The 72,089-nt window shown below is 32.5% G+C and overlaps 1 protein-coding gene and 1 pseudogene across 1 annotated transcript; one reads left to right on the top strand and one right to left on the bottom strand.

Annotated features, from left to right (window-relative positions):
* The first annotated feature begins 12,320 nt into the window (after positions 1–12,320).
* Positions 12,321–16,097, top strand: LOC143081948 (integrase/recombinase xerD homolog; annotated as a pseudogene).
* A 25,126-nt stretch (positions 16,098–41,223) lies between these two features.
* Positions 41,224–66,797, bottom strand: LOC143083646 (glucoside xylosyltransferase 2-like). Its single transcript, XM_076259930.1, has 8 exons — positions 66,734–66,797; positions 61,369–61,588; positions 59,098–59,263; positions 57,926–58,057; positions 53,523–53,715; positions 48,682–48,831; positions 43,184–43,356; positions 41,224–41,565 (listed from the first exon to the last, which is right to left on the bottom strand). Exons 2-8 carry the CDS (start codon positions 61,575–61,577, stop codon positions 41,410–41,412), a joined length of 1,179 nt encoding a protein of 392 aa, XP_076116045.1. The 5' UTR covers positions 61,578–61,588; positions 66,734–66,797; the 3' UTR covers positions 41,224–41,409.
* Between the last annotated feature and the right edge of the window lie 5,292 nt (positions 66,798–72,089).

The raw sequence follows: 72,089 nt of genomic DNA, 5'->3' as shown, positions 1-72,089 counted from the left end.
CACAACTTTTTGGAATATTGGGTCCTCAGTGCTCTTCAACTTTGTAATTCTTTGTCTATATAACTATTTTGATCTGAACGTCACTGTTAAGTCTTATGTAGACGAAACGCGCGTCTGGCGTATTAAATAATAATCCTGTTATCTTTGATAACTTTTTATACTTTAATCAATGAATCAATCAAGTCATACAAATCTTTAATATATCTATGATAGGATTTAGTGTATGTTTTAATAAACTCGAGGTAGCTGAATACTTGGTTGATAATATAGTAGTTACTAGTGTACAGAGTATACATTTATTGACAAGTAATAAGTGACAAAAGACACTGGCATAAGGAACCATTAGGGTCAATAAACTATCATTAGAAAGAAACAAAGGAAAACCATTGTCCTTGATTTGAAACTTAACAATAGGGAACTAAACATATCAGAGTTAAGTACTAGTAGTAAGAATTTGAAGGAAAAAATGCAGTCAACTACAAAATTGTTATTTGTATAATACGGAAGAAAACGTCACTTACAAAATCAGGAAACAGCCTATCTTATCGGTTGGACCAATAAACGGATACTGACTGTCCCTTGACATTTTACAGACGTAGAAGAACGAAAATGTATTCAATTAACAGGAAAGTTTTAAGTATATAAAATAAATATATGAAAAAAATTCCGGGATTTAAATCGAAGTTGTTTTTACCTTTCTTTACCACGTCAAACAGCTGTGACCGATAATTTGAATTGAGCTGTGATTATTTTTCAGGGATGGCCTTTTTAAATCAAAGAATCATCCTTTAATTGCAAACCTTCTATACGTGTATTACTTTGTAGGTTTTCTTATATATTGAAGAAGTATTTCTAGTTGAGTTTATTCTATTGCCAGCTATTTCGATTATCGCCAGTTTGCACCGATGTATCGATTATCGCCAGTTTGTATCGATGTATCGATTATCACCAGTTTGTACCGATATATCAATTATCGTCAGCTTGTATCGATTATCGCCAGTTTGCACCGATGTATCTCATTTCAAAAAACGTGATATTTCATTTCTAACACATTTAAATGGCGTTGGCCGATTGTATCCAACGTATGAATCTAATATGCCATTGTTATCTTTCGACCTTCTCCTTTTCAACAGGAATAAAGATATCCTTACTTGGTCCAGATTTTTACTAAATCTTATTCTTTTTAAAATGTGTGTGTCAAGTCAGTTGTTATTCATTCGTTCCGCTAGTTGATTTAATTTGCTTATATCAGATTTTATAGACTTCCCCATTTTGAATTGACATAAGAGCGCGATATTTGTGTTATATGTTTCTTCTACTTGTTTTTTATTACACCGTCAGGAATTTTCAACAGAAGCTTTTATTGCACACAATGATGACACATTAAACAGTTGGATCAAAATCAATTAAAACTACTGTGGATTCATTATTATTCGTTAGATACCAATTTTCGGGGATATCGTGGGTAAAGGTGAACCACGAAATTCAATGTTTAACTAACATGTACGTTTTCCTTAATCCACGAAAATTGATACCCACGAAAATAAATGAATCCACAATACTTTGATAAAACATGTTACCTTTCAATGTTAGCTTAGTATAGTAATATATATATATATATATACTTCTGTTAATTATCTTTAAATAACACAATACGGTATACCAAGGAGGAAAAAAGCTGTTAATCTAGAATGTTTTGTTTTTTTTTTTTAATTCAACAGAATCACAAACTTGACTTAGCACGTAAATCAACCAATACAATTATTGACAATTCTTTATCAAAATGGGTCTAAATATGAAAACAATCCAATTGTTCGTTTCTATGTGTGCTGGTGTTTGTTTTGCCCTCGGCTTTTGTTTGTAACCCGGATTTGTTTTCTCTCAATCGATTTATTACGTTTGAACAACGGTATAGTACTGTGCTTTTATTTATATACCGCTTACTATGACCAATAAAAAACCTACAAAAAAAGTTGTTAATTTATTTGACTTGTTATAGGTATCTAATGCATATACTCTGCATATGTTTCTCCCTGATTGTACCAAAAACCTAGTATTTAGCACTTCTGTGCTGTCATGAATTATATATAACTTAATTTTGTAAAACCTTTAGAAATTAGCGTCTTAAATGCTCTTCAACTTCGTGGCTTATTTTGCCTTTCTAATTTTTTTTATTTAAGCGTCACTGAAGTACAAATTTTTAATTATCGTGTCTATGATGAGCTTATTTTCAATGATGGGTGTATTAATGGGTTTTTTTTCTAGGACTTAAACTTTATACTTTCATGTGTCTTTCGGGGAGACATTTGTGTAGTTTTCGTTGTTTGTCTATCAATGGCGGTTGTATTAAGAAAGTGTACACATATAATGTTCAAAGTTCACCAAATAAACTTAATTCACAAAATGAATTCACTGAAGCTGTAAACGATTACGAATATAAAGCTGACATTGAAGTCTTTACGTTTCTGAAAAGCACTTCCATTATCTGATGATATATCATATGTATGTTACGGCCAACATTGTTGTTTGGATGTACAAGTACCCGGCCACGTCCACTGTGTATTTTGTCCATCTGGTGAGTTAAGCCTTTTTCACCTGATTTTTATAGTTCGTTCTTATGTTGTACTGTTATACCATTGTCCCATGTTAGAGGGAGGGTTGAGATCCCGCTTATATGTTTAATCCCGCCACATTATGTATGTATGTGCCTGTCCCAAGTCAGGAGCCTGTAATTCAGTGGTTTTCGTTTGATTATGTGTTACATATTTGTTTTTCATTCATTTTTATTATAATAAGGCCGTTATTTTTCTCGTTTGAATTGTTTTACATTGTCATTTTGGGGCCTTCTATAGCTGACTATGCGGTATGGACTTTGTTCATTGTAAAAGGCCGAACGGCATTGGCAATCATACCACATCTTCTTTTTTATAATTGATAATAAAAACAATTTACAAAACACAGATATCACAGACATGAACCATTATACTACAGGCTCCTTATTTGGTACAGGTACATAAAGAATCATGTTTATTAATAAGAATCAAGGTCATATAAATATTCAAATGTCGTATGTTTTTACTTATGTCAAGCTTTGACCCTTGTTCTATTAATTTTGTTTTAGTTATTTATGTCAAAGAGCTGTACATGTTGTTTTTAACCAACATTTTACTCTATTCTGTTTTACATAAAAGAAAGACGAAAATACCAAAAACTCATAAGTCGAAAAAAAAACTGACAACGTAGTTTATATATATAAACGCCTTAATAGTGTACAAAACAACACCAATATTAAACTAGAGGCTCTAAAGAGCCTGTGTCGCTCATCTTGGTGTTTGTCCATATTAAACAAAGGACACAGATGGATTCATGACAAAATTGTGTTTTGGTGTCAGATGGTGATGTGTTTGAAGTTCTTACTTTACTGAACGTTCTTGCTACTTACAATTATCTCTATCTAAAATGAACTTGGCCCATTAGTAACAGAGGAAAATATTTTGTAAATTGACTTTAAAGTGCAATAACTCCTTAAGGAGTCAACTGACAATTTTGGTCATATTGACTTATTTGTAGATCTGACTTTGCTGAACTTTATTGATGTTTACAGTTTATGTCTATCTATAAAAATATTCAAGATAATAACCAAAAACGGTAAAATTTCTTTAAAAATTACCAATTGAGGGGCAGCAATCCAACAACCAGTTGTCTGATTCGTCTGAAACTTTCAGGGCAGATAGATCTTGACCTGATTAACAATTTAATCTAGTCAGATTTGCTTTAAATGCTTTGGTTTCAGAATTATAAGCCAAAATCTACATTTTACCCCTATGTTCTATTTTTAGTCATAGCCACCATCTTGGTTGGTTGGCCTGGTCACCCCACACATTTTTCAAACTAGATTCTCCAATGATAATTGTGGCTAAGTTTGATTAAACTTGGTCTAGTAGTTTCAGAGGAGAAGATTTTTGTAAAAGATTACAAAATACTACAAAAAAGTGGTAAAAAATGACTATAAAGGGCAATAACTCCTTAAGGGGGCAACTGACCATTTTGGTCATGTTGACTTATTTGTAAATCTTACTTTGCTGAACATTATCGCTGTTACAGTTTATCTCTATCCATAATAATATTCAAGATAATATGCAAAAACTGCAAAATTTCCTTAAAATTACTAATTCAGGGGCAGCAACCAAACAACGGGTTGTCCGATCTGTCTGAAAATTTCAGGGCAGATAGATCTTGACCTAATAGATTATTTTACCCCCATGTCAGATTTGCTCTAAATGCTTTGGTTTTAGAGTTATAAGCCAAATCTACATTTTACCCCTCTGTTCTATTTTTTGGCCATGGCGGCCATCTTGGTTGGTTGGCCGGCTCACCGGACACATTTTTTTAACTAGATACCCCAATGATGATTGTGGCTAAGTTTGGTTTAATTTGGCCCAGTAGTTTCAGAGGAGAAGATTTTTGTAAAAGTTAACGACGACGGACGACGGACGCCGGACGCAAAGTGATGGGAAAAGCTCACTTGGCCCTTTGGGCCAGGTGAGCTAAAAAGGAAAAATATTAAATGTTTAACTATTTCATCAGTATGATTATTCAAAAACAACGTAGGTTAGGTATTTACAACAGATAGATATAGAAAGATGTGGTGTGAGTGCCAATATCTGAGAGACTGTATTGATATGCTTCCAATATAAATAGAAATGTACGATTTGAACTGAAAACTAGAGGCTCTAAAGAGCCTGTGTCGCTCACCTTGGTCTATGTGACTATTAAACAAAGGAAGCAGATGGATTCATGACAAAATTGTATTTTGGTGATGGTGATGTGTTTGTACATCTTACTTTACTGAACATCCTTGCTGCTTACAATTATCTCTATCTATAATGAACTTGGCCCAGTAGTTTCAGTGAAAAATGTTAGTAAAAATTTACAAATTTTATAAAAATTGTTGAAAATTGACTATAAAGGACAATAACTCCTTAGGGGGTCAATTGACCATTTCGGTCATGTTGACTTATTTGTAAATCTTACTTTGCTGAACATTATTGCTGTTTACAGTTTATCTTTATCTATAATAATATTCAAGACAATAACCAAAAACAGCAAAATTTCCTTAAAATTACCAATTCAGGGGCAGCAACCCAACAACGGGTTGTCCGATTCATCTGAAAATTTCGGGGCAGATAGATCTTGACCTGATAAACAATTTAACCCCATGTCAGATTTGCTCTAAACGCTTTGGTTTTTGAGTTATAAGCCAAAAACTGCATTTTAACCCTATGTTTTATTTTTAGCCATGGCGGCCATCTTGGTTGGATGGCCGGGTCATCGGACACATTTTTTAAACTAAATACCCCAAAGATGATTGTGGATAAGTTTGGATTAATTTGGCGCAGTAGTTTCAGAGGAGAAGATTTTTGTAAAAGATTACTAAGATTTACGAAAAATGGTTAAAAATTGACTATAAAGGGCAATAACTCCTATATGGGTCAACTGACCATTTCGGTTATGTTGACTTATTTGTAAATCTTACTTTGCTGAACATTATTGCTGTTTACAGTTTATTTCTATCTATAATAATTTTCAAGATAATAACCAAAAACAGTAAAATTTCCTTAAAATTACCAATTCAGGGGCAGTAACCCAACAACGGGTTGTCGGATTCATCTAAAAATTCGAGGGCAGAAAGATCTTGACCTCATAAACAATTTTACACCATGTCAAATTTGCTCTAAATGCTTTGGTTTTTGAGTTATAAGCCAAAAACTAACTTTTACCCCTATGTTCTATTTTTAGCCATGGCGGCCATCTTGGTTAGTTGGCCGGGTCAAACCACACATTTCTTAAACTAGATACCCCAATGATGATTGTGGCCACGTTTGGTTTAATTTGGCCCAGTAGTTTCAGAGGAGAAGATTTTTGTAAAAGATTACTAAGATTTACGAAAAAATGGTTAAAATTTGACTATAAAGGGCAATAACTCCTAAAGGGGTCAACTGACCATTTCGTTCCTGTTGACGTATTTGTAAATCTTACTTTGCTGAACATTATTGCTGTTTACAGTTTATATCTATCTATAATAATATTCAAGATAATAACCAAAAACAGCAAAATTTCCTTAAAAATACCAATTCAGGGGCAGCAACCCAACAACAGTTTGTCCGATTCATCTGAAAATTTCAGGACAGATAGATCTTGACCTGATAAACACTTTTAACCATGTCAGATTTGCTCTAAATGCTTTGGTTTTTGAGTTATAAGCCTAAAACTGCATTTTACCCATATGTTCTATTTTTAGCCATGGCGGCCATCTTGGTTGGTTGGCCGTGTCACGCCACACATTTTTTAAACTAGATACCCCAAAGATGATTGTGGCCAAGTTTGGATTAATTTTGCCCAGTAGTTTCAGAGGAGAAGATTTTTGTAAAAGATTTCTAAGATTTACGAAAAATGGTTAAAAATTGACTATAAAGGTCAATAACTCCTAAAGGGGTCAACTGACCATTTCGTTCCTGTTGACGTATTTGTAAATCTTACTTTGCTGAACATTATTGCTGTTTACAGTTTATATCTATCTATAATAATATTCAAGATAATAACCAAAAACAGCAAAATTTCCTTAAAAATACCAATTCAGGGGCAGCAACCCAACAACAGTTTGTCCGATTCATCTGAAAATTTCAGGACAGATAGATCTTGACCTGATAAACACTTTTAACCATGTCAGATTTGCTCTAAATGCTTTGGTTTTTGAGTTATAAGCCTAAAACTGCATTTTACCCATATGTTCTATTTTTAGCCATGGCGGCCATCTTGGTTGGTTGGCCGTGTCACGCCACACATTTTTTAAACTAGATACCCCAAAGATGATTGTGGCCAAGTTTGGATTAATTTTGCCCAGTAGTTTCAGAGGAGAAGATTTTTGTAAAAGATTTCTAAGATTTACGAAAAATGGTTAAAAATTGACTATAAAGGTCAATAACTCCTAAAGGGGTCAACTGACCATTTTGGTCCTGTTGACTTATTTGTAAATCTAACTTTGCTGAACATTATTGCTCTCTACAGTTTATCTCTATCTATAATTATATTCAAGATAATAATCAAAAACAGCAAAAAATCCCTAAAATTAACAATTCAGGAGCAGCAACCCAACAACGGGTTGTCGGATTCATCTGAAAATTTGTAGACAGAAAGATCTTGACCTGATAAACAATTTTACCCCGTGTCAGATTTGCTCTAAATGCTTTGGTTTTTGAGTTATAAGCCAAAAACTGCATTTTACCCCTATGTTCTATTTTTAGCCATGGCGGCCATCTTAGTTGGTTGGCCGGGTCACGCCACACATTTTTTAAACTAGATACCCCAATGATGATTGTGGCCAAGTTTGGTTTAATTTGGCCCAGTAGTTTCAGAGGAGAAGATTTTTGTAAAAGTTAACGACGACGGACGACGACGACGACGACGACGACGGACGACGGACGACGGACGACGGACGACGGACGCAAAGTGATGGGAAAAGCTCACTTGGCCCTTCGGGCCAGGTGAGCTAAAAAGGGAATATGTCAAAGAGACAACAACTCGAACAAACAGCAGAAAACATGTTCGTTCATGTTAGAGAGTTTTTGTCTCTTTTGATACAGTTAATGACCAGTATTTTTTAATTACTTGATTGCTTTGAAAACACAAAAAAGTCAAGTTTTCAGCAAACATTATTCAGTATACTAACCTCATGAATTATAATTGTTAGTTTCCCCACAGAAGGCAATAAGAAAATACATACTTAAGATGCAAAAGTGGATGGTCATTGTAGATTTTACAATAGAATCCTTTATATGTCCTGTTTTCAAAAGAGAGAATAGAAATTTAAAACATAAAAATGACATTCAACTGATGCAATGATCTTATTAAAATTATCAAAAAACAATAGTTTGATGCACGGGATTTACATCAGCTATAATCAAGGTTAAACATGTTGAAGAAAAGTTTCAACAATTTCAAAGTTATTTATGATTCAATAGTCCAATGAAAACCATTTTCTCTCTGGCTTTTATATAGTATGCATAGGAGAACTTGTGTTAATTTTTGCTTGTTAAAAAGGGTGGGGGGATGGTATACTTCAAAAGGCATTGTTCATAAAAAAAAAATATAAGATGAACCAGTTATCTACTTTGTTGTCATTGAGAAAATGTATTATTTTACTATACAAAGTCACACTGCTGGAGGCCAGGGTGGACTGCAAAAAACAAAAATTGACCTGAAAACACATTATGCCAAAATAAGCCGTGAAGCGATAAACATGTCGGAAACTTAGTGATCACTGTGCTCTAAAGAAAAAACAGCATTATGAGCTTTTTTTTTATTGTTCTTTATTATTCAATAAATTTTAAATGTATATTCTGCCTTATATAAAATAATTTTGAAATTTTTTAGAAGTTAAAACTAATTTTAATCAATATTATTATAGTATTAATGAATGGGTATTTTTATAATGGCCCTGTCATATGTCCAAGGTCTGTTATAATGGTCGAGGAAGTCTGTAATGGCCCGAGGCAACGCCGAGGGTCATTACAGACATCCGAGGCCATTATTACTGACCAAGGACATATAACAGGGCCATTATAAAAACACCCATTTCTTAATACATTTATTAACCAACTGAAAAAAGTGTATGTGTTGCTGCCAACTTGACGTACTCTCTTATTCTTTTAATACGTTGGTTAATAAATACATTTATTAACCAACGTAGTACATTATTGTCAAAAATGACTGGTTATTAAAAATAACATATTTTCTGTAATGGCCCTGTTTTTTTCTGTAATGGCCCTGTTTTTCTGTAATGGCCCTGTTTTTCTGTAATGGCCCTGTATTAATGCCCAGCTTGTCTGTATTAAGCCCATGGTTAGGGTTTTTAATAAAGTTAATAAAATTAAACTGTTTAAAGAGTATAATATTTTTTGTTTTTTATTTAATTTAGTAACCAGCAACAAACATTAAAGAACCATATAAAGAGATCCTGTTTTTCAACACATAACTTCTTTCAACTTAATATCTTGGATATTTGGTATATTTAAAGCTTGATCATTGTGAAATACAAATTATTTTTTTTCAAACTAAACTGTCATTAAAAGAATAAGAGAGTACGTCAAGTTGGCAGCAACACATACACTTTTTTCAGTTGGTTAATAAATGTATTAAGAAATGGGTGTTTTTATAATGACCCTGTTATATGTCCTTGGTCAGTAATAATGGCCTCGGATGTCTGTAATGACCCTCGGCGTTGCCTCGGGCCATTACAGACTTCCTCGACCATTATAACAGACCTTGGACATATGACAGGGCCATTATAAAAATACCCATTCATTAATACTATAGTTATAACTTGTATTGTTGCTTTGTTCAAATTATAAAGGGTACAATATTTATGTACATGTTATAACATGTACAAAATTGCAACCTGTACAAGACATATATATCACACTCTTATAGACTGGCAAAGAACGACGCTATCTAAGGATGAATTAGCAACAGTTGTCCAAGATCCTCATCTGTGTTGATGAATAGATTATAAACAACTTCGGCTGTTGATACAATTCGAAATATATCAAGTAATTGTGTGGCAATTTATTTATGTTATTTCGTACTGTCTTATATACTAATAAAAGAAAACAAATATAATTTAGAAAGATTAGACGTCTCAAAACCCTTTAGCATACATGTGAAAAATTGCGCGGATAAGGTTCAGATTAAAATGAGCACGTTGATTTACACTATTACATTGCAAGTATGATAACATGATCAACTTTAGATAAATTAATATATATATATATATTCTCTTGTATGTTCGATAGTTTATTTTTTCAAAGATCCTAATTATCACAAAGAGCTGCAGTGTACTATTTCACGCGATTGTCTAGAATTGTAATTGATATTTAGAATCGTGTTATATTTGTAACGTAGAAGATATCCCGTGACATACTTTTAGCTAAGAAGTTGCTCTATTATAATTTGTGTATTCTGCATCGTTCCGATTTGTTACGTCCATTTCAGCTGTGTGGGTTTTTTTTTTAGATTGTTCTCAACGCCAGCCAAACAAATTAGTGCTGTTTCAAAATCATGTTTTAATCAGATCAGAAACATTGGACGAATTCGACCATTCATTACCGAAGAAGCATGCAAAACGTTAGTATGCTCTCTCGTAACCTCTCGTTTAGATTATTGGAACGCATTACTTTATGGACTCCCAGCAACATCTATTCAAAGATTACAAAGACTCCAAAACACAGCAGCCAGGGTCATTACAAGGAAGAGGAAGTACGACTACATAAAACCGATCCTCAAGTCTCTCCATTGGCTGCCCGTAACATATCGATGTCAGTATAAACTTCTTGTGTAAGTGTTCAAAGCTTTGCACGAGGAGGCACCGGTCTACCTTCAAGAACTCGTTCAAATATATAAACCAATGCGAGCACTTAGATCTGAAAATTCCATGATTTTAACAACGCCACGTGTAAGAACTGAAACATATGGGGAAAGAAGATTCGACAAACAGCAGCCGTTCTGTGGAATGATTTACCAAGTGATCTACGGAACATCCGTTTGAGAAAAACCTGAAAACTCATTTATTCAGACATGCTTTTCATAGTTCTTAAAATATTTCTATATCATTGTAATTTTTTTCAATTTTTAAACAATTACTTTTTTAATTTTTAACTTACTTTTATTGGTTATTTTTGCAAATATTTTGAAATTTTAACTTACTTTTATTGGTTATTATTGCAAATATTTTGAAGTTTTAACTTTCTTTTTATTGGTTATTTTTGCAAATATTTTGAAGTTTTAACTTACTTTTATTGGTTATGTTTGCAAATATTTTGAAGTTTTAACTTACTTTTATTGGTTCGAATTCAATATCTCCTAAATTTTATCATGTCCATTTTATATAAATCTTATTGTTTATCATAGCTATATTTTTGAAATCTGTTTGTTTTAGAATTTTTTACATGGTCTTTCATATTTTATTGTAAATAGAGAATAATACATGGCAAAATCCGTATCATATGTCGTATCATCCCGAGACATCAATATCAGCCCAAGGGCCTTTAGGCCCGAAGGATGATATTGGTCGAGGGTGATACGGCATGTGATACGGATTTTGCCATGTATTATACACTTTATCATACATTTCAACAGAAGAGTATTATATTATATGAACTGTTTGCTGATCCATAGCACTGGGTTACCTTCAATTCTACTTTTGTCTTGTTTCAAAGGCCTTAAAAGAACTGCTCAATTTCTTATCCGAAGCACCTGGGTTACCTTACAATTTGCGTGGTGTTGTTTTAAAAATATTTTGTTTATTATTGTATTAATTTGTGTGTTTTGAATTTTTCATAGTTGCATTTAGTGTGCCAAAAAATATGAAAACTTGACGTTTGTGACGTCACATACAATATGAAAACTCGACGTTCGTGACGTCACATACCAAACAATGACGTCATTCAAAAAATTTACCTATTTTGAGGAAAATTTTTCTTAAGCAAAAAAAAAACAAAAGTGACTTTAGGTAACAAAAAAAAAAAAAAAAAAAAAAAGGAGGGGTGTGATAAAGGGTATGCGATAGAAGGTGCGCATCAAAGTTGCGTGATATGGATTAAACAGCAGGCTATTTATCACATATGCAAAACTAATGTATTTAACAATGATATGAAGAACACGTGTATTTGTTGTGACATTTGTCACATGACTAGATATACCTGTTTAAGGTATACTCTAAAGTTATAAGAATTTCACGAGCTAATATAAGCGGGAAAAATTGTAACGGTAAATCTGTGTGTAATTATGTGTCATTCGACGCTTGCATTTCGGACAGTTCAGTCTGGTCATTTTCTTCAATATGGCCGAACATACAGAAGAAAGTTTACTTCTTCAAGACGACTCGTTACCTGATAAAAGCAGTGATGGTGCAAACAGATCATCTTCTGATAGGGACGTACATGACACGTTCTCTCTATTCAAGATGTACATGGACGGGAAAATGGATAGCCTTGAATCCAAGTTGGTACGTGAACAAGACGCGATGTCCAAGAGATAAAAGAGGAAGTCTCTATCAAGTTCAAGCACGAAGGAAACCGAATTCAATTTAAGTTTAACGAAGAAATTGAGAATGATCTTAATAAGCTCTACAAGTCAATACCGTCAACAGAGGCACAGAGTATTCGTGTTGTTCTGGATTTGCTGGATAAAGTTAAAGGCCGTAATAAGCTTATAAGGATTGCTGATTCTTTACCGGCAGGATGGTCAACCGTCCGTGAGTATGAGTCCAATGATATTGATTCTGACAGTGAAGATGAGAAGAAAATTCGCCAGGCGGAGAGTCGAGCTATGCGCACGATAAAAGACAAGACAAAAGGGCGTCCCGCTCTGTATTCCAACAAACCCAGATTGCCACCAGCAGAAACCTATGCTAATCCTACCTACAATCAACAGTTTCAGAGGCAGCCCTTTCGTAACAGTGCCGCACTACGTGAGCCGTGCCAGTGGGACATGTGCTTCTTTTGTAAGCAGTTCGGGCATTGGAGAAAAAATTGCCCCCTCAAATCTGGATCCGTTGGTGCCGGATCGTCTGGAGTTGCCAATCACAAGTAAATCTGCAGATGCACCCAGAAATGTAAATGATAAGTATAATTTTACTGATATAGATTGTTTTGAATGTGAATATGAGTCACAGTATGAATAAGATAATTTCCTAACTCAAATTTTTTATTTTGAAGAAATTAGTCATAATTTTATGTCATTTACGGGTGTTAAAGGAAGGTTAGCCAAGCATGTAAAATTTTGGGAAAGTATTGGAGCAAATTCCTTTGTTATTGACACAATACGTAACGGTTATGTCATTCCATTTATTGACCCGCCGGTAAAAATGTTTCTTAAGAATAACAAATCGGCAGTGATGAACGAATCATTTGTCAATCAGACTGTTTCTGAGTTAGTTTCTACAGGTTGTGTTGTTGAAGTACCATTTCAACCTCATGTTGTCAATCCCTTAAGCGTAGCGATTCAAAAATCTGGCAAAAAACGGCTTATTCTTGACTTATCTGTTTTAAATAAATCAATCAAAAACGACAAAATAAAATTTGAAGATTGGAAGATAGCAGTTCAGTATTTTCAGAGAGATTCGTACATGTATAAATTTGATTTAAGTTCTGGATATTTTTATTTGGACATTTGTCCGCAGCAACAAACCTTTTCAGGTTTCAGATGGAACAATAGATTTTATTGTTTTACAGTTTTAGTATTTGGTATATGTACGGGCCCATATATATTTACAAAATGTCTGAGACCTATGGTAAAATATTGGCGTGAAAACGGTATAGATGTTGTATTGTACCTTGATGATGGTTTTTGGTATGTTTACAGATAAATCTAAGTGTATAGAAGATTCAAATTTTGTTAAGAAATCTTTAGAAGACGCAGGTTTTCTTATAAATGAAGGAAAGTCAATTTTTTCCCCTGTACAGTCATTAGAATGGCTTAGTATTGTTTGGAATGCTAGCGATTTTAGTCTCGTTATCCCAGACAGACGTGTAAATGATTTGCGTGTATCGCTTGTATCAGTTATTCGAAGATTTCCTAATATAACTGCTAGGACATTAGCTCAGGTTGTAGGTAAAATTATTTCCATGGCTCCAGTCATTGGCAATGTAGCTAGAATTATGACAAAATTTTGTTATATGGCAATAGAGTGTAGAACGGAATGGGACAAATGGCTGTTATTTCCATGTCCGTACAAAGTCTTATCAGAACTGCATTTTTGGTTTAAAAACATAAATAGTTTAAACATTAAGTTGTTGGGTCATTACTCAAAGTCACATGTTGTAATTTACTCTGACGCCAGTGGTAAAGGGGCAGGTGCGTATTCAGTAGAACTTGACAAGAAGATTTTTCATGAAACGTGGGATTTTTCTGAAGCTCAAGAAAGTTCGACATGGAGGGAGTTGAGGGCTATAGAGCTAGCCTTGATATCTTTCAAAAATGTTTTTGAAGGCAAAACGCTGAAATGGTACACAGATAATCAGAACTGTGTTAAAATTGTAAAAGCTGGTAGTATGAATGAGAAACTACAAATTTTAGCTTTGTCGATATTTTCGGTCTGTAAAAAATGTATTTCCATTGACATTCAATGGATTCCTAGATCACAAAACTCTCAAGCTGATTAAATCAGCAGAATGGTTGATTACGAGGACTGGGTAGCAAATGAGTTTTTTCAATTTATGAATGATTTATGGGTCCTTACACAATAGACAGGTTTACTAATTCTCAGAATGCAAAAGTGTGTAGATATAATTCTCTGTTTTGGAACCCGTGTGCAATAGCTGTAGATGCTTTTACACAAGATTGGTCAAATGAGAATAATTGGTTGGTACCACCTGTTTATTCGGTTATTCGGTGTATCAAACACTTGATTTACTGTAAGACTAAAGGAACCTTGATTGTTCCTAAATGGAAATCGGCAGCCTATTGGACTAAGATTTTTGATAAAAACTTAGAATACCAGGTACATGTTACAGATGTAATTGAATTTATAGATACAGAAGGTATCTTTGTAAGAGGGTCGAACCTAAGTTCTATATTTGCTCAAGAACAATTCATAACACCAGTTTTGGCGGTTATGTTAGATGCTACTGTGTAGCGGTGACACGGTCATATAGAAAATAATTGACATGGTCACGTGTATTAATGATTTTAATAATAATATATTGGTGGTGACAAGGTCAAGTATGGAAAAATTATAGTTGACAAGGTCAAATGTATGGGACAAGACTTCTGGTTTAATGTGAAGTATGGTCATGCTAATTTAAAAATATTTATTATGTTTTGAGCTTATTAATGTTTATAATGTTAACACATTTTACAGACATTTTCAACGTTGGGATATGGCAATCATTGTCCAGCGATATTCATCCTAGTATGCCTGATCATCTTGTACAGAAGCTTCCAGATTACGTTTTATCGTCGAGGGCGGAGAGCACTAGAAAGAAGTACACATATGGATTCAACTCATGGTGTAAGTGGTCAAAATTACATTGCTTTTCTTCATTACCAGCTTCTACTGTACATATTGCATTATACTTAGTTCATATATCAGAAACATTCAACTCTACAAGTAAAATAGATGAGGCTGTATATGCGATTTCTTGGGCACACAAGCTGGCCGGTTTTCCGAACCCTTGCAGTTCCGACTTGGTTACTTCTGTTCGTGAAGGGGCATACAGAAAAATTGGACACAAAATTAACAAAAAGGAGCCAATTACAGCTAACATTTTATTAAAAATTGTTCATTTATATGGTAAAAATTGTAATAATCTTAAAGATGTACGCATTGCATGCATGTGCTTATTAAGTTATGCAGGATTTTTACGATTCTCTGAATTAGCTAATTTGAAAAGATCTAATGTAACCTTTTTTCCTACTCATGTTAAGCTATTTTTAGAACAGAGCAAAATTGATGTTTACAGGGAAGGTCGTGATGTAGTTATTTCTAAAACTGGAAATTATACTTGTCCAGTGGCTATGTTAGAACATTATATGAAGTTAGCTAAAATATCAGAAAATTCTGACGAATTTATATTCAGGTCTTTAAGTTATTGTAGTAAAAGTGATACTTATAAGTTAAGGAAAAATTTACCACTTTCATACACTAGAGCTAGAGAAGTATTGTTGAATGCATTAGAAACCATCGGTTTAGAAAAAAAAACCAGTTTGGTCTTCACAGTTTACGTTCAGGTGGAGCAACCGCTGCAGCAGCAGCAGGAGTTGAAGATCGTCTATTTAAAAAGCATGGGCGATGGAAAAGCGAAACAGCTAAAGATGGTTATATAAAAGAAAGTATAGATAATAGATTGTAAGTATCTAAAAAATTGGGTATATAAGACTATTTTATAGATATAATTATTGCTGTAATATAACTAGTATCTGTTCCCTTTCTTTGTTTTCATTCGATGCTTAACTGTACTGTCCAGGCGAGCTGATATCCCAAATAGTGTTTGGTTTTTTATTTATAAATATTTTATGTTCGTTTGAGTTGACGAACAAGAACATAACTGTATTTACTACTAAACATATGATAAATACTTATATATGTGAGTTGATATATGTTGTAAAGCGCTTAGAGTAATTTTAGTTTTATATAATGCGCTGTTATAAATACTGTATAATAATAATAATAATAATAATAATAATAATAATAATAATAATAATAATAATAATAATAATAATAGTGTCACAGGTCTTGGGAGGGAGAATCAGGCGCCGCTAACATTTTTAATCCCTTAACGTTATAAATGTGCTGGGTTGAGTTCAATATCGTAGCAGCTACGTAGCGGCTACGTAGCTGCTATCAATATCTATGTAGCAACAAGTCTATAGCTACACGTTCAATAGTCAAAATCTACGTAGCACTACGTAGCTGCTACGATATTGAACTCAACCCTGGTCTCAAGTCAATAGACGGTGATTCAATGGATGTCGTTTATTGCTGTTTATCATTTTTTTTTCGTAATTACTTTGTATATATGAATCTTTTTTGTTTGTTTGAATTTGTCATCTTGTTGCCTTCTGTAGCTTGCTATGCGGTATCGTTTACGACTGTACGGTAATCTGTTGTTTTTAGACGTCTACGTCAATTTGGTGTCTTGTGATGAGTTGACATGACAACAGATGATTCGGCTTTATCTAGTGTGATAGCTCGGCTGATAAGATTAGCTTAAGATGTTTCAGGTTAATATTCACTTAGCAGAACTAGCGCTATTACCATAATTAATACCGGGTAGGATGTATCTAAAAAGTTTTAAAAGAACCCAATTGTAAAGAATATTACAAGGCATACTTTATTTATTTATAAACAACGTGTTCTGAATCATACATACGCCGGTCAAATTCATAATTGTATGAGGGTCTGGATTAGGGGGTCGATCTTCTTTTCTGTATTCTTCCATTTTTCATACCATTTTTCTTTAATTTTTTCTTGATACTTTTTGCCCATTATTCTCTATTCTTTATATTTAAGCACCTTGTTATTATTTATTTTTTCGCTTTTCTGTATTTCTCATATTTTGGCCCATTATTCTACATTTTGTAAACCCCTATCCACACCATCTTGTATTAATGTATTCTTCTAACCAACATAATGGATTTTCAACATTAACTAGCTATATATTTTTCATTTGCTTTGTTTTCGATATTGTTTCACAGATGTCCAGGCCAGGCAAGTGCTGTCAGTTTGCGACTGTTTAACATTTTCAATACATTTTTGATATAAAAGATTATAAAAACAGAAATTATAAAATCAATCCCCAATGGTTTGTGTGTTAATTCAACCTTTTGAAATTAAAAGGCATTTGTTCAAAACGATATGTCATATTGTAATTTTATACAATTTCCATCATTATTTTTCATCAACATTTATAAAACTTTGAAATACTGTAAACCAACTAATTTCATCGTGCAATTTACTTGCAGGATCTGCCTACCCTTCCAGAGCACCTGAGATCACCCCTAGTTTTTGGTGGGGTTCGTGTTGTTTATTCTTTAGTTTTCTATGTTGTGTTATGTGTACTATTGTTTGTCTGTTTGTCCTTTTCATTTTTAGCCATGGCGTTGTCAGTTTATTTTCGATTTATGAGTTTGACTGTCCCTCTGTTATCTTTCGTCCCTCTTTTACTTTCAAGACTTTCGCGATAAAAAAATAATGCTTTTAAAAATTGTTGCGAATATGTAGTACTTGGATTTGACCTTATTTAACTGCATGAAGTAAGTTTATGAATCTCGAAATTAATTCGGTGCGACACTGACTGCTATGAGATAAACGCGAAAATAAGGTCAGTGGCGGATCCAGGGGGGTCGGGGTTGGAACCCCCCTTTTTTGACGATCAATGCGAATGCATTTGAATTGGGACATGTAGTAGGAACCCACCCCACCCCTTTTGTCCTTGGTGAGGAACCCCCTTTAAAATTGGCTGGATCCGCCCCTGAAGCTGGTTTACAGTATGTAAATTTCAACATATCGAATAATGGGTTTGGCTTTGAACAGTAAACGTGCGTATCGGACAAATGACAAAAATGAGACTGAACATTTATTACATTTGTACCTTTTTAGGACTTGTATTGAATACTTGCAATGATTACCTTCAGTTCAGGCAGTAATTACAGAAATTAAGTATTGCCGACTAATACCATAACAAAATACATGAACATGAAAAAATAACAAAAATAAGTATAATGCTAAAGAAAAGGTTACTTTCGTACTGTTAATTTCCCCTTGTTATCCAGTTATCTATTTGTATAATTTAATTTCACATAAGACTTAATCTTACTTTAGGGCTTATTTTCGCTAAAACCGGACTATATAGTCAAGCAGACCTTTCATGTGTATCAATTGGTAAACCAATTTTCAAATGTGAGTTTCAAATGAGTAGACACATGGCGATTATGTGAGCACACGTTTGTACCGAGTTAATAGCTGGCAGTTAGTTATTACAATACTCAGGTCAGGACATAGATATTCCTATGTTATTTTGGCGTTCAATTCGCTGTCGAGATTATATTTCTTACTCATGGTCCTGATTGTCCAAATGATTTTTTATCCTTTATTTATTATGTTATGGTTTTAGGCCCGGTTTTGCTTTGCAGATATCACGAAGTATATACCGTCGACTGGTCGGTAATAAATGGTGATGGAAATTGGTTATATAAAATTAACTCGATGGTTGCTGATAAAAATTGCAATGTTTGAGGCCGGTGACATTATCCGTTAGATATATACAAACATTCCGTTAAAATGTATGTCAAAGGAATCGAGCAGTCCGTGTACATGTAGTTATCAATTAAGAATCAACCAAAAATGTGGTCAAATAGTTATATTCCGTACATTCAATCTTAAAAGAAATTCAAAGGGGACATCCCAAATTTATACAACAGTACGTGCCACGTTCATCATTACCGGGAAGTATGCAGAGTTGATGGAGTTGTGCAGACTGAAATCATTTAGTTTCATATTGTTTATTTCGTAAAATTATATTTAGTTTTGTTTCATGTGTGTTTATATAGTTATTTCATTTCATTATTTAATTTATGTTGAATTTACTTTACTTGAGTTTTGTTTATACACTTCATATCTAAATTTTTGATTTGTATTACATTGTCCAAATGAAAGTTCAAAGAACTTCTTCGTTACAGTACACTTCTGATGAAATTACCCGTAACGCATTATATTCTGAAACTGATAGTTGTCCTTTCCGTGTCATGTAAATGCCACACAATGTTTTTTTCTAATTATATATAGACAATAATAGTGCATTGACTTGACATATCAACGATATAAGGATGAGGCTTAGAAACGGAAAATTACTCAGTAAACCCAATTTTAATCCTTATTCTAAATTGATCATTGATCTGAAATAATTCTGACAAAACCTTTTAATTTGTTTATAATGTATTCTACACTGTTTTTCCATAAGGAAAATATTGTCAGAATTTCATATTTTCCAGCAAAACATGTTTGCCTCATATAATTGGACACCGTGAATTTACAATGTTACAATCTTTTATCGAAAGCCAAATGATTCGAATTCTAGAGCGTCAACACGAATATCTAATTTCTAGATTATTACATTCCTGCTTCTTTGTTCTACCAGGGGTGATCAGATCCGGATAACCCATACCCGATTACCCTAGCTTCAGTTTCTTTGTCTTACGTGCTTTCCTTTGTTTTTTTACATTTTGTCGGGAATGTCTAATCCACAATAAAACTTAGAATTATTTAAAAGTGAAAGATTTGAAAAGTTTATGTAGAAAATAAATCTGGCTCAGATCACCCTAGTTTGAGTTTCCTTGTCTTGCATGATTTTATTGTTTTGTAACATTTTGGCGGAATTACCTAGTCCACAATTAAACTAAGAATTATTTATACAGGAAAGACTTCAACTTTCAAAATTTATGTAGAAGTGTCTATGCTGGGATTCGAACTCAAGACATTTAGCATATAAACCGACGACTCAAACCCCTACACCAGGATGACTGGATAGGAGGTGACTCTTGATTTAATATACTTAAACCTTGTCTCCGGGTCTCATTAAGGGTATATAATATATATTAGTATATAAAGTACATTATAAGGAGTGTGTGGCGTTCAGAGCTAGATTTTATGAAGCAAAAATTCAAAAAGGAAAGTCCCTAGTCAAATGGCAAAATCAAAAGCTCAAACACATAAAACAAATAGATAACAACTGTTATATTCCTTACTTGGTACTGGCATTTTGTTTACGTTCCAGCTCCTTTGTTCTACCAGGAGTGATCTGAGCCGGTTCATCTCTACCAGATCACCCCAGCTTGAATTTCTTTGGTTTGCATGCTTTCCTTTGTTTTGAAACATTTTGACGGGAATGCCTAATCCACAATAAAACGTTGAATTATTTATTGAGAAAAGACACTTTTAAAGTTTATGTAGAAAAAACTCGTTGTCTATGCTGGGATTCGAACTCAAGACCTTTAGCATGACAACCCACGAAACATACCCCTACACCAGGACGACTGGATTCCAATTTTTAAGTAATTCAACATATTTAAAGGAAGCAAGATATTTTCATAAGTGGGGCGAGTTGGCCTTTATTCAGCGGAATTTTAACCCTTTTCGTAAATAAGGCGAGTTGTCAAACTGATTGTTCGATGCGATTTTACCCTATTTCATAAGTGAGGCGAGTTGGTAAACAAGAGTGGGGCAATTTTTTAGAAAGTGGCGATTTAGTGTGGGGCGAGTTTACATGGTTTCATATTGTGTTTAGGGGTCATAAAGGGTATATATTATATAGTAATATATAAAGTATATTATTATGGTTGAGTGGCGTTCTAAACTAGATTTGATGAATTATAAATGGTTGTTCGTCTAATCTAAAACAGCTGGGCTGTAAAATAGTTATCCCATTCGGACTTTGTGTGTCAGTGTTAGATCACCCTCTGGCATCCAGCCGTCGGGGTGATCTAACAATGACATACTGCGTCCTCGTGTGATAATTATTACAGAAAGCTAATTAAATTATTCGAATTCAAAAACTTTTTTTAATTTAACTAGAACAGCTGGGATGTTAAAAAGTTATCCAGTTAGGAATTGGTGTGTAAGTGTAATGTCACCCTCTGGCCTCCGACCATCGGGATAATCTTACACTGACACACCGCGTCCTCATTGGATAACTATTACAGGATTAATCAATAGTCAATGACCGTGTTGGATCTACTTTGAACTATATTTAGCATTTTAATCTTTTTTTTTTATTCGAGTGTCACTGATTAATCTTGTGTTGACGAATCGTGATTCTGGCGTACAAATTTAAATTCTTGTATTTGTGATGAGTTTATGTTCGGTGTTCTCTGCTTTTGTCACATGTACAAGTCATGTATGTGATTGTGATTTCTGATTAATTGCGTAATACGCCGATTCATAATCTAATGCATACTGGGTAATATTTACAAAAGTGTACACCAAAACGTCGTTATTGGTTTAAAATGTGATAAACAATGGAAATTCAACCAATTACGTGACGTTATTTTCATTTTGGGGTACGAACAATAAAATTACCCATGATTCTTTAGATTCTGAAACGGCCAATTCCATAAGCTAGTCTTTTTCTCTTTCCATGGACTTTGTCTCGTGTTGTTCTATGGTATTTCTCAAATATAGGACGACACCACCAGTATTTTTTCAACATTTATTTGTTTATGCATTACATTCGCTTTAAACTTGTATTTGCCATGTTTACGAGAAAGAATATGATAAACATTTCAATGTACCAACACTGTTAATTGGTACCTTTGATAACTATTTACACCACTGGGTCGATGCCACTGCTGGTGGACGTTTCGTCCCCGAGAGTATCACCAGCCCAGTAGTCAGCAATTCAGTGTTGACATGAATATCAATTATATGGTAATTTTTATAAATTTTCTGTAACAAAAACTTTGAGTTTTATGGAAAAACTAAGGATTTTCTTATACCAGGAATAAATAACCTTAGCCGTATTTGGCACCACTTTTTGAAATTTTGGGTCCTAAATGCTCTTCAACTTTGTACTTGTTTGGCTTTATAATTATTCGGATCTGAGCGTCACTGGTGAGTCTTGTGTAGACGAAACGCGCGTCTGGCGTACTAAATTATAATCCTGGTACTATTGAAGATAATAAAGACGATGAAATTGATTACTAATTTAAATTCAATTGATATAAAAAGATATATAATGGCTAAAGGTTTTGTAAATACATTGAAATATGTACAATCAAGATGTTTAAAATAATATCCTATCTAAAGGGATCATTTAGAGCTGTGAAAATCATTTAAAAGTTCACGAAAATGTTTCTTCTCCCTTTTCCAAACTACACCGCCATTGTGTTTCAAATTCCGTGCTTGTATCATAAGGTTGAGCACAAATGTTTCAAAACTTCACTGACAGAAGATTGATTAAGAATATAAAGTGTCTAATATCCCCTTTAAGAGCTCTGATGAATTTCTGTTCTGATGTTTTCATCTTCTGCTTTGCATCTCCATTACATCTTCTCGAACATCCTGATCACTTCCGCATTTGAATGTCTTTTTTAAGGCATTTCTCAGTTTTTCGCTCATAATTATATAGATCAGAAAGTTTGAACCACACCCAATGATCATCGAAAATTTCAAAATTTCAGTGATAAGTTTGAGATGTTCCATTGTAATGTCAATGTGTCCCGAGGCAATTATCAGTATATAGTTCATTTGTTCACTGTACGGGGAAGATCCAAGAAAAAATGAAGAATCTAGTAATTTGTTTATTTTACAGTACCAGGCCTCGTCAAAATGAAAAAAGTATGTTGATAGTCCATCCAATATTTTCCTTCTTAATTTCCGCAGATGTTTATTTGAGCAATACAGCTCAACAGCAAGACCATGAGCAACTTCATGGATACGGTTGGCAGCTTTCCTTGCAACCAGTGAACCTAAATCTATTTTCTGAAATCTACATAGCTGGTCCCCGAATTCATCTTTGAATAGGTTAGTGACATACCAATTGCAAGTAAGTCTAAAGGTTGATTCAATGTTTATAGCAAACGATTTCAGATATCTATTCGCTTTTCTTTCCACTTTATATTTTGATGGAATCTCTTTACTATTAGAAATACACGAACGATTTCTAAATTCACCTAATCTATATATATCTAATCCGAAAATATCATCAGGAAGACATTCTGAATATGTTTGGAACTGTATGATGTTTGTCAGATGCGAGGCAACATTCGTACTGTCCAAATGTGATCTATAGGTACTGAACAGAGTTACGCTTATAAAAATTCTTGGGATTTCTGAGAGAAAAAAGACAGTCATGACTAACACAATTAGTATGCACGATTTCTTTTCAGCCCTTGAAGCAGCGATATGTCCCCGAACACGTTTTCTTCGGCAAAGTGTAAATATGATAAAACATGTTGAAAGTAGCATTATTACTACTGCGCCAACGAGTATAATTGCATAAAATATTGGGTGGTATGCTAAAACATAGTTTTGCAAGGTCTGGTTTGGTTCGGAGACTAAACATTTATCTCCTTTCTGCCCACGGCTTAGACTAACAACAAATAATCGGGGAATCGTTAGGGTCAGAGGTAACAAAAAACACGTCATACAAACTATTACAGATCTGTTTTCAGTGATCTGAGTTTTGCTCCATATCGGGCATGCCACAGCTAGGAATTTTTGTAATCCAAGGCATGTTGTTAACAGTATAGACTCAAGGTGAAATATTTCTACTAGGTTTGATAGACAGTAATGCAGCACGCAGTACGGAAACTTAAGAGTAAGAAGCAATTTCATCTCTTCTATTTTAGCTGTGGAAATATGTTGTGTTACCGGGCCTTCATGATGAGAATTTCCGATCGTATCAAAATGACCTGCTGATGTTAATTTAGAAGTAGATTTTATGATTTCCTCGTAATGCAAATTAAAGAAAGGTTCAAATCCATATGTACACAACGCAGTGAGTCCGTCAGCCAAAGCTAATCCTTGCATTACTATTGTTGTAGGTGACCGTATATTTTTATGGAATAAAGCAACAAAGATGATGATATTCATTGCAATGGAAAAATATGAAATTATTGGTCCTGCCACAATATTCATCCAAAATGGAGTACGTGCGTACAGTATGAACAGCATGTTGACAACTGCTCCAAACTGATTTAGATTTGTCACTGAATAATATATGCATATAAAATCATATAATTGATAATGTAGATAACAATTGAATCCTTAAAATTTGACGGCTTTTTCTGGTATTAGTTTTGATTGGTTCATTCAGTCAGTTGATAATTCATTGTTGAAATGAAATGACGTTAACGTGTAAACATTAATGTCAGAAAATGTCACACCATGTTCATTTAGATATAAAAGCTGTATATAATCAATCCAATCACTTGATATCGACGTATTATAAAGATAAATATCGTTAGTTTTGTGTTTTCCTTGAAAATTTTGTCCTCGCTTTTTGGATGTGAGCTATATGGGGTACACAAAGTGGGAATGGGGGATATAAGGGGGTAAAATACAAAAGAATCTGGGGAAATGAATCGGAATTTGGGAAATGAACCCTTCATGAATGTTAGAGTATGCTGTTGGTGTCAAACAAAACATTAAAAATCATTTATCATTTAACTCTGTAAGCACCTGATTACCGGTATAACTTCAATATTTTCCATAAAGACGAAAAAGTAAAGATGAAAAATCGAAGTGAGTTTTATATGTCCAACTGGGGTGACAGGTCTTCTTCCCGATGTTATTTTGTGAGCTAGCATTATATACATTTACCAATTATCGAATAGAGCTAAAAGACTTCCGGCTACAAGTAAACCTTTAAAACACGGTAACCGTGTGTTTTAAAGGTTTACTTGTAGCTGGAAGTCTTTGTCGGTATAATGGTATTTATTATAGTGTAAAACATGACAAAAGAAGAAAATATTGCATATCAAAGTCAACAATCAGAGACAGATAAATTCTAGGAAAAAAGAAAATTACAGTTGTTAAATTCTGTCAATGATACTTATGATTAACTTTCAGAAAACATACATATCAATGATAAATGATTTTCGTAGTAGTCAGATCTTTTCTAAAATTGTAAATTCGTCGTCCACAAAGACGAAATGATATACCATCTATGCTAATACGACGAATAATCGATTTACGATGGATCGGAATTTAATCAGATACGCCAGTTCCAAGATACGGTGTTAGTTAAATTTGTTATTTGACTTCCATTACCACGTGCAGGGTTACAGATGTGCCTTCTGTCTGGTAAATGACGTCATAAGGGTGTATGTAGTTGACGATCTTTTCCGTCGGAAGACATGGTTTGAAAAATGGCCTATTGAATGATTAAATGATTAAGTAATGTAGCGACACACTCATCCGATTTTTTTATGTTAAACAAACTCAAAACAGTGGTCAAGTAGGAATTCAGAAAAAGTAGTGTACACTTGGCATTCGTGTATTCAATAAAATCTTAGACATACATTTTGTACCGGAATTCGCATATTTTTGTTTATTTTGGCTCAATTGTATTTTTCACCCCCCCCCCCCCCTAAATTGTGTCACTGTACTATGGTATGCTTTGTATCCTTGTCTTTCATTTTTGATTATGTGCTTTGTCTTTATGCCATTGTGTTTTTCTAAGTTGATCTAGTGTTTTGTTTTTATTGTGATTAAAATTATAACACAATGTCGACTACTGCACCTCATTTGTTTTGACATTTTTACATACCAGTATATTGTTTTTCGTTTTGTTCACACATTGTTGTCAATATAATGGAACTTTATGCAACGACTGTCATGCAAGAGGTTAAGCTAGCTATATAACCAGGATTAATCCACTACTTCCCAAGTTAGGAATATGACAGTTGTTTTCCATTCGTTTGAAGTGTTTGATCTTTTGATTTTGCCATTTGTTTAGGAACTTCCCGATTATAACTTTTCCTATGAATTCGGTATTTGTGATATTTTACTCTTTTGATATATATATTACACCACAGACTCTTAACTTGACCGATCCGAAGAGTAGCGGAATCACCCAAGAATTGCCGGTTAATATTGCACATGATTACCGGGTGTTCCATTCACAAGAAAGTGTGTTCAGGCGTGTCTGCCCTTTCGAGAACAAAGTTCACTTAATTCTTCTACACAAAAAAAACACAAAATCCTTACATTAGATTTAAGAGGGAGGTTATCGCCCCTGTCATGGCGGCGACAATGAAGAATTTGAGCTGACGAAAATTGTAATTTATCCATTAAGAATGTGTTTGTGTAGTTAAAAATATAAAATTAATAGATAAGTATAATAATAAAATAACTTTCAAAATGAGAATGATTTAAGCGAGGAATATTGTGGTAACAAATAAATACTGTACGGTTAAATATCGAAAAACAGAAGATTCATTGACTGAAAACTTTGTAGTGAGAGATGACTATGGCGACAAAATAAAACCCGTCAGTTTCTATATACTGCAAGGGAATCTGTTAGGAATTGATATTGAAACTGAAGGAAAATAATAACTTTGTTCAGCTTAATTTTATCCTAGACAAAAAAGAAAACTTCAACAACCAATCATTTATAATAACTGGAGATTATAGTTAAGTCAAAAACCAAAATCTTGATATTCATAATTCCCAAAATGTTAATAACCCGAAAGCCAAAGAGAAAGTTTTAGATATAATGAAAAATAATAATTTAACAGTTCCCTATAGGGAATTGTATCCTAAAACTAAAAATATATTCATGGAGAAAAAAAAATCTCAAAAAAAAAATGTAATAGCACAAGACCTTAATCAACATGATGTACACATTCTAAACAGTTGAAGATCTAATCACTTCCAAATAATGCAACATTAAAAGATGAATGATTTTATTATTATTTGTTATTCTCCTGGTGTTTTGTCTGATGCTTGGTCCGTTTCGGTGTTGTGTCGTTGTTCTCCTCTTATATTCAATGCGTTTCCCTCGGTTTTAGTTTGTTACCCTGATTTTGTTTTTTGTCCATGGATTTATGAGTTTTGAACAGCGGTATACTACTGTTGCCTTTATTTATAATTGGAAAAAGTCTATGGAAATTGAACAATTTACTTTTACATGGCATTGAATATTCAGTTACTGTTGAAGAGACAACATGTATGAATAAAGTAAAAGAACAACATAATGTGCATCACTAGTATACAACAGAGAAACATTAGAAAAGATAAATGACTTAGAAATTCAATTTACTATAAACGATCAACTCTTTTTAGAAACTTTATTAACAGAAATTAGAGGAAAATCAATTTCATATGCTTCTTTTAGGGAGAAGAAAAAGATAAAAAGAAAGAATACTATTGGAAAATATTTAAAAACTAGAAGAACAAATCTTGTCAAAAAAATTTGCTGAAATTGAAAAAAATAAAACTGATCTAAAAGTGATCAGGCAAGAAAAAATGAGGAGGTTCTACATCAGATTCAAAATGAAATGGATAGAAAAAGGAGAAAAACCTTCAAACTTTTTTTCTAAATTTAGCAACTTAACATTTAATAAATAAAACTTAGTCAATGAAAAGGGGGACACTGTCAGCGAGCAAAATAAAATATTAAAGAAGGTACAACAATTATTACAAAAGGCTATATACCAAAAACAGCTGCTTGAAATATGTTAACCTTAATTGAGTGTACTAAATTATAATCCTGGTACCTTTGATAACTATTTATACTGATATTTAAAAAACTAAATAATAACATTAAAGAACCTTTGGAGGGTGAAATTACTTAAAGTGAATTAACAACAGCTTTGCGAAAAATGACAAATGACAAAAGCCCTGGGTCAGATGGTTTCACAAATGAATTTTTCAAGTTTTTTTGGATAGATATAGGAAAATGTGTATTTAGCTTTATGATTAATGGTAACGAAAAGGGGGAATTATCTATTAATTAAAGACAAGGTATTGTAACCTGTATATCAAAGGGAGATAAACCAAGACAGTTCATGAAAAACTGGTCATCAATAAGCTTACTAAATACCACATATAAATTAGCATCAAGCTGCATAGCTGAGTGAATAAATTTAGTTCTACTTCAAACTATAAACAGTGATCAGACCGGTTTCATTCCTGGTAGATTGATAGGGGGAAATATTCGTCTAATTTATTATATTTTATTTCATACAAAACTTAATGATTTACCAGGACTGCTCCTTTTCATAGATTTTGAAAAAGCTTTTGATTCTGTATTATGGAATTTCATTGAACACGTTTTAGATCTTTTCAATTTTGGCCCCTCTATAAAACACTGGGTAATAACCTTTTACCAAAAAATAAGTTCTGCAGTTTTTCAAAATTGTTTTTATCTGAAATCTTTTTAATTCAAAGAAGTTGTCGACAAGGGGATCCTTTATCACCTTATATATTTCTTTTTTGTGCAGAAATACTTGGAATATTAATTAGAAAAAAAAAGAAATAAAGGAAATTGAAATAGATGATACCGAATATTTTATCTCTCAATATGCTGATAACATGTCAATTATTCTTGACGGTACACCGGCATCTCTTGATGCATCTCTCCGCCTATTACATAAATATGCTGAAATGACTGCTCTCCATATAAACTTGGACAAGATTAAGGTTGTGTGGATAGGAAGAAAGTATATAGTCTAGACACCATGTTTGTAAAGTAGGGATTGACATGGGGTTCTAGTAGATTTACAGTACTAGGAATAAACTTTTTGGTCAATATGCCAGAAATGGAATCTTTGGACTATTATCCTAAAATAAAAGATATTTAAAATATAATCAATATCTGGTCTAAACAAACACTTCCTCCAGTGTGAAAGATAACAATAATCAAGACACTAATTATTTCAAAATTTAATCATATGTTTTTAAAATTAAAAGCACCATGCGATACCACTCTTAAACAGCTTATTCTTACAATATATTCATTAATTTGGGAAAGCAAGTCTGATAAGATTTAAAGAGAAATATTATGTCTGGAATATAAATTTTGGAGGCTGGAAATGCTAGATATTAAAGAATATCTTAAAGGGTTCAAACTAACAAGGGTCCGACGATTGCTAAAAAAACAATACAAAACTCAAAAAGCTAATAGAAAGCACAGAAAATATTAATTTTGAAAACCTAGTATTTCTGGGTTCACCAACCAGATGTAAAAATAAACCTTTTGGAAAGAGGTTTTTAAAGCATGTACAGAAATGCAAAATAAACTTAACCCAAAAAATGAAGAAGAATTCTTTGACAGACTCACTTTGAAATAATGGAAATATTAAAATAGGTAACGCATCTGTTTCTGACTTGGCTGATAACGGTATTTTGTTGATTAATGATCTGGTAGATAATGATGGTAAATTAATGTCTGTTGAGCAATGCAAAAATATTTATGAAATTAAATTTAACTTTCTATTTTATAATGGGCCTATATCAGCAATAAAATCATATAAAAATTCTCTTAAACATAATACCTCTATAGACAGTCTTTTTAAAATTCATGGACCAATTCTTCTTAATAATATAAGAACATTTTTTATTCAATAAAGGGTCAAAAGATATGTGTAATGTTTTATTAGAAAAAAATAGTACAAAGCCTAGCTGTGACGATAAATGGTCTCTATGATTAAACAAAATAAATTGGAAAAAAGTGAAAAATATGTCTAATGTATTCTTTTATTCTTCTAATCAATTCAAATATGTGAATCATTCTTTATTAATAATGTATTAGCTGGATATATTATAATTTATAAAGTTATATATTACAGAAACATAAACAAGCAAGTACTAACCAAATTGATTATATACTATTAACTGTTAACGAGGCCGGGATAAGGTACCGGTATTTTTGATGTATCCACTAATAAATATCAAAACTATATGATTAACTAAAAAAAAAAAAAGAACTTTAGGTTTGGTATCGATTAAACCAGGACATGACAGATCAAACTGCTCGGGATGTTGCAAAAAAGTAATAATTTCGTATGCCAAAATCTTTTTCAACGGAGCCAAAAAAAAATATACCGTACTCTGTGAATTTAAAAAGAAAACATGGTATTATTTCCTCGCATGGACTCTGCAATGTGTTCAAAAAGCATGACAATATAATTATAACGGTCAATTCAATTCTAAGGGTTGGAGATGCTTCTATTTTACTGTTCTGCCCAGGTATACGAATACGCATCTAACTCCGACCGGACAGATATTTATGTAGATATAGTTCCACTTTAGGGACAAAATATGTGCGCCTATATATCATATCTTACAAGAATATGCAGTCAGGATGTAAATAGAACGGACAATTTCAAATTAGTCACTACTTTTTAAGCTTTTAATTTAAAAAATAATATATCGTAATGAAAGGTTTATCCTTATGGTTATTGTTCATTAAATGATTTATTGTTTCAGATCTCCATTTTTTTCTTATGTCAATTAAAGATGTGAGAACACAGTGTTATACTCATTTTATATAAATGTCCTGTACCAAGTGAGGAATATGATTATTGTTATATTATAGTTCGTTTCTATGTGTGTTACATTTTAACGTTGTGTTTCTTTTGTGTCGTTTGTTTCCTCTTATATTTGAGTGTGAATTCACATTATCATAGACGTGTATTTAATGAGTTTCTCTCAGTTTTAATTTGTTACCCCGATTTAGTTTTTTGTCCATGGATTTATGAGTTTTGAACAGCGGTATACTAGCGTTGCCTTTATTCTTGTTTTTAGTTTTTATGTTATATTTGTTATTCTCATCGGATTTTGTCTAATGCTTTGTGTGTTACATGTTGTGTTTTCATTCTCTTATATTTAATGCGTTTCCCTCAGTTTTTGGTTTATGACCCGGATTTGTTTGTTTTTTTCTATCAATTATGAGTTTTGAACATCGGTATACTACTGTTGCCTTTATTTGTGATGGAGATGTCTCAACACATTTGAGAACTATTGATGTAATATTGATGGGCATAATTTGTGAACAGAACTGGATTGTGAGTATCAGACAATTGATCTTGACACTGATGTGATTGAATAATTACTTACAGCTCACGCAACATTCTAATTGGTATTCGCTGAAAGAGCTGTATTCGATTCCTTCTGTGCGGAAACTGTGTACCCTCAAGGTCAAAGAGCCTTCGAACCTGATCATCTTCTTAACTAGAATGGCTTAAACGACCATCACAACTGCAGCCGTTCATCAACATAGTGATTAAAGTTAAACGAGTAGCTTGGATATCAAAATTCGTTAGTGTGTCATCAGAGAAATACAGTCATCCTTGCAATATTTAACAGTGGTTGTCAAAGAAGAGATCTAGATAATCAGTCAATTGATTGATTGGTGTTTAACACCTCTTTCCACACTATTCAAGGCGGTATGTTTTAATTGTTTGGGGAAGCCCGGAGAGAACCACTGATCTTCGGTAGGTTAGTGATACAATTGATAGACTACTTGGACCACTCGGCCACCGCGGCCCCTAGATGGAATCAAAGGGCGTTGAAAAACCAGGATAACAAAACGTGACGTCATAGAACTGGTATATTTATTTATGATACAGAATCCCTTAACAAATTTGACACAGCCAAAAGAAAAATGTTTGCATTTCCATTGGTGCTAATCATTTCCAATTTATAATTAGGCCTTTATACACATGTAATTGCATGTTCAACATGGCATCTAGAACCTGTTTAAGCAACATTCTTTGCTTTATGTTCATACCAGGAATCTGTGCATTGAAACACACAGATGAAAGGTAATATCAATTTATTGAATACTAAGTGTGGGGCTGCATAAGGATTTGTATTCTTAAAACTTTATGGCTATTTTTCTCTATTTTTAAATTTTTATTTCCATTATTCTTTCGTTTTAATATACAAGTACCCAAGTTTTCTCTATTCTTCAATTTGTACCAATATTTTTCTATTTTTTGTTTTATTTATTCCCTTTATTCTCTATTCTGCAATTCCCATCAAGAGCCTCATAAGGAACAAAGATATCAAGCAAATACTTTTACAAATTGATGAACAATATAAATGTAAAATACATAACTATATAGCATGTGACTTTATATGAAAACATAATTCAAAATCTGACTCTTCTTTCCAGGTAAGCAGCCAAATAATCTACATACATGAATATCCAAGGATGTGCCAGTTTTGCCAGCTATCTTGTTTTGCTGATCATAAACATGATATATTAATGGGGTAGAGCCATATCTCTTGCACGTAAAACACACCCTTGTAGATTTCGAAAAAAGAGTAGGCTAATGCCTCTACAAGGCAGCACTCGCAACGCCAAAGTGGAAAGGGATTTATATAAGTTGCAAAACTTGTTTCCCAATCCACTATAAATAAATATGCTTAAAGCAATGGGGTAGGCCTTGGTTCAGGGAGTTAACTCTATTAATCAGTAATGCATGCGTAAAAGGCAAGTTTCATTCACTGTTTTGAGCATTTACCTGAAACAGATTTGAAATAATCTATGTAACCTAGAAGCTTAGAAAATATTAATGAAAATGGCTGACACAAACATACTGATGATTTTGAGAGTTATTTCCCTTAATCTAGGTCTCTCTCCTAAAATAGTTTTCTTTGATGTTAAAAAAAACATACAGTTTTCTGCCATATTTTACTTTTATTAACCATGGTATACATATAAAAATATATAATTCTAAACTTATAATAAAAAAAATCTAATTTCAATATAAGGACAGGCTAGCATTTTTTTTATTATTCGATCCTTTTAAATCTGTAAAAACAAGATGGCTCAAAATATTAACTGAAAATAAATATGATATTACAGCAAATAATTTCAGTTTTCATAAATGATATTTAAGTTTGTCTGTATGTATGTATAGTTCCATAATTGAAAACCTTTAAACATCATTGTACAATAGCATTTAGTTGTTTTATGAATTACAAAGGCAGGACATTATCCTAATTGAATTATTTCCACTCACAGTAAAATATTATTTTGGGATTGACTTGGGATGTATGAAAAATCAATAGCAATATATTGCAACAAACAGCTGCGCCATGAGCGCATGATAAGCCGGACGTCTTGTATGGAAGTTTTATGCAATTATCATAAATAGTTTCTGAGAAACTTTTAAGCAATAACCATATATTGTTTTTGAGACACAGCGGGACATGTGAAACCCCCAACCCTGTTTTTTTTTTACCCAAAACTAAATATCACTACAATAAAATTTTCAATCAAAACAAAAAAATTATAAAGATCTACGGAAAAAAAATTACGGCCACAAATCTGAATTTTGAGCAAATATACAAAATTTCGACCTCATTTTACTCAAAAAGTAGCACATGAAGGTATATTTTTTATTACATATTTCATTTAATCAGGTAAAAATAGCAAATATGCAAATTTTCATGAACTTGTAAAATCAGGATCAAAACTGTATCATATGCCCTTAAACGACCATCACAACTGCAGCCGTTCATTAACATAGTGTTTAAAGTTAAACGAGTAGCTTGGATATCAAAATTCGTTAGTGTGTCAACAGAAAAATACAGTCATCCTTGCAATAATTGACACTGGTTGTCAAAGAAGTTATCTAGATAATCAATCAATTGATTGATTGGTGTTTAACACCTCTTTCCACACTATTCAAGGCGGTATCTTTTCATTGGTTGGGGAAGTCCAGTGAAAACCATCGATCTTCGGTAGGTTAGTGATACAATTGTTCGACTTCTACACCGAGACCCTAGATGGAATCAAAGTGCTTTGCAAAACCAGAATAACAAAACGTGACGTCATGGAACGGGTATATTTATTTATGATACAGAATCCCTACACAAATTTGACACAGCCAAAAGAAAAATGCATTTCCATTGGTGCTAATCATTTCCAATTTATAATTAGGCCTTTATACACATGTAATTACATGTTCAGCATGGCCTCTAGAACCTGTTTAAGCAACATTCTTTGCTTTATGTTCATACCAGTAATCTGTGTATTGAAACACACAGATGATAGGTAATATCAATTCATTGAATACTAAGTGTGGGACTGCATAAGGGCTTGTAATCTAAAAGTTTTTTCTCTATTTTCAAATTTTTATTTCCATTTTTCTTTCGTCTTAATATACAAGCACCCAAGTTTTCTCTATTCTTCAATTTTTGCCCATATTTTTCTATTTATTGTTTTATTTATTCCCTTTATTCTCTATTCTACAATCCCCATCATGACCCTCATAAGGAACAAAGATGTCAAGCAAATACTTTTACAAATTGATGAACAATACGAATGTAAAATACATAACTAAATAGCATGTGACTTTGTATGACAACATAATCAAAAATCTGACTCTTCTTTCCAGGTAAGCAGCCAAATATTCTACATTCTTGAATATCCAAGGATGTGCCAATTGTGGCAGCTATCTTGTTTTGCTGATCATAAACATGATATATTAATGGGGTAGAGCCATATCTCTTGCATGTAAAAGACACCCTTGTAGATTTCGAAAAAGAGTAGGCTAATGTCACTACAAGGCAGCACTCGCAACGGCAAAGTGGAAAGGGATTTATATAAGTTGCAAAACTTGTTTCCCAATCCACTATTATTAAATATGTTTAAACTAATGAGGTAGGCCTTGGTCCAGGGGGTAAGTTTCATCAATGTGTTTTGAGCATTTATCTGAAACAGATTTGAAATAATCTATGTAACCTAGAAGCTTAGAGAATATTTATGGAAATGGCTGACGCAAACGTGCTGATGATTTTGATAGTTATTTCCCTTAACCTAGGTCTCTCTCCTAAAATAGTTTTCTTCGATGTTAAAAAAACATACAATTTTCTGCCACATTTAATTTTTATTAACCATTGTATACATATAAAAATATATAATTCTAAACTTATAATAAAAAAAATCTAATTTCAATAGGTTCACATTTTTTTTTTATTATTTGATCCTTTTAAATCGGTAAAAACAAGATGGCTCAAAATATTAACTGAAAATAAATATGATATTACAGCAAATAATTTGAGTTTTCACAAATGACATTTAAGTTTGCATGTATGTATATATAGTTCCATAATTGAAAACCTTTAAATATCATTGTACAATAGCATATAGCTGTTTTATGAATTACAAAGGCAGAACATTATCCTAATTGAATCATTTCCATTCACAGAAAAATATTATTTTGGGATTGACTTTGGATGTATGATAAATCAATAACTATATAACAATATATTGCAAAAAAGAATAAAATACTTTATATCAGATTTTTCATTAATATGTTCATATGTAGTTTTTAGCTGGTAAAAGAAATATATAAACGAAAAAAAAACATACTAGTAGCCAGATATGAAAAAACAATGTGTTCATAGTATAAGGATGCCCTACTTGCACTATCATTTTCTATGTTCAGTGGACCTTGAAATTGGGGTCATAAATCTTATTTGTCATTTAAATTAGAGAGATTATATCCCATCAGAAACATGTGTACTAAATTTTAATTTGATTGGACCTCATCAAAAACTACCTTGACCAAAAACTTTAACCTGAAGTAGGACAGACTGACGAAAGGACAAACAAACACACAGACCAGAAAACATAATGCCCTTCTACTATCGTAGATGGCATAAAGACTTTAATGGGACCTTTTATAATATAAGAATGAAATTTCTTCCTGGAGTATAAACATTTATCACAGTGTGTTTCAATACCTGCCATTTTTCTCATAAAAACATAGAGCCTATTTAACAGTTAAAACAAAGTCTTTGAAGATCATGCATTATATGAAGATCTCTCCTGACAAGGCAGTAAAATATCTTCCTTTTTTAAGAAATCAAAGTGCTTGTGAGCACTGATGGAAAAGGTTGCTTTCATTTTCCAAATAAAACATAGAATTCTATTTCGCTGGGCAGGTTAAAAATTCGAGTTCCAGTAATATACCAAAGTTCATAATAGTACATTCACTATCATACTATGATAAGTATTTTGTTTGTTTTATACAGAATTATAATTTATTGACAAATGATTTTCCTACTGGATACAAAAAGCTAACTCTATCCTGACATATTGTTTTATGAAATAATAAATTAAATAACAATTAGATTACAGAGATTGTAATATTAATCATTGATTTTTTGGAGGTTTCAGGGGAAAGACAGCTATAACTTCATATATACACAAATATTGTGATTGTCATATTCATATCTACTATTATAACAAATAAGTTTCCAAATAAAAAATGAATAAAATACTAAGCAATATTCAACCTAACACAAAGGATGGTATTAAATTTGTCTATGATCATCTATGCATTTAGACAAAAACGAAGCAATATCCCAACATAAGATTTGAATAAACAATAGTATTACTAGACCAACAATATATTTTATTACTAAACCAACAACTTCTAGTACTACTTTCATACTGCTTCTCATTATATCACAATTAAAGACATTTCGTACTCATAATTCATAAAATAAAAAAAAAAAAATAACCAACAATAAAACAAAACTAAACAGCTTATGACATAATAATGAGAATGGAAATGGTGAATGTGTCAAAGACAACCACAAGACCATAGAGCAGACAACAGCCGATGGGTCTTCAATGCAGCGAGAAACTCCTGCATCCAGTGGCGTCCTTCAGTCTGCCCCTAAACAAATATGCTCTAAATCTTTCTTTCCAACCCTTTGAAAAATAGTATACTATTTTTGTAGATGCAAAATGAGTATAGAAGATAATATAAGTTGGACAATGGGTTTATAACATATGATCCCAAAACATGTATATGGTAAGCTGGTACTGGACCGTACGAGTATACTCATACAGTCTGACCGTACAAATAACGGTCCGGATTGCACTTGTTCAGTCAAAATACTCATATGCTCTGGAACATATACATCCAACTATTATAAAGGATAAGGATAATTATGAAAAAAATGATATACCATGACACAGATATACATAATCAATTTTGTAAACTACTCTTTAAACATTTTTGTCAACTTCTTAATTCATTTTTGGTAAACTACTCTATAAACTTTTTTGCATTTAAACATTTTTGTAAACTACTCTTTTTAACATTTTTTTTAAACAACTCTTTAAACATTTTTGTAAACTACTCTTATAACATTTTTGTAAACTGCTTTTTAAACATTTTGTATCAAGTAAACAATTCTCTGTAAAAAATAGAACAAAGATCGAAATTCATTTTTTCTTTAATTTTCTGAAACAACAGTTGGAGTGTATTTCATAAAAAAAAAATATTTGGAACAAACTTTCTGTGTTTAAATTATAAAAGTAGCCAGTTACAATGATAATAATAAAAATAAAATTAACAACTTTTATCTAAGGCCACACCAATTTAATTTCTTGTTCTACGGATTTTTGGACTCCAGAAATTGGGGCGAGCGAGCGATTTGAAAATTTTAATAAAAAAATATTTAATTTGCAAATTTTTTAGGCGAAGCTTGAAAAGTAAGGCGAGCGATTATAATTTTTTTTGAAACATAAGATAGTAGGATTTGACAATATTAAAACTTGATTTATCACTTGTACTTTGACTTTATGAAGTATTTTTTTCCCTGTTTTAGCTGTTGATTTTAAATGTATAAAAGTTGTTATAGGGTCAAATTAAGCAGAAAGTCCTATATTTAAAAAAAGGCACAAATAATTCTTAAATAAAATCTATATACATAGTTCAACAATATCTATGCTAATAAAACAAATTATTGCATAGCAATATAATTTTTCCCACAGAAAGTAACCAAAAGTTAGCGTGCAATAAATTCCCTTATTTCACTAGTGCAATAAATCTTCAAAATTCATGACGTCATCAACGATAAAATCTTAGTTTAAACCAATTTTTACTTTCAAATATTATATTGCTAAACAATAAAAGGGTTATTGCATGAATATTGGGGAATATTGTCACTCGTAGAACATATATTGCACTCGCAAGCTCGTGCAATATAAAATTCTACTCGGGACAATATTCCCCAATATTCATGCAATAACCCTATAGTATAAAAATATATTTAAGCTTTCCATATGAAAACATACAATCTATACGATTATTAATGTGTTCATGAATTCCCTTGCAAGTCGTTAATTTGATCTTTATCTTTTATATTGCCACTTTTGTTTTTGATTTTTTTTGCTTTTGAAAAGCTAAATTTCTAAAATATTAGAGACTTGCAAGAAAATTGATTTCAATAATTAAGTTTTCTAGGCAGTAATAATAAATGCAAACTTCAAAATCATGTTTAACCCTTCTTTAACAATTCTAATCTAGAAAAATAAACTACAACAATTGTGAATCAATATATCTAGAAAAGACATATCACAACCAATCTTTTCATTTCAACAGACTCAAGTTTTTTTTTAAAAAATTCTTAAAATGTTTACATCATGACTTTTTATGATATGAAGGACCCCCAACCATACCCTCAAATATGACATAGACAGAAAAAACTTGATGTATTACTGTATAAGCAAAAATTTTCGTGGAGGATATAATTTCATTTATTTCGTGGGAAGAATATATCCACGAAATTAAAACCTCAAAGAAAATTTAACCTACAAATAATATCACTTTCATTTAATGGAAACCACGAAATTAAAAATCCCAATGAAATCTTATATAGAGACAAAACCATGAAATTTTAACCCCATGAACATTAATGTTTCTAAGGTATATCTTGCAGCATATGTGACTACAGCAAAAATGCTGCAGAAATTTAATATTATAGGGACCATGGTATAATATTTGCACACAGATAAACCAACATAGATACTTTTTGTTTAAATAAAACATGAATGGTATATTAATTAACAAAAATATTCAACATAAAAAAAAGCCCACACTAACCACAAAAACCCTAGGAAAAAAAATGCAAAAAATAATACAAACAAAAAAGGACAGACATGGTTCAGATAGCTAACATGCTACTCTCATATAATAAAAAAAAAGAAGATATGGTAGGATTGCCAATGAGACAACTCTCCACCAGAGACCATAATGACACAGAAATTAACAATTATAGGTCACCATACATCCTTCAACAATGAGCAAAGCACATACCACATAGTCATCTATTAAAGACCCCAAAATGACAATGTAAAACAATTCAAACAAGAAAACTAACAGCCTTATTTATGTACAAAATAAATAAACGAAAAACAAATATGTATATAACACATAAACCAACAACAACCACTCAATTACATGCTGCAGACTTGGGACAGACACATACATACATAATGTGTTGGGGTTTAACATGTTAGCAGGATCCTAATCCTTCCCCTAACCTGTAACAGTGGTATAACAGTATAACATAAGAACGAACTATAAAAATCAGTTGAAAAAGGCTTAACTCATCAGATGGACAAAAATACAAGTGGAACTGTGTAAGGTTCTTCCCAAAATCCACTTACTGATATCATTATCACAGTTATGGGGGAAATATGACTCGGGAAATGTATAAATGTATAAAAAGTGGAACTGCATGTTCATTTTTCTTTGTTGATTACAATGTTTTATGAATTGTGTGGGTAAAAGTGAACCAAAAAATACACAATAAACAAATATCATAAAGGGCTCTCATTTTGTTCAAACTTCCATTAAGTACAATACATGATTCCACAAAGACACATTTTTCTTTAAGGATGTTTGCTCCTCTGTTTCCGAATAATATTTTTTTTTCAAAAAATTGTCATAATTGATAGCATATAAATAAAGGAATTTGAAAAAAAGGGAAAAAAATGACAAGGTGCATCCTTGTTTTTAAGATACAATCAATTGAAAATTTGGCAAGGAATAAATCGCTCTAGATTTTTCATATATTTATCATTGGCACCTTTTTTTCTTTCAAAAACTATGAAAAAAATCAAGGATTTTTTAAATTTTCAAATATGGCTTTTTAACCTACATGACCTATATGTAATAAAATTATGAAAAGAAAAAAAGGGTTCGGCAGGCAAAATGTTTATTGACACAACATGGATAAATCTATAGGATTCCAAATATCTGACATTATGTCAAAAGCATTAGTAGCAAATATCCTCAATCACTGAGGGGGGATAGGACCTTTATTGGGACTCCGGGATCGGTGTTTTTAGGCTCAGGATTTCGGGATTGACCCTTTCGGGATCCGGGAATTCTTTATTTGAATTTTCGGGACCTCGAGATTTCGGGATCAGGACCCCTCCTATCCCCCCTCATCACTGAAAAATGTAATCAACAAACACATATGAATCCATAGCTTTTAAGACATATATAAATGAACCAAAAAAATTCAGCTGCCATTTATTTTCCCTGCAGTCCCAATAGGAACCTCTTATATAAAATTTGAACACAAACTTTTGGAATGAAAAAAGAAGCTCCCCTATCTAAGTTACCAATTTGTCTTCATTGTACAAATTATTTTCAAAACAGTTTAGACTAAAGTGACAAAAATAATGCAAAGTGATGTTTTGTGATTCTGTTAATTTTGAAAATCCACAGGTTACTGTTGATTCATGAATTTTTAAGGGTACAGATTTTCAGGGATTGTGGAAAAACTTGCATTTTCATTGATATTCGTTAAATATTTGGTAGAGTCTACATAAATTCCTTTAGACACTTTGTAATTCCTTGAATTTCCTGAACGCATGAATAAAAAAAAAGTGGTATCCAGCAAATACTAATATGAATCACAGTACATTGATAAAAAAAATAAGTAGATTATGATAGCCAATGAGACAGCTATCCACCTCAGTTCAAATGAAGTGGATGTGGACATCATTACTATAAAACAATTGGTCAGTATACATGGTATATACACTACAATCAAGGTGGATTTTGTTATTCTCAACCTACCCCTGCAAAATAAATGGAATGGCACGTTTGGATAATACACAATAATATAATAGCTCAACAGATTTCTTTCTTCCATCACTAACACCTCTGTGCACTTTGTATAAAGTAATGGTCACATCTGTCCACACAGAATGGCACATAACAATAATAGGACATTTTATTTTAGCTCAACAAGTTTTTTTCTAACAACACAAACTCCTGTATGTGCTTTGTATGAAATAATGGTCACATCTGTCCACAGGGAATGGCACATAACAATAATAGGACATTTTATTTTAGCTCAACAAGTTTTTTTCTAACAACACAAACTCCTGTATGTGCTTTGTATGAAATAATGATCACATCTGTCCACAGGGAATGGCACATTACAATAATAGGACATTTTATATTAGCTCAACAAGTTTTTCTCTACCATCACAAACTCCTCTATGTGCTTTGTATAAACTAATGATCACATCTGTCCACACGGAATGGCACATTACAATAATAGGACATTTTATATTAGCTCAACAAGTTTTTCTCTAACATCACAAACTCCTCTATGTGTTTTGTATAAACTAATGGTCCAATCTGCCCACATGGTGTATTTGATGTTTTTGATAAAAGTTTCTTCAAATTTTTCAGTAAATCCTCATCTATGCTTGATGAAAAGTTGTGCTAAAACAAAAAAAAATCTTTAATTCATTGAGTCTTTATTAAATGAACTAGAAGCTCTAAAGAGCCTTTGTTGTTCATCTAAGTCTATGCCAATTCTCAATAATAGAAAATCTTCAAACATTGTAGACATGAATATAATTCCTATCGAAACTCTATTGTACATGTTGTAATTTTTACACAATATTAGACAACAATGAAAAAACAGGTAGAAATTGTCATCAAAGGGCGTCTATTTATAAGGGCATACATAGACTATTTCCCCAATGTTCACTTAATTGTAGATTTTGTTTTGCTGATCAATTTTGTAATCTAATATCTTCTATTTACCTATTGTATTGCTTACCAAAACAGACAACAATGAAAAAACTGGTAAAATTCTTCATAAAAGGGCAACAAGCTCAATAAAGAGTACACTGGCTATTTCACAAGGATCAATTGATAATTTTTTTAAAACTAAATACGCAAGTGATGATTTTGGCTAAATTATGTTTGTTCCAGGGGTTTGACAACGCCCCCCCCCCCACCCTCCCCACATTTTAATTTGACAACAAATGCTTTTTTTAGAACAAATGGTTTGACCACCTCACCCCTATACAACATGATTTGCATGTGTTCGATGAAACCCCCCCTTTTCAAACTGACTGGATCTGCGTATTTATCTCTATATAAAATGTTTAAATGTTCTGATCATTTCAAGGTTGCATGAGAAATCCAGTGTAAACACTGTGTATCATCGTACAGCGGATATAGGTACTAACCAAGCGGGCGTGAGCGATTTTGATCTAACAAGGTAACCAAAATCTTTGTTTTGTTCACATAATATCAATGTGTACTTCAATTTAAACATAATTGCTGTTTTAAGAAATGATTTGGTCGTAGGTTGATGATTAGAGATGTCTTATTATTTTCCCAAAAGAAGAGGGATAACTAAAACATTGTAAAAGCATGTTCAAATACTGGTCAAAGAAGTTGGCCCTCGTCTCATCCGATATAATTCTATATGTATTGCAACTCTTTTTCTGATAGAAGGTCAATGTGTGTGTAAGAAGTATAGCTGTTTCAATAATTGGCATTGAAATCTTTCATTCATACGTTATTTTTCGATATTTTATCACTAAAGAAACGTTGTATACGGTGTTTAGCTGACCACATAAATCCTTATGTACGGTGCATAGTAAAGTTGTTGTACACTGTACACAAAAACTTTATTTTCTAACTCGTTCATTAACCAAAAAGTTTCAAGGAATGAGTAATCACAGGTAGTTTTATGATTGGTAACTATTACTTTTGCCCTGTAGTAGGTTTCTTTCAGATAAAACATGTAAACATCTCAACAACTGTATCGAAATTGAATGTTGGTGTTCACATTCACAACTATTTGCGCATGTACAAGTTAATTGTTCTTATTAGAATAGCAAAGTTGTTTTATGAATAGGAAAAAATCGATGGGAAAATTATTTGGGAGCAGGAATGTTAAATGTTGAGAAATGTACATTGAATATTGATAAAGCAAAACAAAGATTTTCGTTACCGTGTAAGGTCAAAATGGATCATGCCCGCTTGGTTAGTACCTATATCCGTAAAAATAATGCTAAAACATAAAAGCTAAGGAAGATACCTCTTTAAATGCTGTGTAAACTGCTTTGAAAGCTGGTTGTTTATCGTTCTGCATGACACGTCTATTGCCGTGTAAAACTGACACACCGTTTAAATCTATGTCTTTACATACACTCATATACATACAATGATCTGGACGGTAATTCCATTCACATGGATAAAGATATAACTTATCTGTGAAAGAAAATAAACAAAATGTAATAATTTATCTACAGTAAAATAGAGTAACAAAGGGATGAAAGATACCAAAGGGACAGTCAAACTCAGAAATCTAAAACAAACTGACAACGCCATGGCTAAAAATGAAAAAAGACAAACAAACAACAGCACACATGACACAACATAGAAAACTAAAGAATAAACAACACGAACCCTACCAAAAAACTAGGGGTGATCTCAGGTGCTCTGGAAGGGTAAGCAGATCCTGCTCCACATGTGGCACCCGTCGTGTTGCTTATGTGATAACAAATCCTGTAAATAGTCTAATTCGGTAATTGATGTGTGAATTATTTTTGCAATTGGTGAGCATTACCTATTTGAGAGATTGTGTTAATCATGTTAAATAATCATGTTTATTATATTAATCATGTTAATCATGTTTATCACATTAATCATGTTAATCATTGAAATGTCAGTAAATGCTGCATACAAATAGGACGCCTCCGGGTGCGGGAATTTCTCGCTATATTGAAGACCTGTTGGTGACCTTCTGCTGTTGTTTTTTTCTATGGTCTGGTTGTTGTCTCTTTGGCACATTCCCCATTTCCATTCTCAATTTTATCTTGATAAATAATTATAATATATGAAAAAATTTCTGAATTTACAGTTATTAGGAAAAAAATAAATATTTCGATGAAATCAATTTCAGAAAATTCTATTTTTAGCGATATTTGATATCATGGTTTTGTCAAAGCCTCCATACTGGGATATAGAAAGATTTGTACTTTGTTGATCTTTCAAATTCGTGGTTTAACTTTAAATTTTGTAAAAAATCGATAACCAATGAAAAGATAAGTAATCACAGTATTCTCTACAGAAGAGTATTAACATTTGGTGCAATCTTGAGGTTTTGTAAAAAATTGGTAACCAATGAAAAGATAAGCAATCACAGTATTCTCTACAGAAGAGTATTAACATTTGGTGCCATCTTGAGGTTATTATCAAACCAGTAGCCAGTGCTACAAAATTGGAATATGTGTCATTTTTTTAGGGTTTTTTTGGCACCTAAGATACAATGCTAATATCAAATGAAACAAAAAGAAGAATGTGTCCCTAATACACGGATACCCCATCCGCACTATTATTTTTTATGTTCAGTGGACTGTGAAAATGGAATAAAAACTATACTTTGGCATTAAAATTAGAAAGATCATATCATAGGGAACATGTGTACTAAGTTTCAAGTTGATTGAATCTCAACTTCATTAACCAGATGCTCCGCAGGGCGTAGCTTTATACGACCGCAGAGGTTGAACCCTGAACGGTTGGGGCAAGTATGGACACAACATTCAAGCTGGATTCAGCTCTAAATTTGGATTGTGATTAAATAGTTGACACAGCATAGGTTTCTGACACAGAATGAATGTGTTCTAATGAACTTAAAATTTTTGTTTTCTCTTAGAGCAATTCACTATGCTGTTGAATATTAATCCTCTCAAAACAAGAATGTGTCCTCAGTACACGAATGCCCCACTCGCACTATCATTTTCCATGTTCAGTGGACCGTGAAATTGGGGTAAAAACTCTAATTTGGCATTAAAATTAGAAAGATCATATCATAGGGGACATGTGTACTAAGTTTGAAGTCGATTGGACTTAAACTTCATCAAAAACTACCTTGACAAAAAACTTTAACCTGAAGCGGGACAGACGGACGGACGGACGAACGGACGGACGAACGAACGGACAGACGGACGGACAGACGCACAGACCAGAAAACATAATGCCCCTCTACTATCGTAGGTGGGGCATAAAAATGTTTGAAGAAATTTTCTTTTTTATTTATGAAATTTCAAATGAGAAAAATTGAACCCAATTTTTTTAATCACATCCCCCTTTCCCTTATTCCAAAACTAATCTCAATTAAAATTTCTAATGGAGTTTGCAACAATAACTACTCATTTAAATACATCATTTATCAGTTGGTAGTAAAAAGTGAATATACATTGTATATTGTATATAACAAAGATTTAAGTTGATTCTGGACAAAGAAAGATAACTCCAATTAAAAAAAAATCTTGCTATTGCACAATATTTTGCAATTAGATATTTCTTGCTTACTATTCTGGACAAAGAAAGATAACTCTAATTAAAAAAAAATTTGCTATTTCACAATATTGTGCAATTAGATATTTCTTGCCATTGTGCAATACTGTGCAATTGAAAAGACTTGCTATTGCACAATACTTAATATAATAATTTTAGATCCTGATTTGGACCAACTTGAAAACTGGGCCCATAATAAAAAATGTAAGTACATTTTTGGATTCAGCATATCAAAGAACCCCAAGATTTCAATTTTTGTTGAAATCAGACTAAGTTTAATTTTGGACCCTTTGGACTTTAGTGTAGACCAATTTGAAAACAGGACCAAAAATGAAGAATCTACATACACAGTTAGATTTGGTATATCAAAGAACCCCATTTATTCAATTTTTGATGAAATCAAACAAAGTTTAATTTTGGACCCCGATTTGGACCAACTTGAAAACTGGGCCAATAATCAAGAATCTAAGTACATTTTTAGATTCAGCATATCAAAGAACCTAACTGATTCATTTTTTGTCAAAATCAAACTAAGTTTAATTTTGGACCCTTTGGACCTTAATGTAGACCAATTTGAAAACGGGACCAAAAGTTAAGAATCTACATACACAGTCATGACAGTTAGATTCGGCATATCAAAGAACCCCAAGTATTCAATTTTGATGAAATCAAACAAAGTTTAATTTTGGACCCTTTGGGCCCCTTATTCTGTTGGGACCAAAACTCCCAAAATCAATACCAACCTTCCTTTTATGGTCATAAACCTTGTGTTTAAATTTCATAGATTTCTATTTACTTATACTAACGTTATGGTGCGAAAACCAAGAAAAATGCTTATTTGGGTCCCTTTTTGGACCCTAATTCCTAAACTGTTGGGACCTAAACTCCCAAAATCAATACCAACCTTCCTTTTGTAGTCATTAACATTGTGTTTAAATTTCATTGATTTCTATTTACTTTAACTAAAGTTATTGTGCGAAAACCAAGAATAATGCTTATTTGGGCCCTTTTTTGGCCCCTAATTCCTAAACTGTTGAAACCTAAACTCCCAAAATCAATCCCAACCGTTCTTTTGTGGTCATAAACCTTGTGTCAAAATTTCATAGATTTCTATTAACTTAAACTAAAGTTATAGTGCGAAAACCAAGAAAATGCTTATTTGGGCCCTTTTTGGCCCCTAATTCCTAAAATGTTGGGACCAAAACTCCCAAAATCAATACCAACCTTCCTTTTGTGGTCATAAACCTTGTGTTAAAATTTCATAGATTTCCATTCACTTTTACTAAAGTTAGAGTGCGAAAACTAAAAGTATTCGGACGCCGGACGACGACGACGACGACGACGACGACGCCGACGCCAACGTGATAGCAATATACGACGAAAAATTTTTCAAATTTTGCGGTCGTATAAAAACTACCTTGACCAATAACTTTAACCTAAAGTGAGACAGACGGACAGACGAACAGACAGACAGAGGAACAAAAGGATGGATGAACGGACACGCAGACCAGAAAACATATTGCCCTTAAATGGGGCATAAATATGTAAGATTAACCATTATACTTATTTTTTTTATTCGAAAGTGTCAACTACTGTACTGGGCATCATTTTTGAAATTTATTGTATTTCATTTTAATAAATTATCTACTTGAGCAAAATTATAGCTTTTAGCAACTAAACCTCCTTAGAAGGTTATTGATGTTTTATTTATTAAGTAGAATTGAGAATAGAAACTTGGAATGTGTCAAAATGACAATAACCCGACCTGAAAGTTTCATGAGGTGAAATCAATGTCAACATTATTTCATTTTTAAAAGTGGTGATTTCACCACTTCCTGATTCTTAGGCAGATAATTTCAATTACTTTCAACACTATAAAAGAGGAGTTCAACTGACAGACTGATAACGAGTACTCTTAAAGCATTTGTTCAATTTCATTTTAACTTCTGTGTGCACAAAAATCTGTTCATTTAGTTGTTATTGTTTCTATAAAATAATCTGGATGAACGAATAACTGATCTTTGAAAAAGATAACCAAATGACAGATTTATAGAAACAATAAACATATAATGTGTCCATATTGATTTTAATATAGAAATGTCACAAAATTCATTAGTACGCATATATAATATTAATGACAGGCATTGACAGGGATGATATTTCAACACACATCCATTATCTGTGGAATAATAAAAATATTTTTAAATTTATTTAAATGCTACCAGTACACATAATTAGTTGTCAATCAAGCTCTACCAAGGGGGTTTCATTGGGTTATTTTCATCCAGAATCACGCTTACACAATGTACGTAAGCAATTATGTTTTTTTTTGTAATTTCCCTTGTCTTGCTATACATGCTATACTTCATTTCTGATTTACACGGCACAATAATTTGACTATCAAATGTCTCATTTACAAAAAATCAGCAATCCCATGTCATGCTTAGACACAAATGAAACCCTCTACCAAGTAACCAAAGCTTGGAGGGCACCTCTGAATTTTTGGGACAGGGGTCTGCAGCTTAGAGATTCACCCTTTCATATATTTTGAATAACACAAATGAGTTAAGGATGTTTGCTACTCTGTTTAAAAATAACAAGCTTTTTACAAGACTGTTATGAATTGATAGTAAATAAATAAGGAAAAAATAAAAGCAGAAAAAAATAGAAGGTCAGTGTGCTTGTTTTCCAGATACAAGCCATAGAAAATTTGGCGGGAAATATTTCTCTCTAGATTTTTCATACATTTAACACTGACACCTTTTTTGGTTCAAAAACTATGAAAAAATAATAAGGATTTTATGAGATTTTGAAATATGGCTTTTTGAACTTTATGTAACAAAATTATGAATAGAAAAGTAGGGGTTAATGAGCAAAATTTTGAATGGCAATACATGGATAAAACTAGAGAATTCCGAAAATCTGGCAAAAATTCAAAAAGTAGAGGAGCAAACATCCTTAACTCTATCATATTTTTTTCACAATAAAAAATACCTAAAGCTATCATGCTTACGTTATTTCATGGAGAGATAAATAGATTTGACAACTATTTGACACTTTTATAATAAGACTGTAGATTTTAATATAAAGATAGATATTGTAGATTAATTCATTTTCATGGTTTAACATTTTTTGGGAGATTGAGAAGAAATTGAATTTTTTTCCGAAATATCTAATTTCGCCCCCTCAATATAATAATTTAAAATAGATCCTCGGTACATTTGTTACACTTACCTGGATTAAAATGAAAATAAATATTGATGAGATCCTGATCTCCCCATGTTATTTTTAGTTTGTATTCTTTATAATACTTCATCAACGAGTCTAACCATGTAGATTGCCTAATTCTAGTTAGATTCATAAGCATCACTCCAGAATTAACACCTAGAAAGAAAAAAACGCTACATAATGCATTGACAGCTGATAAGAGTCCAGTGGCTAATATTACATTTATAGAAGATTATACAGTTACCAATATAACATTCATATTCAGGTTGTTCAGTGGCTAATATTACATATATTAAAGTTGTCCATTTATACTGTCCAGTGGTTATCGTAACATTCATATTTAAGGCCACACTTAAAAATATTTTGGTTTGCCCAAACCCTACCCAAAGGTTGAGACAGTGGGTAGGTAGGTAGGCATTTTCTTTTTTCTTTTTTCAAAAAAAGAAATTGAAGTATCAGATGTTTATTAGTCTTCATGCCTAGTTGATTAAAAAAAACTTCTTCAAATCAGGACAATAAAAGAATTTGAGTAGGCAGCTTTTTTCTGGGTAGGTAGCGTTTGGGCAAACAAACCTATTATTTATTATGGCCTAAGTTTTCCAGTGGCTATTATTACATTCATATTGAGATTTTCAGTGGCTATAATAAAATTCATATTTATGTTAAAAAAAATTATGCAGGGGTGTGGAAATATTTGTTGTGAGCACTTGTCCCTGGGCAAGTGAAACCTAAAATTTCACTTGTCCAGAAAATTGTTTACTTGTCTGATGATCCCAATAAATATTGAAGTATTTCTTGTTAGCTAATATATGATTCTTACTTAGCACTGTTGAGCATCACAAACAAATGAAATCTATTTGTTTATATGTGTAAAAAATTAGGAAAGTAGGAAATGGGTTGACATCAACGGGACAGAAACCTAACAGCAAACCAACCAATGAAATGACATGTAAAGGACAATTTTGCAGCAGTTTTTGAATAAAAATTGTAGCCAGTAGGTACATATACTAAATTTGAGGACAGTGATTGAAGAAATGTAAACTAAATAATAGATAAACAATTGATTTTGTGGTGTTTCTCTCAACTGACACGCTTGTTTTTTCCTTGATTAGTTATTATTGTCTTGATGGGCAATTAAAGCGTCACTTTTATTTTCAACTTTGACAACAAATAATGTTGACCTTTCATCTCTAAATAAGACTTCTATAAATAAGACAAAAACTTAATTTATTTTCTGAATTTCCATAGATAGCCAGGGGCAATCTGATATCCACGATGTCTGAAATTTTCGCTTCAGTTTTTTTTTTTAAATACTCTGTGTCCTCCATTTGCATTTAAGGTTTTCTACTCGACTCATGACTCTTTTTGTCTTGCTTTCCCACCTTTTATTTATCAATCTGAATTTCGATACAAAATTTAAAGAAATGACACCTCCGGTTAATGATGGATAAAACCTAATCGACGATCCCGGGTCAATGGACAAAGTCAATGCAATGTTACGCGCCTCGGGTTTGCATACTTATTTTTATTTATTTTGGTAATCTATCTATTTCCGGTATCATGTAATATTTATCGTCATGAACATTGATTTTTACTTGCTGAACATTGGTTTCTTTTACATAAATTAAACATCTTTATACGTTTTGAAATTAATTTTATGTTTTTGTTGGATTTGAACTTTGTCTTGTATATTTTTTTACTTGTCCACGGGCAACCAAGACAAAAACAATTACTTGTCCGGTTGTTCAAATGTACGAGTCGGGCAAGTCGGGCATAGCATTTCCACACCCCTGTTATGTTAACTATATTGTAGGTATAAAGATACAGTGGATTTGTTAATTTTTCAGGATTGAAGTCAAATTTGATTATCAGGGATAAATTGCCTTTTCATGGATGTTTGATTTCTTCATTTTGTCAAAGTCTGAAAGCAAGCCTATTAAATATTTTTCTTTGGCAAACATTACTATTCATGGTTCAATTTTACCAAAATGGAATCCAACTAATACTTGTGAATCGTTAAAACTGTAAACTGTTAACTCAAAACAGTCTGAAGGAACATATGTCAAACTAACCCAAACTGGTCAAACATAAAATTTAAAGACATTTATTTGATCCAGTAAGATGGAAACATTGATGTACTAGCATATCAATATCAGTAGATAATGAGCAATTGTTGAAATCATCCATCCATTAGTTAATAAAATTTACAAGCTCCTTCATGAGTTGGTTAAAACTATGGAATATCTGTTTCACAGATGATAGATATTTTCCTATTCATAAATACAATCATGTCCCCAGTTCCCCTTAAGGTGGTACCTAACACCTTCACTAAAACTAATTTGGCTCGTTTAATTTTTTTTTTTTTTTTTCAATTCAATTCAAAGTTTTATTGCCATATAAACTATACAGTTTGTGACATATGTTCATAAAATTTGGACAAAGAAATTACTTTGACCATTTGACAAAAGTATAAAAATTTCAAAACATTTGAACCAACCATTTAATCAGAAAATTTACACTAGTTATATAGCAGTTTGACAGACACTTATTTTGATCATTGAGAAGCTTTTAAAATATTTCATAAACAACACAACTTAATTAAAACGTTTAGCTGATTTTACAGAGTTATCTCCCTGTAGTGTTAGGTATCATCTTAAATGACCTATATGAAGACTAATTGAGTTTGTACTTTCAAGAGCAACATGACAGGTGCCAAATGTGGAGCAGGATCTGCTTACCTCTCCAGAACCTGAGGGATTTGTGTTGCTTAGTTTTTAATGTTTATGTTCCTGTTGTATATACTGTTGTTTGTCTGTTTGTCTATTTCTTTCAAGCCACAGCAATGTCTGTTTATTTTCGACTTGTTGAGATAAAGAAATTTAGTTAACATACAGTGAGCAAAATTTTTTCAATATTTAAATTGCAATGTTAAACACTGAAAAAGGTTGTCCTCATGAAAAAAAAATTACTGTTCATACAGAAATTATTGCATGCATCTATTAAAATTGCGTTTTGAAAAATTTACAAAAATGTGAGTTTAACTATTTTAAATTGGAAAAGCTACATTCAGGTATATGGATTTGATATCAGAATGCAAGTTCCTATTATTGCCATACTCAAAAAGTCACATATTTGCATTAATTTTTAATAAAAACCTTACCATTATTTCTGAATTTACAGTAACAAATAATGTGCTGTCATAAGAAAAAACTAAATCATCAAATTAATGACTTCTTCTTAGGGTGTTCAACATAACTTCAGGATACCAAATATTACTTGTTTTTTATTTGTTAAAAGATCTTTGGAAAGAGACATTACTTGTGGCAATTTCCTTTTATTTTATAGGATAAATGAAATACAAACCTTATTTTGAAGTACTTACAGACGGACTAGGGGAAATAACCCAAACAAATTAATTTTTGTTGATTTATTGTTGTGCTCTATGATGAGTTAAGCGATTTCTAATTGAATTTTACAGATGTCATGCTGCTTATGCAGTTACACCACTGTCCCAAGATAAGACGAAAATAGCATTAAAAAATATGTCAAACCCAGCAACATCCTGAATGTGCCTCTCACAAGTGTAATTTAGTGGTTTTCTTTGGATGCTGTGTGAGAAATTTTTCATCAATTATGGCTGTCGGTTTCCTTGATTGAACAGTCAGGGATATAACTCTATAGGGTTATTACAGGAAAATAACATTCATTTGTTATTGTCGACTAAAAAATCAAAGAACTGTGATAACATATGTATGTTACATGTTTCAAAGGGAAAACATACATCATTAGTTTAGTTAAAATAAATAAAAGTTCTATTGATATTACTTTTTTCTATATGTATACTTAACTATTTAAAGATATAACAGTTCATAGTTTGCCAATTTTGCATAGTACGCCTATATGATATTACAGAAAAAATATGCCTGTAATAACTAAAGGGTGTTATCACAGCTTCTCTATATCACTTCAAAGCATTTGCTCAGACATACATCATGCTTAATTACAATGTAGTTTAATTTATTGCAAGAAATAATGACCAGAGCATGTAATGAGGTTCTGCACAAGTTTCTCATTAATTTCCAAGTGTCTTATATAATAAGTTACATTCCTTTAATAATTGAGCCTTGTTATCACAGCTAAGTTTATCCCTTAATAACCTTGACTCATTGATTTACCATGGTCCATCAAAAATGTATTAATTTAATTAAAAAAAATAGTTATCAAGACTATGCATTTAGTTTCTGCGCAAAGTCTCATGAGTTCCCTAGAGCCCATTGTAAATGAAATAATTTTACAAATAACAAGCATATGTTATTACAGATTAAGAAAATTTAAGGTGAAATTATCTGTAATAACACAAGCAAGTTATTTCCTGGAATAACCCTATAGAGTTATATCTCTGACTGTTGAATAATTGTCCATTTAATCAGTGTTGAGATTTTATAGCTTACTACATGATTAAGGGTTTTGCTCATTGTTGAAGGTTGTCTCTTTTTGGATAGTTGTTTGCCACTTCTGCTTTTATTTTCTAACACAAATGAAACGGAACTGGAAACTCTTCAATTGCTCTTGTGTGTACTATAACTACTAAAGCTACAGAAAAACTACCAAAACTATTATTGAAAGTACTACTTAAACTATTTTAATAAAAAGTAGTAAAATGACTATAAATACTATACCTAGTTCTCTGTAGTAAGGATGTCTAGCAAATCTATTATACCAGCCAGCAGATTTATCTTCTTATATCTATATAATAACTATACCTAGTACTCCATAGTAAGGATGTCTAGCAAATCTATTATACCAGCCAGCAGATTTATCTTCTTAAATCTATATAATAACTATACCTAGTTCTCCGTAGTAAGGATGTCTAGCAAATCTATTGTACCAGCCAGCAGCCTTATCTTCATGTTCAGGAGCAAGGGCAGCTAACTGTGTACTGTTAAATTTACCGAAAAACATCCATATCTCCTCCAGAGGTCGTAAAAATAATATATCGGTGTCAACATATAACAAACTATCCACGTCTGGTAACAATGACTGAAAGTAAAATGATTTAAACTTACAAGTTCATGCTAGCTTGTAAACTTGGAGTTTAGTATGGTGTTCATTATCACTGAACCAGTATATATTTGTTTAGCAGTCAGGGGACTTACTGAAATAAGTGATTTATAAATCACTTATTTGAGCAGCAAATTCGAGGTTTTGTCACAAATTGGGATTTTGTAGTTTTTTCAAAATTTTAAACACATAGGTTTAAATAACATCTTTTAATTAGTAAAATTAAAATACATGAACTTTTTGCTTCTTTTAAGTAGCAAGGTTTATGCCTTTGATGCTATCATTTACCTGAAAATTCTATTTTAGTTGAAAAAATGCTATAATAATGGCTTTACATAATGAACTGATACTTTCTTAAAAGATTTTTCACAGCAGTGGGAGTATTTTTCCTGTGAAGTTCAAGGTTTCATCTTTCAGATTATGTAATAAAATTCTACTGTTCGCGATAAAAATTTCACTGTTCGGGGGTGTTGAAATTAGTGGGGGTTATTAAAAGAATGATACTTAAAGAAGTGATTTTTGGGAAGGACATTGAGGTCTGATACTTAAACAAGTGATTTTTATGTCATTATCCTAGATTCAGTACAAGGTCATCACCTGAAATGACCTGGTCATCCTAGACAACACAGATGTTGGTTCTGATAAGTTTAGAAACATAATTAGTCCCTGGATCATTAGTATTCTATATTTAAAGCTACACTAATATTTAATCACTTCTTCTAGTGATTAATTTGTACTACTTAAATAGGTGATTATTAAAGATAGACAACTCTAACTTCCAACCGTTATGGAAATAATGTAAAGCAATGTTTTATGTATTACGTAAGGCAAGAAAATTGTATTTACCTATTGATGTATTATTACAACTTTTTGATGCTATGGTTGCCCCTATATTAATGTACGGTGCAGAAGTTTGGGGGTATGAGAAAAATGATGTTATTGAATCACTGCACTTAGAATTTTGTAAATATATAATGAAAGTTAAAAAATGTACACCTAATTGCATTGTATATGGTGAACTAGGTAGAGTACCAATGTCTGTTAATATTAAAGCAAGAATGGTTGGTTTTTGGAAACGTATTGTTACTGGCAAAAAAGAGAAAATTTCTCGAATATTGTATGAAATGCTATATAAACTTGATTCTGGTAATGTTTACCACTCTAAGTGGTTGAATTGTGTAAAAGATATTATATCTGAATGTGGTTTTATTAATGCCTGGAATAATCAATATATAGATACAAATTGTCAGTTGTCTAAAAATGTGAAACACTATTACCACAATTTGTTTGTAAATAAATGGAAGGCTCAGATATTTAATACCTCAAAATGTTTAAATTATAGAATGTATAAGTCTGAGTTTGGTTTTGAAGATTATTTAACTACATTGCCTTTTGATCTTAGAATTAATTTGTGTAAATATAGATGCAGTAGTCATAGGTTACCTATTGAATGTGGTAGATTTTATAGCATTGATAGATCAGAAAGAATATGTGATTTATGTAACAGCAATGTGTTAGGAGATGAATTTCATTATATATATGATTGTACTTTCTTTAATGCTGAAAGGCTGAAATTTTTGCCTGCAGATATTTGTAAAATTAAAAATACTATGAGCTTCTCTAATTTAATGAATAGCAAAGATAAATTTGTTCTTATTGGCTTAGCCAAGTTCTGTAAAATTGTAATGTCAATTTACAAATGATATTTACCTTCCCATTTATTCATGCATTTGTAAATATGTTTGTTATATTGTTGTACTATCATGCCTCATGTGAGGCCTTTAGTGAAATAAATTGTTTCAATGTTTCAATGTTTCAATGTTACTTGAATCAGTGATTTAGAAAATCACTTGTTTAAGTAAGTCCCCTGACTGTTTAGGGGCCAGCTGAAGGACGCCTCCGGGTGCGAGAATTTCTCGTTGCATTGAAGACCTGTTGGTGACCTTCTGCTGTTGTCTGCTCTATGGTTGGGTTGTTGTCTCTTTGGCACATTCCCCATTTCCATACTCAATTTTATTTACTCATTTGTGTGAGGTCCAATAAAGATAAACTGATAAAACAAAAGATATAGGATGTCCTGTGATTCTAGATAGTTTAGGTGTATTACCACCAAATCATGGCACGTCACATCCGGTTGTATACGAAAGTAGGTCGAAAAAAAAAATCCCTTGAATTTGACAGTTGTAGGTAATTAATCCTACATTTTATTGCAGTAAAACATTTCTGTGTCATAAACATATGTCTTGGGCAAGGGTCCGGAAACGGTCATATATGCCAGACATGACCGATTTGGAAACTCAAAAGTCCTAAATCATTTATTGGGATTTAGGTCAAATTTTATTTTTCAACAGAAATAATTTCGGTCATTTCGTTGAGATTGAGTTTCAAATCGCCATTTTAAACATATTTTTTGTTTTGTTATCGATTTTATGTAATTAAACTGCCACTCCAGTAAAGTGTTATAATCCTGAGGGCCCTTCTAATAGCTATATTAATGCCTGGGGGAGCTATTGGCTAATGATCGCTAATCTCTTTACCTGTGTTTTTAATTCACACCTGGCTATTAATCACAAGCTCCGAACTAATATTATAAAGAAATTAAAATTCAATACCAACTGTCTTCATTATTTAATTACTTTTCAGCTAAGACAATTGTCAATTACGATTTAAAATTAAATTAAAACTTGATTTAATTTACGTAGAAAAAAGATTTTTTCACTACTAACACACGTGATTTGTTTACTATGATACGCATGCCTAAAATTCTCTTCCACAGATTTGACACTAAGTCGTAAATTTAAAATGATTTCTTGCTAAATAAAGCAAGTGCAACTATTTTCATTAATATTCTTACACTATTAAAGGTAAAATATTAAAAAAACGATGTTTTCCTGTGAATTTGATATAAACAAAACTAATCCCGGGAATAAGTCCGGAATTGTTCGTTTTAGTATTGTCGCATTACATCCGGTTTGAATTTCGACCTTAGAATCGAAAGAAACGTAAGCGATGACTGAGAAAATTACGATTTTGAGTCATTAAAATCATTTTATTCTTAAACTGTTGCCTTCCCTTAATTGCTCTTGATCGATTTTAGGAAAATGGTAGGATAAATCATGAAGTAAACGCGATGCAACAGTTAAACAAGTTCGTTGATGCTACGAGTAGTAGCATACTCGTGCAGTAATGAGATTTTAACAATCTGTTTTTGAAAAGGGGCACCAACTTTTAAGTTATATGAAAATAACCGAAATTAGGTGAAAAAATTTCCGGATCCTTGGTCTTGGGTATTTTAAAACACCATTATTTTTTATTTGGGATTTCTATAGAATATTTTGTAATCTTGAGGTTACATGGTGACTAAACCTTGTACACAGATAAAATAAGGGGAGAAATTTGATTGGTTAACTTCCAATGATGGTTATTTTCTTATATGCAATGATATGTTATGTGCAAAATTTAACAAAGACTAGTGTGAGGTCCAATAAAGATAAACTGATAAAACAAAAGATATAGGGGAAAATCAATGGTGGTATTACACCTATAGACAGAGGGGTCAAGCTAGATTTGTTGCCATCACTATGCTAGTTTTAACAATAATTTAACATATATGCCATGCAGAATTGAAACTTAGAAGGTTAAAATATATCTATGAAAATGGTTCCAATGATCTTAAAGAAATCTTCCTGAAGGTAAATTGACAGTATCCCACCATCTAGGATTGTAAAATATCAAACAGAAATGGGTCTAGTTCTTTGCTTAAATCTACAAATTTGAGACAAATTGGCAGTTGTAGCTACAAGACAGTACAATGTGTCACGTAATTCTGAAAAAAGGGTAAATGAACATCTCATGTTCCAATGTTAACTACTTTACTCTTCTGTGATAAAATTAATTGTTGCATTATTTATTACCTTTATGAAACTCCCACAGAGTACCCCCCTCAGGTTGCAAGGTCGCTTTTAAATTCGTCGAGAGATTGTTTTTAAGGGAAATGTACAGGTTACAGGTCGTTTTTCCCAAGACCATGAACACAGAGGACGAAAGTCGGTCGGAGGTCGATTTTTTCCAAATTTTACAGGTCGCAGGTCATTTTTAGAAGGCCCTCAGGTCGGAAGTCGCCTTTTAAAAGCCCAGAGGTCGCAGGTCGTTTTTTACCCTGCGGGAGCCTCCTTTATTTAATACTTACAGGTATAAAAAGTCTTTGTGATGCACATGGTTTAAATAGTTTCTTCCATTCTTGTGTGTTGTCAGTTGGGAATGTTATATTGTACAAATAATACAGAAATTTACGTTTGTATTCCGTTGGCCAATAATCCAACTGAAAGAAAACAATAGCATATTTGAGTGTGTGCACTTGTTTTAGAGCAGTTTTAAAATGTTTAGGGAAAAGATCATGGCTTTCGACTTGCAGTTCACGTTGCTCAGTATTTAGTTTTCTATGTTGTATTTTGTGTACTGTTTTTTATCTGCTGTCTTTTTTTCTTTTTAAGCCATAGGGCTGTAAGTTTAATTTCAACTTATGAGTTTGAATGTCTCTTAGGAGATAACTGTATTGTATTTTAAGCCCCAACGGCATCAATTGGAGATTTGATGGTCGCAAATTAAGTTTACTGGCGACGTGTTAGCTCCATTCTCACGAAACTGACAGAAAACAACGTTAAAACATATATTTAAAATCTGTCATATTCCGTCTGCGCTTGCGTGTACGTCCCATACTATCAATTGTCAATTGATGCCATGTAAGAAAGTGATGTTATCCAATCAAAATGAACGTTACAAACATTGTTGTATTAGCATTATTAATAATATATTCCTAAGCATGAGTTTGATTGACCTCACTGTTGTTGGATTTGATCTATAAATGATTGGAAAATAATTAATCTATCTGTGATAAATAAATAAATGTTTTTTGTTTATGACAGTAAAAATTATGAACAAAGTGGTATTTTTACCCTTCAATCCCATACGACCTTAGAAGTTTACTTTGTACTTGGAACAAAAAAACTTTTGCTTGTAACAGCAAATCTTGTATTTTGCACACAATAATCGTCATGATCGTATATATACATTAGAAAGTTTTATAACTTTTGCCTCAAATCTTTCAGTGGTACTCTTTAACATGATATATTAGAAATTGTGCATCAAATAATGTAATTCTGAAAATATTGCGTGCATTTATTATTGCGATTTTTGTCATTTTCGACATTTAATTTTTTACGATTTTGAGAAAAATCCTGTTTAATGCATATAAAATACTTCAAAATGCGAGTTAAAATTATTGCATTTTCAACTCTACCGCATTTTTCGCAATAATAAAATCCTCGCAATAATTTTTGAATTTACAATACTCTTTCTTACCTTTTGTTTAAACATAGGATGAAGTTCATGTTCAGCATATATATGAAAGACAAGTGGTTCCGAAGTGAACAACACGGCTGATTTTAACAAAACAATAGTTTCGTCTCCTCTATCCCCACATGCCACCACAGACAAGTGTATACCATTCTTCCAATGACTGGAATGTCTGAAAAAGAGTAAAGAATAAGGATATTTGCTTTTATATTTAAACAGTCATTACAGTATGCCATGGTTAAAATCAATTAATTCATTGTCAAGTTTTTTTAGCCTTTACTAGAGGGTAGTTATGGGGGATACCTTCAATGACAGTCAAGGGTCTAACTTAAATATCATTTTGTCAGAAATGATGATCAGAGCTTGTTATGAGGCACTGTGCAAGATTTCAAGTGTCTCATTTAATTTCATATATGTACAAATGATATAGTAAGTTAAATGCTTGTAATAACTAAGCCTGGTTATTACAGCTTAGTTTGCCCTTAAAGGCCTTGTATCATTGATTTACCATGGTTGATCAAAATTGTATAAATGGGATTAGAAAATTAGTTATCTCGGTAATCATGGTAATATATTAAGCTACTGGGCAAAGTTTTAAGAATTCCCAAGTGCCTATTAAAGATAAAATATATTTAACTGATAACAAACATATGTTATTACAGATTAAGGAAACAAGAGTAGACAACTCATGAAAGTTTCTGTAATAACACATGCATGTTATTTTTCTGTGATAACTTATTAAAGTTAGACCCTTGACTGAATGATGACAAATAACAGTACAACAATCATGCCCAATGGCATAGTTACTTTTTGTGCATTATTTCAATATGACAATAATTTTTGTTAATGATTTTGATGAATCACATTAAGGTGGTACCTAACACCACAGGGAGATAACTCTGTAAAGTCAGATAAACGTTTTGATTATGTTGTGTTGTAAATGGAATATAAAGCTTCTCAATGATCAAAATTGGTGTTTGTCAAACTGCTATATAACCAGTGTAATTTTTCCGACAAAACGGTTGGTTTTTTATATTTTTGTTAAAGGGTCAAAGTAGGTACTTTGACAAAATTTTATGAAAATTAAACGAGTCAAATTAATTTTAGTGAAAGTGTTAGGTACCACCTTAAATTCTTTCCAAAGTAAAATTAACAAATAATTATCTGTGACCTCTGATGAATCACACTAAGGGTATTTTGACGATTCACAATAAAATTCTAACCAATTTGATGCTAACAGTAGCTGAAAATTCTGTTTGACACATGGAGGAAAAGGGTATTCATACACTTTTATAATGTGATTTATCATGTTTGAGGCAATATTTTTAATTGTTTCATTCTTCAAAATTAACTGACAATTTAGGAATAAATGTGTGCGTTTATCATTGTGCATATTGCCCAATAGACACAAAAGCTAGATACATTATTCATGTTATCATGTTTTCACAAAATTCTATCAAATAATTGTTAAGGAAATTTAAAATTCAATTTCTTTATTTGTAAAACTCATCACACAGTTTTCGCACTTAAAAAAAGCATAGCAAAAGAGAGGTGAAAGATACAAGAGGGTCATTCAAACTTATAAGTTGAAAATAATAGCCATGGCTAAGAAAGAAAAAGACCAAAAAAACAAATAATGATACACAAAACACAACATGGAAAACTAATGCTCATTGTTGAAGGCCGTACGGTGACCTATAGTTGTTAATGTCTGTGTCATTTTGGTCTCTTTGTGGATAGTTGTCTCATTGGCAATCATACCACATCTTCTTTTTTATAAAGACTAAGCAACACCAACCCCACCAAAAACTGGGGGTGATCTCATGTGCTCCGGAAGGGTTAGCAGATCCTTCTCCACACTCAATAGCTTCTGAATCAGAACTTACAGCAAAACAAATGTAATTAGCTAACATTATGAACTGATAACAATGGTATATTTTTGTACATTGCATTTTACTTTCCTATAGAGTATGTCAGATATAAGATTGATCAGAAATATTTAGATACTAAAGTACATTTTTGTAAGTAAAATAAGGTTTCATAAAATTGTTGAACTTGCAAGATTTTCTCCTCCAGGTGAAGTTTCTTGTTGCTTTTTTTAAGTAGACTTATTTTTATAGGCAGTTAAAAAAAAAATTATTTTGTAAAAGAAAAAAGGATGGCTGTATCAACAGAAAACAAGAGTTAAAAATATCTTCCCGAAAAAAAGAAATTTCTAAAATTGCTACACAAGTTTTAACATTATAAAACTAATTTTCTAATCTATGTTTGCTTTACATTGGTCTATCAGTATCTTTTTCATCTGGTTCCCCAAGTTGATCATTATGGCCATCCAGTTTTTCAGGTTCATGATTTAGGTCAATATCTTCTTCCTCCTTCTGCAAACTAATATTTTCATCTTGAGTGACATCATGAACATAGTATAGATACACAGCAATCAGAACAACCACTGTCACCCCAAACTTAAATATCATTTTCTTTCTCATTTGTTCATCATCTGAAAAATAAAAAGGTAGCCATTAACAAATAGGTGGTAGACTTTCATTATTAAATGAAAGTATTCTTACTTTTCTTTTAATACATGTACATATCTTGTTAATGTAATTTATTATATACTTAGTAGTTAATACAGATAAATTGTATGTGTAATACAATCAATGGCAAGCGTGCTGTATCAGCCACCCGTGATGATATCGATATCAGCACGGTTGCAAAAGCTTTATCATGTTTATCACACCTTTAATCTGTATGACGTCACGTCACCGATTGCAGTCACTATTGCAAAGGCTTTATCAAATCCCTAATCTGTATGACGTCATATCAAACCTATAATCTGTATGACGTCATTTCAAACCTCCTTATCTGTATGACGTCATGTCACATAAAAAACATCTACTTGAGGTATATGTATATAATAAAGTGTATATGATATGGCTTTTGCAATATCACACACCGTATCAACCCTCAACCAATATAATCCCTCGAGCAGAGCTCTTGGGATTATATTGGTGTCTCGGGTTGATACGGATGCGATATTGAAAAAGCCATATGATATTCTCTATTTATATTGGTCGCTTCTAAAAGGTTCAAGATGAATTACTTTTAATTAATTGTTATCGGTTATCATGGTTATTGTTAATCATAACTAATATCAAATTAATTGATAATTAAATTCCAATTAAGAAAACAACATATTGTTCTACTTCTAGTAGTAGTAGTCTGACTTTGGTATAGTCCAAGTTTGTTATAATCTGATTTTGTGAGGCCAATTATGTTATAGGTTGAGTTTATAATAGTCTGATTTTGATATAGGCCAAGATATCATGGATTCTCACTGATGAGTCCTGTGTAGGGTCTGGTGTATCAAATTATAAGCCTGGTAAAAATAAGGCCATGAAAAAATGATTGTTGGTTAATTTGGTTTACCCTCAACCTGCCAGGTCTGTTTTTACCCTCCAGGTCAATTCTTTTTTTTTTCTATTATTTTATTTTTTTTTTGCAGTTCAACATGTTCAACATGTTCAATGAAAAAAGGGTTGCTTTGGTTTCTATTAACCTGTTGACAATTATCAATGATGCTTTTTAAAATTGTCTGATAATCTCTTAAAAGTGTTTCAACATTGCTTAATTTCGTTTCTTCAGTTTCATATAGATTATACAACAATATAGAATGTGAAACAACTACCGTTAATTGTCTACAACAACATTCTCTGTAGAACGAAATTGATTTTTCACCAAAAAAATCAAATAAAATAAAAAGTTGTTTGTGCATGCCAGGCCTTGATATGGGGATGAAGTCCCCTATTACAGTAGAAAAATCGATAAAATAAAAAAAATTCTGGAAATTTTCATCCTACTAATTGAACTCAAAATCGTTAACTTTATTGTTTTCAGACTTTTTTAAATTCCTGCATTTGCGCAGAAATCTACTTCCTTTTCCTGTATCATTGTCAGGAGAATTTGAGTAACATATATATTTATCAGTCCAGTAAAATATCAGAAGGAACACAATACCAATTTCATTTTTAATAATTCTTTGATATGAAAAAACATTACCTGAATCGGCTGATGATAGCGTTTCTTTGTTTACACAATGTACATTGAATATGAAGTCATAACATAAATAATGTCACAACTAAAATCCCTAACAACAGAACCAAAATCAGTCAGAGCTCAGACATAAACAAGTCCATTTTTGTTTTCGACTTAAAGAAGTCAAAACATGTATTTATCATAAAAATATGTCTTCAATTTTAGACTTATCTAAGTCAGAAAATGACAGACTTATTTAGGTCTATTTATGTTGATGAAAAAACTTAATTTCACTTGGTGGCCAAACTACACCACCTATGACAGCAAAAACCTGTCTGAGAGTTCACAAGAACTTGAGCTATCTATATTTAATTGTCTAATTGAACATCCTTACTAAACACAGATGTTTTACCTCATTAAGTGTTGTTCCAGTTGGTTGCATTGTAAGGTTAATTAATATTATCCCCGATGTTTTAGACTCTCATTCATATTTTTCTTTAGAAGACAAAGCATTGTCTTTCAATGTTGTCATTATTTGATTTAGACCTCCTTATAAATACGCGTGGGTCTTGAAGTTAACCAATTTTGATCACTTATCGACTTGTAGAAGTCGATATTTGCAACTTTTTGATTCTGGTCAATTATTTCTTGCTTAACAATATTTGACTTATTAAAGTCGTATTTTGTCTTGCATTAAAGGGAGACAAATCCTAAAACTTACAAATTTAGACCTCTATGAGTCAAAAGCAGATTCAGACTTATTTATGTCTGAGCTCTGACTGAAAATCGGAAACGTTACGGCATTTCCTTGTCTTTTTTAACCATTTTGAAGTCAAAAAATTTTAAAAAATAAAGACAGGCTTCGTCCCCTTTCACAGGTTAAGCCTGCCTCATATCAATCTTCACGTAATAGGGGAAACCAAGGATTTGTATAGTATACTAAACAACATTCATTTTTCAATGGTCAACTAATTAAATACATGATCATGATGATATATATTTAGAGTTATTTATATTTATTATAGGTGCCGATTTGACCACATACCGATTTAACCAAGTGCCGATTCAACTTTTTCTATAGGTGTCGATTTGACTTGTAGTTGTACCCTTTTGCAGTTTTGGACTAGCTTACTGTAAAATTTGGTATCTGGATGATTCGTTCCAACTCCGATTCGTTCCAACAAATTCGTCCCAAGTTGCTTGGTCAATTCGTTCCAACTTTTTCAAAAACTGGTCAGTTCGTTCCAACTTATTCAAGAACAATATTAAACAATATCAGAGACATATAATATGTATTATATGTCTCTGACAATATTAACCATTTTAATAGCCTTATTAGTTTAATTTTTGAGGCTGTACTTATATAAAATGTATATAAATACTTATCTAAAAAAAAAATCTATGGTTTATTTATTGGGAGGAAAGATATATTTTACTCAGTTTCCTGTACAAAACCGAAAAAAGTAACTTCAAAGAAACTAAAAAACAAAAGTATGGGCTTGGAGGTGTGGAATTATGATACATATTTTTGATAGGTCAGCGTCTTTCAAACCAATGAAAAACAAGTTTGAAACATAGATGTTATAAAAGATTCCTAATTCCATATACATGTATTATTTCTATATTCCATCATGGAATCTTCGTGTGTTTTGGTGTCATCGTTTTGTTCATAAATACTGAAGGATACAAACCTTAAACTTATTTTGCATAAGACATTTAGATTATCCCGAAATATGATACAAGTTGACCGGAAAAAGGAAAAAAACAAAACAAAGACAACCCGGCCAAAAATTGTATGACTAAACTGAGACTACTATAATAGTAGTCTCAGGACTAAATAAACAAATATTGTACACATAAATCTGTGTTTTTCAAAATCGAACCATAAAACCCTTCAAAGGAATTATAGTTAACCCGTACCAATGTAAACTCGTACCAACGTTAACTCGTACCACTAAAAAATAACTCGTACCAATGTAAACTCGTACCACTGCTAACTCGTACCAACTTATTTAAATGCATTTGATTGGTGTTTAATTATGAATATATACTGTTATTTTTCTCAATACCTCTTAAGTCTGTAAAATGTATATAATTTGAAAGTAAAATGATCAGTCTGTAGCTAATGTTCCATGTGTATTGGATATAGACAATACCTTGGCAGATTTGATTTGTTGTCTCCCTTGAATCATTCTTTTTTAAACTTATACTGATAACCATTGGATTTAATTTTTAATCATTCCAAATCAGTTACATTGAATAGATTTGGGTACTTTTCTTTTGTTTCTCGAAGGAATTTTATTCACTGAAAGAATTAATTTAGTGTATTTTAAAGGTTGTAAATTGTTTATGACCAACATGTTAAAAGTATGATTTTTTTTATATATAATATTTTGCACATGGTAATGATTACTACCGACCGTGCAAGGGCTGTATAGCCAGTCAAGGTCGTTAAAATCTTCCTTGACCGAAAAACTTCACAGGAAAGTAAATGACACCTGAAATCATCATCAGATTAGTCTTTCGTTTGCTATGTTGTCACGGTCTTCTGTGCTATTATTTATTATCCATGGCGTTTATTTCTTTTTATGAGTTTGACTGTCCATCCATGGTTCTAATGGTATTGTGAATAGCCAGTAGACGTAATGGTAGTGTTGGCAGCATAATATTTTAAGTTTATTTCTATTTATGAGTAATGAGTTTGACTGTCTATCTGTATTGTGAATAATGGTAGGCTTAATGGTAGTACTGGCAGAATAACAATTAATTTGATTACACAATCAAAGGAATATCGTATATTAATTAGCATACAATCAAAGGAATGTATTAATTTGATCACACAATCAAAGGAATATCGTATATTAATTAGCAGGGTAATTAAGACCATTTATATTAGTATCTTAATAAAAAAAAACGTATTTTTGTCCAAGTTTTCATTAAAATCCAGTATAAAATTACAGTAATTCAACTTTTTTTAATTAATTTTAGAAAGAAAAAAACACCACAATTTTTTTTTTTTTTTTTTTTGGTACGACTTCCCAGTGGTACGACTTTAAGTTGGTACGAGTTAACTTTTTTGGTACGAGTTAACATGGTACGAGTTTCCGTTGGTACGAGTTAACTTGCTTCCCTTCAAAGTTATTATTGAAAAACAATCTTTTATATGAAATATATATAAAAAAAAATTGACAAGAAATTGTCGATTTTTGCCGTGTACTGTAGGTTGATTCACACAAATACAGTGATATACGGACATATAGTCTACATTATAAAAAAAAGTTGGAACAAATTGTTAAAAAGGATACAAATCAGTTAGAACAAATTGCTTAGTCCGATTAATAATAAACTAAATCAGTTGGAACGAATTGACAATTGACTTTGTACGAATTGTCCAAATCTTGAACGAACTGGCTTGGAACGAATCGGACTTGGAACGAATTGACTAGCATTCTAAAATTTTAACAGTGTAAATACGTAACAATCTGTAAGTGGGACTGTCCATTTATACTTTACGAGGTAAAATATCAGCTGATGAATATTAAAATACATAAAAAATATATGCATAGCTTGTTTGAAGTAACACAGGGAAGCTGTTGACAAAATAAATTACCTTAAAATTCAAAAGTAAAAAAAAAATCAGACGAAAACGTAGACCGGAAGCTGTCGCAATTACACCTCTAATGATAGAGAGCTTCATTTTTTTTTTCTATGGTGCGCAAGAGTACTATTTTCTTTTCTTAACCACCAGCACAAATATGATTTATTTTTATTTTACAATTATTAAAAAGCGGTGTATTGAAATTATATTTTGCAGTCATCTTGGTTCAATTTGACAAATGAAGTTTAAAACCACCGTTGAATAAAAAAATATTCTGTATTCAGATTTTTCCCAATACCTTTAATTGCTAGGTTAAACTTTCCAGAAAGGGAGGGGGTATCTTTCCAAGTGCTCCACGAAACCTCTTTCTAAATTATTAACATCTTAAATATCAGCAATCAAAGCCGGGCTTCAAAGTTATTGTGAAACTGCCTATCCTAGAGGTGGTGTGAAACAGATGTGGATACTAAAAAAAATCCAAGAAAGACTTGGCTTAGTTTTAGAGTACATTCAATCTAAGCCTAACTCTTTTATATTGCAATAGTATTAAAACACTATGATTTGACTTTTCTACACTTTAAACAAGTATTTCCCATTCCAAACTAAAAGGCAAGTTGAAAGAGTTGGTATTGATTTGTCACAAGTTCTAAAAAAGAATGATCAACGTAGATACAAGTATCTTAATCAGTGTCAAAAGGGGGGATCCTACTTTGTGAAGAATCACTCTGATTAAAACCAAAAAATCTCTGAAACTGACATTATCATGATGCTTGATTTCTTAATTGACAACTTAATTGTTACGTCTGGAGGATGTGATTTTCAACATACTGTCACGGTTTTCAACATACTGTCACGGTATTCCAATGGGAACCAATTATGCCGCCTTCTTCTAGCCGACTTGTTTCGTTATTATTATAAGGACAGGAACTTCTTAGAAAGAAAGATTATAAGTGAGCAATATCAATTTACTTTCCGATATATCGATGATGTTCTCTCACTAATTAATTCAAAATTTGGCGACTTTATGTAATACATCCGTTTGTGTTCTGTAGTTAGTCACCACTTCGTTTTTATCATGTACGTATACATCTATTATATAGTCATTTTATAAAATTTACTGTTTGCAAAAGTATGAATTATTCTAAATAATAAGGCTGTTCTTATGATATCCCAGCCTGGAGATTGAGAAAACCCTAGCCGTATTGGTCACAACTTTTTGGAACTTTTGGTCCTCAGTGCTCTTCAACTTTGTACTTGTTTTGGCTTTCACACTTTTTTCATCTGAGCGTCACTGGTTAGTCTTGTGTGGACGAAACGCACGTCTGGCGTATTAAATTTCAAACCTGGTACCTTTTGTTAGCTATTATTCGTGTGTTTCTCTGTCCTATATTTTCTCCCATTTATTCGTATTGTAGTCCTGTCATGTAATGTTGTCATTTTAATGTTATATTTAACATTGCCATTTAAGCGGGAGGTTTGGCATGCCACAAAACCAGGTTCAACCCACCATTTTTCCCTTAAAATGTCCTGTACAAAGTCAGGAAAATGGCTATTGTTATATTTAAGTTCCTTTCTGTGTGTGTTACATTTCAATGTTGTGTTTCTGTTGTGTCGTAGTTCTCTTATATTTGATGCGTTTCCCTCAGTTTTAGTTTGTAACCCTGATTTGCTTTTTTCTCAATCGATTTATGAATTTCGAACAGCGGTATACTTCAGTTGCCTTTATTTATATGTTGAACGCATCTATCTCATTAAACTAGAGATAAAAAATACAGCAGATACAGATCTAAAAATTAACAATGAGGGTCGGTTGAAAACAAAACTTTACGACAAAAGAGATGATTTCAGCTTCCCAATTGTGAACTTTCCCTTTCTACGTAGCAACATTCAAACAGCGCCTGCATATATATATATACGGAGTATATATGTATCTCCCAATTGATACGATATTCCCGGGCTTGTATGTCCCATAATGATTTCCTTGATAGAGGGTTGCTGCTCATAAAGGAGCTATTCAACCAAGAGTTCCAAATGGTGAAGTTGAAATCATCCCTTCGAAAATTTTACGGACGCCATCACGAGTTGGCTGACAGTTATGCAATAATCGTTTTACAGATGATATCGGATATCTTCCTTGTGTAGTAACTACAATCCCCTTCCCTTTTCACGAATATGACCTACCGAATTAGACTTTTTACCGGGTTTGTAATAACATGCGCAACACGACGGGTGTCACGTGTGGAGCAGGATCTGCCTATCCTTCTGGAGCACCTGACATCACTCCCCGTTTTTGGTGGGGTTAGTGTTGCTTAGTCTTTAAATATCTATGTTGTGTGTTGTGTTCTATCATTTGTCTTTTTCTTTTTTAGCCATGGCGTTGTCAGTTTATTTTCGATCTATGAGTTTGACTGTCCCTCTGGTATCTTTCATCCCATTTTACGGTGGTAAATATTGAAAAAAAAATCGATGGACAGCGTGGAAAAATTAAATAAATAAGTGTGCGCGAAGTTAAATGGTTGTTCCCTTGTAATATTTCCGTTGGAACATTTGTTCCTTACAGAATAGAGCCTATATAAAATATTTGTTCCAACGGGATGATTATGACATTGTTTAATTTATAACAAAGGTTCGCATAATCATGGTTGGGAATGGGTTATGCAAGTGCTTTTATATAGAATACATTAAATTTGTCTCTTCATTTTTATAGTTATAATGTATAATCCCATTTGTCTCAACTCGGCCGATTCCGTATCCTCATCTAATAGAAGGAGAGCGGATTCTACTGAGGATTGCTGAATGTGTATAATCCATGTCTGCCATTTATTCTAGTGATAATGCATGATCCCTATTTCTACAAAGGGGCCACGGTATCTTTTGGGGGTCTGATCGATCCCGTATTCCGCTTAATGTTTTGTTAGAATCCCTTATCATTGCAACAATTCCGCTTTTAACCTCACGTGTCCCGCAAACGTTAAACTTCGTTGACTTTCACACGCAAGTACGGGGCGCCGAACGGGACTATTGTGGTTTTGTACTCGACATTCAATTTGTACGGACAAAAGTGAGTTTTGTTCAACAAAAATGAGTTCAGTTTAACAAAATTTGTAGTATACTACAAATTTAAATTTTGTCATAGAAAATTATCTTTCAGTGGACAAAAGCTGTAATGGCCTGACCATTAAGTATAACCGACGATTGGGTTCAAGCAATAAGAATATCAGGTGCTGACAATTTATTCTCAAACCAATCTAACAAATGGTAAAAAGCTGAAAAACAAATAAAATACAATTTTACAATGTGTTGAATTAATGTTTCTAGTGTATGAAATGTCCACGAATTGTGTCCAAGATGACGTCTCAAAGAAATGTTCCTCGTGATCGTAAGTATGACCTTGCAGTTTTCCTGTAACGGATACGTGTGAGAGAGGGAATGGTAGCTATGATACGATGTTTTAACGTTCTTATAAGGTAAAAGATGAATAATCCTCCTAGACTGGAACACATAAATAGATTAATAATATAATCAAACGAACTAAATAAATTGAGGAACGGCGTAACAGAATAATCCCCGTCTGATGTCTATCTGATATCACTTTTCCATAACTAAATCGCATATGAATATAAATTGATTATGTACAAGAGTAATGTCCACTATCGGTCGTATGAGAAATATCAGGTTTCAACTTACGACCTTTCAAGTTTCCAGAATAGATGAATTCCACGGGAAACTGGGTTCGGCACAGTTTCCTGTCCTAAGAAGAAGGATCTCTCCAATAAGGTTGCTGTGATTTGCAGAATGTTCCATAGTTGCTGTTGAGATAGTAGGAACTGTTTTCTCCAACGTTGTTGGACGGCGGTTTTGTTTGCTGATCAACAGCCGTCTTATGGACGTTGACTTTAGAGTACGTCTGAGGTGTGAACCTTGGCGTATCGTCTTTTGTATTTGGTGTTACTTTTGACCCAAAGATGAACCAAGGATCGTTCTTAATTTTGCTCATTTCCCTGATGAAGGCAGAGAATTCTGTTAAAGGTGGAAAGGCAACTTCATTATTAGACTTGTATCTTGAAGCCCTTGTAATCCACTTTTCTTGGAGTCCGTATGGTAGTTTTTCCACAATAGGATTTATTCCGGACGAAGAGTCGAAATAAGCAAGCAAACATCCCAGCTTGGGATTTTCCTTGTGATATTCGATTTCTGATACAATATCAGACAAGTCATAAAGACTAGCGTTATCTTTGTTCGTCAAGGTAGGGAAGTTGCCGAGTTTACTTGTGAGAGAGGCCTCCAACATTTCTGGAGCACCATATCGCTCATCAAATCTCTGCCATAACCTCTGTAGGTCTCTTGTTCGGTTGTTGGCATTTGATGCCCTTAAACTCATGGCATGTATAGTAGACTATGGCCCTAGCCACTTAATTAATAGATCTATCTGTTCCGAGTCCGAAACTTGTAATTCGTCTATGATATTTTTAAAACTGGCTTTCCATGTATGGAAGGATTCTGCCCGGTCGTTAAAGCTTGTTAGCCGGGAGAACAACAGGTCCTTACGTCATGTACGTAGGAGAAATCTGGTTATTTCCGATGTAGGATTGATTTGTTGCTGGTATGCAACAGGGGTCTCTTCTATTAAGCCTTGATTTTGTTGTAAGACAGGGATCTCTTCTATAACGTCTTGTTTTTGTATGCCGGTTACTATTTCCAGATCTGGGATTAAGGTAACTTCCGGTGACTTTGTATCGGAAGGCAAGACAGCAGATGTCTGTGATGGCAAGTTCAGTGCCACGGATGGCACGAACGCTGGTGCTTCGTGACTCAGCTCGATCTGAACAGGAATTTGTTTTTTTTCTTTTGAGGTCCTGTTACTTCCCGTACAGCAGTTAATACAGGATGCTTATTGACGAAATCTTGCACACGCTGGAGCGGGTCATCTGTTTCGTCGGGGAGATCGCTAAATGCTTGGCTGCCGTCGAATTCCAGGATAAGAGCCTCTGCTTCTGCGGCTGCAGCTTCTCTCTGTGCTTCGAGGAGGTTCAAATTGGCCTTTAGTTCAACCTTTTCCCGACTTACACGTGCATCCTCTTGTGCTAGTGGAGCCTTTCTGCGTATGACCTCCTGTTCAGATTTAGCTTTCCTTTGTTCTGCCTCTTGTTCCATTTGAACTTTTCTTTGTACAGCCTCTTTTTCCAATTGAACTTTTCTCTGAGCAGCCTCTTGTTCCATTTGTATCTCCATTTGAACTTTTTGTGTAAGGGGCAAAGTAAAAACAAAATGGTCCAAATTTATTTTTTTTTGTCAAATTTCAACATTGTTTTAGTCCATTTTCTTTCATAGTATCTTGATACATATACATTTAAGTTAATAAATCCAA

Source organism: Mytilus galloprovincialis, chromosome 7, assembly GCF_965363235.1.
Source record: "Mytilus galloprovincialis chromosome 7, xbMytGall1.hap1.1, whole genome shotgun sequence".
Lineage (NCBI taxonomy): Eukaryota > Metazoa > Mollusca > Bivalvia > Mytilida > Mytilidae > Mytilus > Mytilus galloprovincialis.
Note: the sequence above shows the minus strand (reverse complement) of the source record. Positions and strands in the feature narration are given on the sequence as shown.

Bases quoted from the DNA above. Each gene is read 5' to 3' on its own strand.
- LOC143083646 (XM_076259930.1), bottom strand. From the start codon at position 61,577: ATGAGAAAGAAAATGATATTTAAGTTTGGGGTGACAGTGGTTGTTCTG. The intron at 43,357-48,681 runs GTAAGTGTAACA...TTTCTTTCACAG, and splicing joins TTATTTTCATTTTAATCCAG to ATAAGTTATATCTTTATCCA. The intron at 41,566-43,183 runs GTATCTTCCTTA...TTTTTGTTTTAG, and splicing joins TTTACACAGCATTTAAAGAG to CACAACTTTTCATCAAGCAT.